Source organism: Sapajus apella, unplaced genomic scaffold (assembly GCF_009761245.1).
Source record: "Sapajus apella isolate SASKATOON/1434 unplaced genomic scaffold, GSC_monkey_1.0 scaffold32, whole genome shotgun sequence".
Classification (NCBI taxonomy): Eukaryota; Metazoa; Chordata; class Mammalia; order Primates; family Cebidae; genus Sapajus; species Sapajus apella.
In genome coordinates, this window is record NW_022436972.1 from 6,767,683 (window position 1) to 6,839,771 (window position 72,089).

Sequence of the window (72,089 nt, forward strand, 5' to 3'; positions counted from 1 at the left end):
AAGCCTTACTGATGTGGTGGTTAGGTGGGGAGTGATAAGGTGTGGGAAATGGGAATCATTCTATAGTCCTATGATTGGCTCTCAGTCTTTTAGTGAGTCTGAATTTGGCATTTCTCTTTCTCCCTATTGGAGGCTGGAGGGAGCTGGACTTGGGTATTTACTTTGCCCAACTCATATTTTTAAGGCCTCCATATCCTCTTTTCTTGTCTTAGTATCTCAGATCTTGATTCTTTCTGGAGGGATGCCAGGTAAATCATCTTGCTTCTCATTCATATCTCCCTCAGCTAACTCACTTACCAGCAACTCATATTCACTTTCTTTCCATATGCTAACCCTTCTCAGTTTCATTAAAAATAGATGTGTCTGTTATTCTCCTCATTGAGTTTGGGGAAATTTTTGAGAGATGAAGGGAATAGAAACAGCTTGACTCCAGCAATTTAATGCTCCATGTCCCTGATGAGCAAATTACCAGCTTCTAGACAGAAGCCTTGTGTCAGGACATAGTTAGTTGACGTACAAATTAGCGTCAGGCTACTGAGGCAGGAGTATTACTTAGGAGGACATGACAGGGGATGGCAGGTGCAGGATCCAAGTCCTTGGCTCCCTGTTCCACTTGGAAGAGATGCAACCACCCAGGAACAGTCAGATTTCCTAGGATGCAGAAGGAACAAGAGTTCAATGTAGTGACTTCACAGTCTGCTTTAGCTCCAGGGAGCTCTGCAGAATTGTATCTTCCTGAGAACCTATTTTCAATTGTCTTAATGTCTTTTTGGACCTCCTTTTTGTTGCCTTTTTACTGGCTTTTTGTCCACCATCCCTGATATACTGGCTTATGTTCCCTTCTGCACCATGACAGCATTCCAGCTGCATCCTCTTGTTTTTCTGGTCTTCTCATTGGTTCCAGGTTTAATATCTTGGGACCCTAAAAGTCTGCAATCAGCTACTTTAGATCACAGCTGGTGCTAGTTAGGTTATTTTGCTTCATCTTTCCCTTGAAACTCCCAATTCTCATTGTCCTTAACCTTGGAATATGTGCAGTGTTCCCCATCTTGAAAAAATTTTCTCTGAACTCTGCTAACCCAAGTGACATTCTTTCTCACGCCTTCCACTGGCAAACTTCTCCGAGAAGTGTATATTTGTGGCCTTTGTTTTCTTGCCATCCACAGACTCTCATTAATGACTTACATTGTAATCTGGCTTTAGTCCCCATTACAATTAAAAATCTGTCTCCAAAGTCATCAAATGAACTAATTTCTAGTTCAGTTGTCTTTTTTCAACAAATTTCATCATCTTCCCTTTTAAAAATTATTATCTCTTAAGTTTGAAAAACACTTTATCCTGGGACTTCTGGAACTCCTCTGTGGGTTCACTTTGTTTGGACTCCTCTACCCCACCCAGCCCACTCAATGGAGACATACGGCAAGGCTCAGCCCTTGGCTTTTAGTTGTTTTCTTTTTTAATACCCTCATGTTATCCACTGGCCTCGTATCAACATTTATGGTCCAAATCTCCAGGCTGTAACTGCCTCCCGTCTTCAGTTCTTTAGTTGCATTATATGGTTAATATCTTCACTTATATCTTTAAGTGACACTTCAAATTCAACTATTTAACATTGAATTTATCTTTTGCTCAAATTAGTTATACTTGTGAATGTACTTAAATATATCTATGGTCTTATTTTTATTTTTGAATAAGCTCAAATCATTAAAATCATCTTTTAGTCTTCCATCTTCTCTTCTCTCTCATGTTCCATTAGCCTTTTTTTGAATTGTTTTATATCTTTCCCTTCCTTTTCTTTACAACTTTCACCATGCTAGGCAAAAGCCTTTCTTAACTCATTATCACTGAGTTATTGTAGGTCATTGTAATGGCTTACAAAGTGGTGTTTCAGGTTCTAGCTTCTTATCTTTTAATTAATCCTGCATGTCACTGCCAAGTGAATAGATTGGTTAATTAATATTTTCTCTGTCTTAAAATAAGTTGAGGCATACTGCAATTTGCCATTATAACTTTACTGCTTAAAAACACTCAGTGGCTCCTGAGTTGAGTTGCGTTCTTACAGGTTTGGACTTCAAATCTTAGAATGTAAATCACTTCCACATTGCGCATAAAAAGAATGAGGATACCAGTGGGTGGACGCGGCTCCCTGATGGCTCCCTATTCCTTCATGAAGGTGTGCCAGTTATTTGGTAGTTCTGGAAACCTCTGTGGAATGAGGAATTTGCCAGATCAAAGAAGTACAGAACTTTAGTGTCATTTCCTTCTTAATTCTTTTGGGCTGTTGTCAGAGGTATACCGGAAGAAGTGGGGAATGTTGGCACGTAAACTGTTCCACAGTAACATAGTTTTGTGTTCGGCTTATTGTCGTATCATCAGTTCCTTCTGAGGTTTTTCAGTAGAGTAGGCTCAGGCCATGGCCTACCATAGTCCCGTGTAGGATGTCAAATACGGTGCTGTTGTGACCACTTTCCCTTTCTGTGCTTAGGGCAGACATTATTAATCAAGCACAGGCAAAGCCAGGTTGTGGCTTTAGAATCCTCTTTACCTAAGCCAGGTTGTGGCTTTAGAATCCTCAACATTTTGTTTTGGCTCTGAGGAAGGGCAATCCAACCCTTACCAATGGGTTCACTCATCCATTCATTCATTCCACAAATATGTATGGAGCATCTACAGTGGATGGGTACTGTCTCCTAGGTACTGGAGATATCTCAAAGAAAAAGTCATATATCCATTGTTATGGAGTTTATATTCTTATGGGGATAAAGGAAATAAGCAAGTACATGAACAAGATTATTTGAGACAGCCATAAGGTCTATTAGAAAACTAAAACAGAGTACTGTAGTTGAGAAGGACTGGGGTAATTACTTTGGACACAGAGATCAGAGAAGGTCAAGGATATATGCTTTTTGTTCTGGGAGCTGACTGAGGAGAGGGAGGTGGTTCCATGAAGAGCATTCCAGAGATGGGGCAGGGAAAATCAAAGCTGCTAAAGCTGGGAGGAAGTTTGGCTTGTTCCAAGGACAACTAGGAGGCCAGTGTGGCTGGAGCAGAGTAATGAGTAGGGAAATGGGTAGAAGAGGAGGAAAAGCACAGCTGAGGAAACAATCTATAGATTGAAGAGACAGCATACAGAATTGCAAACCTACACCTGATACGGGGTTAATGTCTAAAATATATAAGCAACTCAAACAGCTCAAAAGCAAGAAAGGAAGTAACCCAATTAAAGAATGGGCAAAGGATCTGAGTAGACATTTCTCAAAAGGAGACATACAAATGGCCAAATCTATGAAAAAAATGCTCAACAACACTAATCACCAGAGAAATGCATATTAAAACCACAATGAGATATCACTTCATCCTAGTTACAATGGCTATTATAAAAAGATGAAAGATAACGAGTGTTGTCAAGATAGAGAAAAAAGAAAACCCTTGTATGCCATTGGTAGGAATGGAAATTAATACAGCCATTATGAAAAACAATATAGAGGTTCACCCTAAAATATAAAAATAGAACCACCATGGCTGAGCGTGGTGGCTCATGCTTGTAATCCTGGCACTTTGGGAGGTTGAGGCAAACAGATTGCTTGAATCCAGGAGTTTTAGACTAGCCTAGGCAACATGGCAAAACCCTATCTCTACAAAAATTAGAAAAATTAGCCAGGCATGGTGGTACATGCCTGTAGTCCGAGCTATTTGGGAGACTGAGGTGGGAGGATTGCTTGACCCCAGGGACTTGAGGCTGCAGTGAGTCTAGATTTTGCCATTGCATTTCCCCACCTGGAGGACAGAGTAAAACCATGTCTCTAAAATAAAATAAAATAAAAAATCACCATATGACTCAGCATTCCTATTATGGCATATATCCAAAGGAAATGAAATCAGTATGTCGAAGGAATACGTGCACTGCCATGTTTACTGTATTCGCAATAGCCAAGATAATGATTCATTCTGAGTATCCACGAACAAACACGTGGATAAAGAAAATGTGGTATATATCCACCATGGAATACTAGTGAGTCTTACAAAAAAAAAGGAACTTCTGTTATTTGTGATGACATGGATGAACCTGGAGAACATTACATTAAGTGAAATAAGCCAGGTACAGAAAGACAAATACTGCACTATCTCAGTTACGTGTGAAGTCCGAAAACATTGACTCATAGAAGCAGAGAGGAGAATGATGGTTACCGAAAGATGAGATGGGGGTGTGTAGGGGTGGGGAGATACTGCTTGAAGGATGCAAAATTTCAGTCAGATGGAGGAATAAGTCAAGAGATCTATGGTGCCACATGGTGACTGTAGTTAATAACAATATATTGTATTTTTGAAATCGCTAAGAGAGTAGATTTTAAGTATTATTATTATTTTTGAGATGGAGTCTCACTCTGCCACCCAAGCTGGAGTGCAGTGGTGCAATCTTGGCTTACTGCAACCTCCGCCTCCTGGGTTCAAGTGATTCTCCTGCCTCAGCCTCTCTCGAGTAGATGGGATTACAGGTGCCCGCCACCACATTGACTAATTTTTGTATTTTTAGTAGAGATGGGGGTTTTGCCATGTTGGCCTGACTGGTCTCAAAATCCTGACCTAAGGTGATCCACCTGCCTTGGCCTCCTAAAGTGCTGGGATTACAGACATGAGCCACTGTGCTTGGCCAGATTTTAAGTATTCTTACCACAAAAAAGATAAGTATGTGAGGTAATACATATGTTTATTAGCTCAATTTAGCCACACCACAAATCTGTACATACTTTAAAACAACATACCATACATGAAAATATACATAATTTTTTGTCAGTTAAAAATTAATTAATTTAAAAAAGAGGAGGGCAGGGAATACTTGTCTATTTTGTTAACTGGACAAAGGAAACTCTATTTTCATTTACTCATTAAACAAATATTTGTTTTGTGCTCAGCATGATTCTAGGTGCTGGGTCCATTATTTCCTTGCACACAAAAACCCTTTCTTTTCACCACAAATACACTGTGAACATTTTATTTTCTTCAGTGCTTTGTACCTCTTGATTCCTTCCCTCCATGTCTTTGTGCATGTTTTACTCTTTAAACCTCAGATATTGTCATATTTTCTCTGTGAAAGTTTTCCAGCCAACTCAAAGTAGGGTAATTTCTTTTTCCCCTGAATTTCTCTAACAATTATTCTATGAGTCGTTTATTAAAACAACATAAACACCTTATTTATTTTCATCTTTCTTTATCCTTTCTTCAATTCAATGTTGTCTTTGAGGGTAGAGGTTGTCCTCTATGTTTTGAAGTCTCCACGTAGCTCATCGTTGCCTGGTCCATAGTTGTAGCTCAGCGAAATAAAAACCTGCCTGTAGAAGGTGAATGCCCGTGATCGGTGACCTGAGGGCTTGTGAGATTGTTGTTGTGTTCGGGCGCTGGGAATCAGTGCACCTCCTTCTGCTCCATTGATGTTAAAAGGCTCCCATAGTCCTGGGAACAGGATAGGAAGGAGAACAGGTGCAAAGGCACTGGATGAAGAAATGTGGAGAATGGAGGAAAAGATGATCAGATTTTTGACCACTTTTAGTGTTGAAATTGTCACCAAAATCAAAGCCCAGTAAGTAAATTTAAAATGTCTTTTTCTTTGATGTATCAATAACTTCACCTTCATATTCAAAGCACAGCAAATAATTAATCTCTTATTTGCATTTGAAACCCATGTTTCAGATGTTTGAAGGTGGTTGTAAAAAATAAAAACCAAAATAAAGCTAAAATAAATAAGCAGCAGCACTAGGCTGGGCATGGTGGCTCACGCCTGTAATCCCAGCACTTTGGGAGGCTGAGGCAGGTGGATCACCTGAGGTCAGGAGTTCGAAACCAGCCTGGCCAACATGGCAAAACCCCTGTCTCTACTAAAAATACAAAATTAGCAGGGTGTGGTGGCACGCCCCTATAATTCCAGCTACTTGGAGGGGAGACAGGAGAATCCTTGAACCAGGAGGTGGAGTTTACAATGAGCAGAGATCAGGCCACTGCACTCCAGCCTGGGTGACAGAGTGAGACTCCATCTCGAAAAGAAAAATAAAAAAGAAGCAGCACTAGCAGTCACTTGTGGAACCCAGAACTTAATAACCATGAACAAAACAGAAAGTTCTGGAAATAAAGTTTAATCATAATGCAATCTTTATTGTTGGGTTAAATGAGCAATCATCTGGGAACATCTCTGCGAATGCTTAAAGCTTTGAGATGCATGTGGCTATGTGATAGATGAATTTCAACCTGAAGCATTTAGTTAACTTGGTCCTGCTTTTAAATCACTGCTTTAAAGTTAAAAAAAAATGCTGTTGGTCAAATAAAAATAGCAATAGATAAAATCTGCCTTGAGCAAACAGACCATACGTCAATAAATGAATACTTTGCCTAAGCGATTTTCCATGAGACCCATGAAGCATTTCTAATTGAAACTTAACAAGCTACAACCCAAAAAACACTCCAATCTTCGGTTCTAGAATGGCAATGTGACACTCCATGTAGATGTAGCTTTTTAAATTTAGCTGGAAGAGTGTGTGACATGAAGTTGTGTGCTGTAATTTTAAAAAATTGCTACAGTGTCATGGTTTGCTATTTTGTATTTATTGAAAAAATGCAAATGCTACATTTAACAGAATGGTAGTAAGTCTGTTTCAGTCTGAAGACTTAATCTTACTAATCATGATAATATATGCTAGCTGCAGTTGGGAATATTTAATAAAACACTGGAATAATTTTGTGCTTATATTTCAGAGGCATTAATAAAAGTATCTTCATAAGCAACATGTAGAACTTTATTGACTTTAAACTTGTATGAAATAGTGCAAGGAAGACAGATCACTGAGGGAGAATGGATGAACCTCTGTGAGGATCTTAGTCATTCAACACACGTGTAGGGATGAGGAAACTGAGGCACAACTTACTGGATAAGGAGGCAGGAATGTTAGCAAGATCTTTCACTCGTCTGGGTTTTCTATCTTTGAGTAACCTTTGGTCAGTTTTTCATTGGACTTCACAAGCCTCTGAGGCAGCATGGCAGACAGGAAGGACATCCCTGTTTTACAGACTTAGGAAATTTAGGTTTAGAGAAGTTTCCTGTCCCAAATCTCAAAGGTGGAGCCCAGACCTTCTCCGTCTCCACCAACTGTATCTCGGGTATTCACAATCCTATCTACCCACATCCAAATGGACAATGTGGCTCTGCAATTTCTGTCGAAAGGGCTCTTTGGCAACAGGAAAAACGTCATGGCTCTATTGTGTTGTAGAGGATGGGAATTGGTGTTCCGGCGAAATCCCCCCTCCCCTTTCCCTCCACAGCTCAGATGGCAGATGTGGGACCCAGGGACTTCTGGCTCCAGAGCAGGGCTGTTCCTACAACTTTGCACAGATTACCTGCTAAGTCAGAGCGGAAGGCTAAAACAGATGCCAAAGGATAATAAAGGTGAATGAGATTTACTCAAAATTGGAAACCTGGTGTTTTTTTCGGAAGAACAATCAAAACTGTGATTTGAAGTTCACCAGGGAATTCTGAGAGATCTAGTCAAAGACCGAGTGCTAGTTTGAAATGATTAAAAGGTAACAGTAGAAGGGAGAGTAAAGCCTCAGTCCCAACGCAACGCATACATCCACTTTGTCTTCCTCGAAGGACGGGCGCGGGTGGGTGCGTCTCCGGACGAGCATCTCACCTAAGGGGAAATCCCCTTCTCTCAGCACACAGCCAAGTTCCGCCTCGGCTGTACCACCTGGCCGTCCTTCTAGGATTTCGGCCCGTTCCTAATCAGCTCCAGCAATGTCCAGCCGGAGCTTCTCTGGGGCTCTGAGTGGGAAAAAAGTGAGAGCAGGTGCTTCCCCACCTGCGCGCTCCGCCAGGGCCGGGCAGGATTCCTCGCCCAAGTCCCGGAAAGTGGGTCAGCGCCTTTCCTCCCCGAGGAAGCCGCTTCAGGGCTGCTCTTGGAGGGCGCGCTCTGGCAAAGAGAATGAAACTGAGCGTTCCCGAAACGTCCTGCGTCGCTCCTGGGAGCCGGGAGGAACAGGTGCCTTTCCCCGACGTCCGCCAGCGACGCCGGCCGCGCCCCTCCCGGGGACCCCTCGCCCTCTGCCCCCCGCCCCCGTGCCAGGGCGGAGGCAGGCCCAGCTCGCAGGTAATTATTGCCAGCGGAGCCCGCCGGGGAGCGGGGGTGGGCGCGCCGGCGGGGGGCGGGCGGGAGCGGCAGGGCGCTGGCATAAAGGGGCGCGGCGCAGGGCCCAGGCGCCCGGCACCCGCGCAGCATGCCCGCCAGCGCCCCGCCGCGCCGCCCGCGGCCGCCGCCGCCGCCGCTGCTGCTGTCGCTGCTGCTGCTGCTGCTGGTCCTGGGCGCCTGCCGCCTGCGCGCGGAGCCCGGCGACGGCACGCAGACTTGGGTCCGCTTCTCGCGCCCTCCCTCCCCCGAGACCGCGGGCGTCCTCCAGGACACCTTCCCCGACGGCTTTTTCTGGGCGGTGGGCAGCGCCGCCTACCAGACCGAGGGCGGCTGGCGGCAGCACGGCAAGGGTGCGTCCATCTGGGACACGTTCACCCACAACCCCCTGGCGCCCCCGGGAGGACCCCGGGTCGCCAATCTGTCGTCGTCGGGCGCCCCGCCGCCGCTCCCGCCCGCCACTGGGGACGTGGCCAGCGACGGCTACAACAACGTCTTCCGCGACACGGAGGCGCTGCGCGAGCTCGGGGTCACCCACTACCGCTTCTCCATCTCGTGGGCGCGGGTGTTCCCCAATGGCAGCGCGGGCGCCCCCAACCGCGAGGGGCTGCGCTACTACCGGCGCCTGCTGGAGCGGCTGCGGGAACTGGGCGTGCAGCCGGTGGTCACCCTGTACCACTGGGACCTGCCCCAGCACCTGCAGGACGCCTACGGCGGCTGGGCCAACCGTGCCCTCACTGACCACTTCAGGGATTACGCGGAGCTCTGCTTCCGCCACTTCGGCGGCCAGGTCAAGTACTGGATCACCATCGACAACCCCTACGTGGTGGCCTGGCACGGCTACGCCACTGGGCGCCTGGCCCCCGGAATCCGGGGCAGCCCGCGGCTTGGGTACCTGGTGGCGCACAACCTCCTCCTGGTGAGTGCGAGGGCCCAGGCGGAGGGCCACGCAAGGGAGACAGAGGGCCTCTGGAGGGGTCAGAGGGAAGTGGGGGAACTGAGTCTCCCCAAGACCAGGCTTCACTTGGACACGTGTGTGTGGTCACCAGGGAGAAACTGAGCAGCTATGGCTTCCCTTGCAAGGCATGGAATTAGGAAAGAAATCCCTCAGGGGGCACACGAGTGAGTGCCCCTTGGAGTCCATCTGTGGAAAGAAAGTGGGGATCAGTTTCCCCAGTGAGGAAAGGAAACTCATTTCTCTGGGTGTAGAGTAATTCCTAGAGGTGAGGGCAGGGAGGATTTGCTAGTGGTAACTACAGGGAGAGGATAAGCAGTTTTTTCTTAAGCCAGATGGATAGCATTACTCCCTGTGGAGAGTTCAGTGTTAATCCAATAACATCTGTCTTGCTTGTGGTACAGATTCACACTGTTGTGAAAGTGTGGAAACCACAACACCCCTGAGAGTCAGATTGAAACTGTGTTTGGAGGTCCCTTCTGTGGTGGGGTAGGGAACTGCATCCCCCCGATCTTAATCACCAGGGGTGTGAAGACCACTTTATACAGTCTCAAACAAAGCTAGTCACAGAAACACAGAAACGACTGCAGGGTGATAGAAATTGTGTTCTACCACGTCTATATTTCCACAGTGCTCTCTACAGTTGAAAGGGTTCCTCACTTATGACACTTTTAGCCTGATAAAATTAATTGCAACACCCGTGTGCAAAAGATTTTATTAATTTTGACAGCAGGAAATGTTGATATGCCATGATAAAGTTGTCTCAAATGTTTCTTCCTCCTGTTTTCCTCCTTAGTGTTCAAATTTAGGTACCATTGTTTTGGGGATTCATTTATAACCGTGTCAGTCATTAGTACACTTTGTGCAGAGTTTTGTATCACAATAAAATATTTTATGTACATGTATAAACATTTTAATAAAAGTGTTTAAATGTACAACTTTTGGTACCCAATTTTGATGACTTGTGTGCCTACTGGAAGATGTATTTTTAAATTTAAAATTCAGCCACATATTCTGAACAAAGTCAGTATGGAAATCATTTCTAAACATGTTTAATTAAAACCATAGATAATATGGGCAGAGCAGTACTGGGTTATTAAGGTGACTTAGTGCTCTGAGCTGCTGGTACTGTTGTCATATAATGGCTAAATGAGATTTTATAGCAGTTCCACAAAACCTGTTTGCCGATTCTGGTCATAAAAGAAGTTGAATTTGTTTGGAAAACACCTTGTGATTTTTGTGATTTCACACTCAGGTATGTCTTTTCATAAAGGTGCTTTAAAGCAGTGATTCTTACACTTTTTCAATCATTTTAAGGAATTGAAAAATCCTAAAGACCGCCCGTTTATAGTTGGTGATAGAAAAACTATGGGAAGAACTGTCTCACTTTTTGAGGAAAACATAAGCAAGTTATCAGTTCATACTGGAAGCAAATAAGAGATAAATGGATCAGCTGGAGGATCTAATAGATCATGCCCCTAAAATCTTTACTTTAGATTTAAATCCTACAAGTTGTATTTTTAGAGTCCCTAGGATAAACTCATGAAACAAAAGTAGTCAATTGTTATTACAGTGACTTATAGGATCATTTTATTATAAGATAAAGAATTGCATGCTCTCTGGAGCTCTGACATTTTAAATAATCAACATTCTTTAGATCGTTGTGGCCACTCACGGCCCTCTGATTAACTTCTCTGTTATATTTTTCAATGCTTACACTAAAAATTTGCCAAACACTAACTGTCCTTCCTAGAAATGCAGTGGACTTTGTATTTAGAAGAAATTAGTAACAGGTGAATGCTTGATTTTGCTGATGCTGCAAAGAAACAGTTAGTTGGTGTAAAACATTAATTTTGCTTTCAAATTTCTTTGAGTTTGGTGTTTAGTCATTCTTGTATCTTATTTAGAAGTGAGTTTTATCAAAGAAAGTATCTTGAATTAATTTTCCTGTATGAGATACTTTCATTCTGTTTTCAATGACCTTTCTTGGTGTGTGTATGGGGGTGGGGAAAAGCGGGGATAGAAAAGTTTGAGCTTACCTGAAAAAGGTAGAACATATTCTGCAGATTTTGATAACCAGGGCATTGTAGCTGGGGCTTACATATTGCTGCTGCACAGATATAGGGGCTAATTGTGTTCCAGGATCTGATGCTGGTGAAGAATAAAGACTGGCTAGCACCCTTCCCTCATTCCCTCTGTGCTCCCACTAATTTACAAATGGGCTAAGGGGATCCCCTGGGATGATGGGAAGCTTGGGCTCCCTAGAGAGTAAAGAATCATTGATGGCCTGGAGGACAGCAGGCAGAACAAACAAGGAGCAGGACTAATAATGGGGGCCCTGCTCAGAATGGAGGCCTTAGTGTTCTTTGTGCGTTCCTCGTACTGGAGTAAGCCTTGGCAAAAAAGGTGGTGGTGGTGGTGGTGGTGTGTGTGTGTGTGTGTTTGTGTGTGTGAGAGAGACAGGGACAGAGACAGAGAGGGGGAAAGAGAAGAGAGAGAGAAAGAGGAGAGAGAGAAAAAGAGAGAGAGAGAGAGAGAGAGAGAGAGAGAGAGAGAGAGACTCCTACAGAAAGCTTGGAGCTCAGGCTGCTTTGCTCATTTGAGTGTAATCCAGGAGGACACACCTTTTCTCTCTGACTTGAAGACCTACTGCTGAGCCTTCACAGTTCTTGAAAGAAAGTTCTTGATGTCCCCTGAAATTAGCAGTAGGGCCTGTAGTTGGGGAGTTCAGCCCCAGCAATTCCTCTGAGTCTTTGTTCTGTATATGGGTCTAAGAGGATTAGAACCAAGTTGGAAATATACATGTTTCCATTCCCCACCTTCGACTCCCCTTACCGCCTGAGATTCTTGCAAACATTTGTGCAAGGGACCTGTGAAAAGGAAAACTTCTTTCACATAAGGAAGTAGGGCTAGGAGATATTGATCTGGGCGTCGTTGAATATTAGCATTAGTGTGCAGGTCTCAGCTGATCTGTCTGCAGCGTTTGTTGAAGCCATCACTTCTCTCTTGAACCCTTCCTCAACTTGGCTTGTAGGCTCTGGCTCTCCCTTGCCTTTCCTCTCAGTTTCTGGGGATTCCCTGTTAGTCTCCTTTGCTTGTTCCTACTTACTTTGCCTGTAAATAGTGGAGGGCCCAGGGCTCTGTCTAGATTCACTCCAGGCCATCCCTTTGAATACCCCTGCATCTTGATGACTGGAGATTTTGAGTCTCCACCCAGGTTTCGCTGAGCATCAGACTTACATAGACAACTCCCTTCTCCACGTGGTTGCCTAATGGGCATGCCACATTGAACACATCCCAAACCAAACTCCTGCTTCCCCATCTCTATTATAGTGACTTTACTCTTCCAGTCCTTGGACCCCAAATCTTAACGACTCCCCTTTTTCATATCTTGTTTCTAATCTAACAAATCCTACAGCTCTACCTACCTTCAGAATGTGTCAAGAGTCAAACCACTTCTCCCTTTATCTATGGCTACAGCGGAGGTGCTAGTCACCATCCAAGCTTGCCTAGGTAATGGGAAGAGCCTCACAGCTGGGGTGTTTGCTTCTGCCTTGCCCCCTGCAGTGTGCCATGATGGATGCTCTCCAGGGTGACACTACCTGTGAACAAGACAGAGTCCTTGCTTGTTTAAATCCCGCCTGTTCTTCCAGAACCAGCTCACAGGCTCCGTTGGGACCCCAGGTCTGAATGCCATCTTTTCCTTCTATGGCATCCCGCACAGGACTTTGCTTGGCTCAGATTCCTCCTACTACACTCTTCCCTTTATGTAACCATCTGTCTCCTTTTTACCCCTTCACTAGCTGGGCAATTCCTTAAGTGAGGAAACCCTGTTCACTTCATCTGTATCTCTGAAAATGGCATCTTGCCCTCTCTTGGTGCTCAGTAGGTGGCTTCTGGTTTACTGAATAGCCTAATTTCACCTTTATAAACTCATGCTACTAGAATTTTCTCTCCTTGTCAGTCTTTCTAGCCACTTTCCAGTGGAACAGCGAATACCAAATCCTAATCAAACAAAAAAATTAGTAAATATAATGTGGCACACTCTGATATCTGCAGTGAAAATTTAAGGTTAATCATCAAATGTATGATTTCACTGGAAAATGTCCAGTTAAAAACTATCTGTAGTCACCATGCAGCATTATGAAGAAGTTTTCAGAATAACGGCAGGTGGTGTAGTCTCGCAGTTAACTTTAGGAGTATATATTGGAAGGCGCCTTGTTAGCTGGTTGAATTTTTATTCCCCAAATAATTATTTGGAGCAATTTGTCTACTGTATATATGCTAAAATTACATATACTATGCACTTTTGAGAAACACTTTACAAGTTTTCCTTTCATTAAAATGTATTTGGAGCAGGGCACAGTGGCTCACACCTGTAATCCCAGCACTTTGAGAGGCTGAGGCAGGTGGATCACCTGAGGTCAGGAGTTCAAGACCAGCCTGGCCAACATGGTGACACCCCATCTCTACTAAAAATACAAAAAATTAGCCAGGCATGGTGGCGGGCACTGTAATCCTAGCTACTAAGGTGGCTGAGGCAGGAGAATCCCTTGAACCCGGGAGGTGGAGGTTGCAGTGAGCCAAGATCGCGTCACTGCACTCCAGTCTGGGCAATAAGAGTGAAATTCTATCTCAAAAAAAATGTATTTTGTACATAACTAGAATAATCAACTGGATTGAAAGTCAATATAAATTTTAAAATACTATTGAATTCAATTGTGCATTTAGTCAGAAATAGTTAAAATATCTCCCAAACAGCTTGAATCACTCCTTTTTGAATGCATTGGTTTTTGAAGGTTACAGTCAAGTCTAAGAAAACAATTTTAAAATAGGAAAAGAATTAATTAAATAATTTCAAAATCATAGCAATGTTTTAACAATGCCAATTATTTTGAGTTGAAGAAAAGAAGGAAACTGTAAACTACTAAGCATTCAAATAACATCAATGTGCACTTCTTAGGTGCAAAATGAATGAACATTCAATTGTGCCAGCTGAATATGCAGTCGGTTATGTCTTTTGCATGTAGAAGCCTTCTGAATTATCTCATATTCTCAAAAATATCATTGCTCTAAACTGTAATTTTATTATAATTAATTTGTGCAAAAGATGTATTTCTTTCGATGAAAGTTATCTTTTTAAGGCATAAAGGAAATTTTAGGTGTAGGAGGAGAATAGAATACATGCTTATTGGGAGGATGAAAAATAATAGGTGAGTAAAAACACACACCTTATTGAATTGTCCGAGATCCACATTTTCTCCAGAAATGCAAAGTTATACTTGAAATCTATATTTAAACAGATAAGCAGAATGTGCCTTTTATATGCCCTATTTTGATATATTCTGAGTACGGAGATAATCCGAAGGATGTCTTTTTCCCCTCTTTATCTTGGGCTAAACTCTTATTTACCTTTCAGAGACTTGACTCAAATATTTTCATTTTGCAATAACCACAGGTAGAATGGGTCATTTACTCAGTTGTGGCTCTCTAAGAGCACAGCCTACCTATCATATTTGTTTAAAAATTTACAGTGCTTATCTCAGTGCTTGGCACAGAGGAAAGAAATACAATTTTTAATAAAGGCATATGTGGAGAGGTAAAATAAATGTTTCTGGTTTCAACGTGTCTATTTTCTTTCTTGTAAATTGAATATTGCACTTGTAGTCTGCTCTCACACAGTATCTGGGAAGGAGTTTTAAAGAGTGAGGAAGAACAGTGAAGATTTTCTTAGGCAGATATGTATGTGACCCTAGGCAGATATGTATGTGACCTTTGTTGATTTCCAGAGCAAATAATATCCCAATTTCATGCAGTGGACAAGGAAAAAGAGGAAGAGGGAAAAGGTGGCCTCTCAAGTGCCTGACATAGAAGCTGCACCTATTACTGTCCCTTGGGCAAAACTCAGTCACATGGTCAAAAGGAGTCTGCAAATAATTGTCCCCTGAGGAGTTGTGTGCTCAGTGGATGATTCTATTATGTTGAAATCAGAAGGGAACAGATCATTTAGGAAAACCAGCAAGCTCTACCACATTGCCTAACTCCCAGGCATATTGTAAGAATTAAAGGCACCTGATATATGTCAACATGTTTTGAAAAAAATACAAAAAGCTCTAGAAAGGTGAGTTATAAATTTATCATTAATAATAATAATAGTAATAATAGCAAAATACTTGAGAAATGGTCCTCTTGAGCTATTTAGAAGTAATTAAACAAATGCATTAGAAGGAATAAACAAATTGCAGCCTCAGTTAACTTTTAATTTGCATCTTCTTTGAAATTAGTTGAACAGCATTTGACCAAAAACTATCAAGTCATTATTGAAATAACCTATTTTACATAAAACTTATTATTGAGTACCTTTCTGGATCCAGCTTGGTGTTTAAAGGATATATACTAAAGTTTATGACTGATATAACTTGATATATTGACTAAACCAAAGATAAATATTGAGTGAGCTTTTGTGGCCCCAGTTTCAATAGATTTTTTATTATTAACATTTTTTGTTTCAAGTAAAGACATCACATCATCCACGAACTGGTATCATTATATCTTGATAAAATACTCAAACCGAAAGCACTGATGAACATTAATTTTAAATATAATGGTTAAGTTAGTGTTATTTCCACGTCTATAAGTGCACTTTTATTTGATAATTAGAATGTTGGAATCAGAAGGAACTTGGAAAATCCCAGGTTACACTTCTCCCCAGGATGAACCCCTTACAGGGGCTCTCCTGGGGCGAGATAGCTTTTTTGTTGTTGTTTGTTTTTTTGAGACAGAGTCTCAAGTTGTCACCCAGGCTGGAGTACAGTAGCACAATCTCTGCTCACTGCAATCTCTGTCTCCTGGGTTCAAGTGATTCTCCTGCCACAACCTCCTAACAGGCGCCCGCCACCATGCCTGGCTAATTCTTGTATTTTTAGTAGTGATGGGATTTCACTAGGTTGGCCAGGATGGTCTCGAACCCCTGACCTCAGCTGATCCGTCCACCTCGGCCTCCCAAAGTGCTGGGATTACAGGCATAAGCCACCGCGCCCGGCCATCCAGCTTTTGCTTGACCCTTGGAAGCAGGAGGAACTCAGTTCCTCTCAAGATGCCCGTTTGATTTCCTCTTTCATGATGAACCTGCTGCTGCACAGGACTCCTTCCTCACTGTCTCTTTGCCTTCCTAAATTTCAAAGAATAAAACAAGTCACTTTTTGACAAGACATCTTTCACATATTTGGAAACACCAGTATGTTTCGTTCTTCCAAGTATTTTCTCCTTCATGCTAACATCTGCTCCAAGAAGACGTGGAGAATCACCCACTGAGCACACGACTCCTCAGGGGACTAAATGCTCCAAGAAGACATTTAGTCAGGGACATTTCTTTTCTGATCTTTTTTTTTTTTTTTTTGAGACAGAGTCTTACCCTGTCACCCAGGCTGGAGTACAATGGCGTGATCTTGGATCACTGCTACCTCTGCCTCCTGGGTTCAAGCAATTCTCATGCCTCAGCCTCCAGAGTAGCTGGGATTATAGGTTTGTGCCACCATGCCCAGCTAATTTTTTGTATCTTTTGTATAGATGGGGTTTCACCATGTTGGCCAGGCTGGTCTTGAACCCCTGACCTCATGATCCACCCGCCTCAGCCTCCCAAAATGCTGGGATTACAGGCGTGAGCCACTGCGCCTGGTCCTAAAGTCAGGGATATTTCCTGAGAGCGTATCCTGTGGCAGGCAGGTGCGGTGTTGAATTCCAAGAATACGAATGTAACCTTTGAACAGGTGCCTCTGTCTTCTGACGTTTAGGATAAGGTGGAGGAGAGGCGAGGGACTAGTTGACACATCTCCCCAGTGGGGAGAGTTTAGGGTTGCCTGTGGGACTTGCCTCTGTCTCATCATCCATCACCATTGTCTTGCTGATGGGCGTAGAGGACTGAGGACTAGGGGTTGGAGGTCTCCCAGCACTGGACCCTGTCGAGAGTCCAGAGACCTGGCTCCCGAGGGGAGGCATATTTGTAGGGGTCTTTTGGTGAGGGTCCAGAGGATGGCTGCAAAGTCGCTGGGGAGGACGCGGGCATGGGAGGCAAGCCTGTTGCCTCTGAGTCCTTTCAAAGCCTCTTGGGGATGCTGCTCTCCTCCCTGCCTGTCCCCTTTTCTCTTTGGATTTCTCATCACATGGTCCTCTTCAGTTTTTTCCTCTATGCAGTGTCCCAAGTTCTTCCACAGTGACCTGTGTCCCCTTGTTCCCCGTCAGGGCTTTATGCCAGTCCTGCACAGGTGCGGGGACAGTGGTAGTGGCCTCTCACTCCGGGCTAAGCTACTTTCTCCCTGAAACTGTCTGCAGTCAAACACAGCTCATAGCATGGACAACTAGAACACAGTTCTGTGGTTGCAGCATGAATGCAGCCATGGGCAGTGTGTTAATGAATGGGCACAACTGTGTTTCAATAAAACTTTATTTACAAAAATAGGTTGTGGGCCCTGCTGCTGGGCACACAAATTGAGAAGGGCATGGTGCCCTTCTAGGAAACATCCCTTGCAAAGTCAGTGCAGATGAGACAGTATGGCCATTCCCACCAAGCATGAGGTCCTTTGGAATGGCTAAAGTGTTAGGTGAGAAAGGATGAGAAGCTGGAGAAGAAAGCCTGGGAATTTCCAAGGCCTCTCTTTAACATTTGCCATGCAGAACCAGGCAGTGCCCCAGGTGTTCAGAGTAGACATCAGTGATTACATTTCTTGTTAGACACTGAATTGTGTTCATGCCCTCCAAGACTGTGTTAACAATTTTGGCTGTCACCTCACTGCGGACTCAAATTAGTTTGCAGTCAGCTAAAACCTCTCAGGTTTCTCCCCGGCCACCTTGTGAATTGCTGTGAAGCCAGACATCCCTGTCATCTCCTTTTGTAGTTTATTTTTCAACTTTTAATCTCATTAAATTTCATCTTTAATGTGCAAAGATAAGAGGAGGTTTACCGCAGATGGTGGTTTATTCTTTAAAACTGGACATCACCTAAATGTATTAAGGTAATCAGCTAGAGGAATATTGGTACACTTATACCATGGAATACTAACTGGTTATTAAAATGTTGATGGATGATTATTAAAAAGCAGCCATGGTATGTCTTTGCTGTATGAATAAGTGTGTAAAGAATACTGTACACTTCAGGGGCTGGACTGGGCTCTCTCTGGCCTCTGTCCTTCCTTCCCCACAATGCCTTCTCCCTTGCATCATCCCTTCCCCGGCAGGCATACTCAAGACTAGATTTGCCCAGCCAAACCGCACTAACTCACAGCAGCAAGAGGAAAAAATTAAATTCTTATTAGTTCAATTCCCTAAATTGGGGATGGTTCTATTTCACAGCAATAGGTAACTGACATAAAAAGAAAGGAAACAATGAAGTAATTCCAGAAAATTTTCTACAGCAGGAGGACATGCATTTTCATATAGAATGGGAAGAACTGGGGGACTCATACCTGTGTAATATTGCAGGGTCCTGCCTCCTAGAGACCTGGGCACCTCTTCAGTCAATGAGTTATAGCTTGGAAAATTGGCTAAGTCGGGGAACTGTGCAAGGGGTCATCACTTTTTATGTGGCCATGCTCTATGAGCCATCTTTACAACTCCCTGGCTTCTGGCAGTTAAGCACCACTCACTATCTGGCCTCTATAACTTCAAGATCTCTCCATTCCTGTGGGCGGCAACAAGCCCAGCTCTGTGACACCTCTGCTACCAGCAGCCCTGGCCTGAATGTCTCGGTGATATTGGGGCCCCCATGAGCATATTTCTGATGGCGTAGTGAATACTCTGTCTCCCTATTTGCGACTGCTGGGAAACACTGTCCTCTGGTGGGTTGTTTGACCTCACATAATAACTGCTTCTCGCATGCCAGCTTCTCTCTGCTTCTTGATTCTTTTATCAGCTGTCAGGGCAACATTGTCAGGTATTTCCACCTGTTCAGAATTGGCTATCCTTTTTTAAGGGCTTCTCAGAGCCATCTTAGCAGCAACTTTACCGCATTGCCTGGGGTCCTTGCTGGATCATGAAAACACACTTCTAGAGAAAGTGTTTCCTAGTTAATGAATTCTTTCTTGTCCTGTCTTAAATTCCAGCTCCTTGGTCAAGGACCCCAGCGCTACTCCTCAGGCTTTTGCAGTGCATGCTCAATCTTGAAGCGGCGTTAGGATATAAGACCTTTTCTCCTCTATCAGGCCCAGCTGTCTCCAGGTGGGTTATGTTGGGGTTTAACCCTAGTTAGTGCCCTGTCAGCTTTTTAGGGGCGAGGCCTCTTCAGCATAAGGAAGTGTTGTCTCGTATTAGGGAAGAATGGGCCACCTCTGTAAGCTCCAAATATTCCAAGGTTTCTCCAACCAGGGCCTTGACCTTGGCATAGCTGAGTTGCCATGGCTGAGCATTTAAACATCCCTAAGTCTCTGCAACTCTATCAGGTCCTAGGCCTGATGCTAAGTTTCTCTACTCCTTCACTGCAGGAGAGAAGGCCTCTCTGGCTCTTATATTGAGCCTTTAACTGTTATTCACCCTCAGTTTCTCATTATCTCTCTGTGGAGTCTCAGTGCAATACACCAGAAAGCATTCAATTCCTTCTCCTCGTAGGCACTGGAATGCCTAATCACTGCACTTACAATGGCATTCTACACCAGGATATTTCCCCTGGTTACTGCTATTGAAATATTTAGCAATTGGGGTGCCATTTGTGCAAGGGGACTATCTGCCCCTACATAATACTCAGAATGGCATCCTCTTTGCCTTCCAGAAAGTGAATGAGCTGGTTCCCCAACCCCACTGTGTTAGAGTCCTGAAAGAAGTAAATGTCAAGATAGGATTAGATTTATAAGAAATTTATTGGGGAAAGAATTGTGAAGGATAAAGGGGAAGGGGCTAGAGGAGGCAGTGAGCCTTTGGATCATGATGTGTGTCCAACAACTATGAGGGAGAGTGGGCAGGAAGATGGATGGGCTGGGAAGAGTTTCAGTTGGTACTGTGGGTCTCAGAATAACCCAGAGAGGCTGATGGGGACTTCTTGAGCCAACTCTGCCCATTGGAAGAGTCCACATCTTGCTGAAATGGGTCTGCATTAGTTCCCCTGCCATGTTTAGTCATCTGGAAGTAGCCGATGAGAAGCATGACCTCAGGATCAGCTGTAATGGTGGATCCAAAGGAGTAGCAACTGATGCCCTCAGTCAACTGTTCTCCTTACAGCTGGAACACTGAACAGTGCATTTCTTGGACATCACAAAGACTAGTGAGGAGCATCCTTCAGGTGAAGGGAATGAAAATTATTTCCAGCCTGGAATTTGATACTTATCTAAACTATCAATCATTCATGAGAGTCAAAGTCCCAAAAAATAAATCTTCCATAAACCCTTTCTCAGGAAGTTACTGGAGAACAGCTCCCACATAAAATGATGAAGACCAGGAGGAAGATGTGGGATCCATGAAACAGCAGGTCTAACCCACGAAAGTGATGATGAACTGTAGATCTGTGATGTCAGATGTGCAGCAGACTAAGATCAGCCAGCACAGAATGGGGAGATTCCAGAAGTGTGTCCCCCCAAAATATTGGAGGCTGCTGTGACTTCCCTGGGGAAGTTTCTGCAGAGAGGCTATTCGAAATTATGGGAAGAATTAGCCACAATCCCAAAGAAAACAGAGTAAATGAAAAAGCAATGCAATTATAAACTTCAAAGAAAACAAAAATAAGAAAGAAAATATAGTTTTACTTACTATATTGTAATGCCCAGCTGTGAATGATATTCATGTTGGCAGAATAATGTCAATACTGAATGTTGGTTAAACCAAAAACTATTGTATACTAAATTGGCTGTGTAAGAGCTAAACCCTCATCTAGTATAATAGGAAGTCAGTGGATACTTTCTGAAGCGTGGAAGTGTGGGGATGTAAATTCCACATAAAAAGTCATAAGAGTCAAAAGTGGTTGCCTCTAGGGAGAAGAACCGGGGGGATTGTAGGACAATGTAGGAAGGGAACTGTGATTTTTCCTGTAAATTGTTTTGACATTTTAAACTGTGAACATATATTATGTGTATTTTTAATTTACAAGAGACATAAATATTTTTTCCATCACTTTAAATATTAATTTTGCTAGTTATAGCACATATGTATAGCATTCCAATCTGTAGAGCTCTTTTGGATTCAAGTTTTGGAGAATTTCCCAATTTTTAGATTAATGCCTTTGTGAATTTTCATCCCTTTGATGATAACACGTTAAAAGAAAACGGCTTATGAATAAACCTTTTGGGATATTGTTAGTCACCTTCTCTCAAGTGAATCTCTCCTATAAATTAATGTGTCAAACATTCATCAGTATTTGATACTTAAAAGGCAACCAGTAAGTTTTGTTGAACCAATGAATACTCTTAAATTTTTTTCAAGTAGCAACAGTACTATCTTATATGCACTCTACTTTTCTTCTTGACCCTAAGAATGTCACAAAAATGTTTAGCAACTGTCAAAGTTATTACATACGGAGATGACTATTGTGTTCCCAGATATGTCATATGTCTTAGTTCATTTTGTACGCTATAAGAGTAGCTGAGACTAGATAATGTATTTAAAAAACCCAGGAATTTATTTCCTCACAGTTCTGTTGGCTGGGAAGTCCAAGAGCAAGGCTCTGGCATCTGGTGAGGTATTTCTTTGCTGCTTTCTCCTGTGGAAGGTGAGAAGGAAAGAGAGAGACAAAAGGAGGCTGACTCATCCTTTTATAAGTAGCCCATTCCTGAGATAAAGAACTCACTTCTGTGATAACAGCATTAATTCATTGATGAGAGCAGAGACCTCATGGCCTAATCACCTCTTAAAGGTCTCACTTAGTACTATTACAATAGCAATTAAATTTCAACATGAGTTTTGAAGGGGACAAGCATTCAAACCATGGCGCTATAGAATACAATAACAATGACCTGAGACAAGTTTGGCAGACTTGTTCTAGGAACCTATGTTGCCTCCTAGTTATCCTCACTTTCATAGCATTGATGCATTTTTGTTAACCATTACCTAATTTTGCTCATGGGTCTATTATTTCTGAAATTCACATTATCTTCCCCTTTGAAGTTAAGAAAATTTTCATTCTTCAAGCATCTTATTTTCTATAATCTCTCGAAGTAACTGATGGCTGTTCTGTGATTATAAGTGCAAATTCTTTTGCTAGACCACAGTTGGAGATGATGAATTTGGAATGGCACGTAGACTCCCGACATCTGGAGTCTTGTCTCCTGCAATAATCAGGAACCCAGGTTTTAAAAGGAGCAGGTACAACAGAAGGGCAAGGTGTAACAATCAAAACTGCTGGTGAAAGACATTTGAGGAAAGCTATCAACATGAAACAGAATAAAAAAACAGAAAGGCCAACCAGAGAAAATAAATTATGCAGGAAATTAAACACATACACAGACTGAAACAGGAACCATCAGAGCATATAAAAATGCTGGGACATCAATAACACAATTGTTGAAACAAAATATTTAGTAAAATGTTTGAAAAGTAAGGTAAAAGAAATGCTGTAAAAGTAGTACAAGATGATAAAGAAATTGAAAATATTTTTAAAAGGGAAAAGATTTAAAGGGTCTTCATAAAGATCCAACATCAGACTAATAGAGGCTCTAGAAAGAGAATAAGGAAATAGAGGTCAAGAAATTATTAAAGAAATAATGTAATAAAATGCCCCAGAACTGAAGAACATGAGCTTTTAACTTTAAAGAGCCTACTGAGTTCCTGGCTCAATGAATGTACAGATATGTAAGGATATCAGAAAGCTCACCTTCAATGTCGTGTTTCCTAAGAAGCTAATGGAAGATATGCAACAGCAAAATTGTAGTAAATAAATAGGAAGAAATAGGATATAGAAAAAGTATAGTTTCAATCCATAAGAAATAAAGAAAACTCCTAGGATGAGAACAGTTCTTGACAGCATCTAGTCCAGACTAGACTTGGAGGCTGCAAGGTTGTATGTAGCAGGGAAGGAAGTGCTCTGGGTGAAAAAGTAGACTCAACAGAATAGATACTATGGTAGAAAACATGATAATCACCAACTCATTGAAAAAAATCACATATGGAAAATTATGCAAGCTTAATAATGAGGCAATTATTAATTCAAGGGAAAATTAAAAGCTGTCCAGAAAAGGGAAATGTTATAGTGCCCTATTTGGCTCTGAAAGGAACATTTCCATAGGAACCTTCATGTAAATACTAACAACGATTTAAATAAGAACAGACATTTGGGAAAATAAGGGAAGAAAATGCGGCATGTAAAAGAGCTAACTCCTCATTATCCCAATGAATTATTACATTTCACATAGCATAGTATTTAGAAATATGATGGTTATTACAAGAAGAAAGAGCTAAAAGGTTGCCATTGGGGAGCAGGAGTGGGGGTTAGAGATGGGATTGGGGAAGATGCTTACGGTTTTCATGATAAGTGTTTAGTACTATTTGATTTTAAACTATAAATGCATTTATTTAATTTAAGGTAATTTTTAAAAACCCATACTACTGGATAATGCTTGATAATTTCTAGAGTGCTTTTCTTGTATTTGGGGGCAGGTAAATTCATTGAAAGGCCCAGAGAGTTTCGCTGACTTTTCTGTGGCTACCAAGGGTCAGAGCTGGGACCAAAACTCAGGTTTTCTGAACCCCTATTCCCAGTGTACATTCCAGGACTCCAGGCTGCCTCCTGCACTGCACAGGTTTCATCCGGGGTTGTGCTACCAAATGTCTCCACATTGGCATCTGAAATGGAGAAAAATGTTAGTCTGCTAGTGCCGACTTGCCACTAACGTCTTTAACCTTCATTAACATCTGAGAGGGTCATCATTACTAATTAAAAAAAAAAAAAAAAGCACTAACCATTACTGTTTCTGTTCCCATACTATTTCTATGTAATATCCGCAGACTCAGTGGCTTTAAATAACCATTTTATTTTGTTTACAAACTTACAGGTCAGGATTAGGGAAAGGCTCACCCACGCAGTTTTCCTCTGGTCTGCAGCCATCTGAAGTTTGGACGGGGTGGGGCGTGCAAGATGGCTCAAACGTGTGATTGGCAGTTGAGGCTGGCTGTGGACCAGAGCATCTCTGTTGGCCTCACTTACATAGTGGTCTCAGATTAGTAGCCTTTGCACATGGAAGGTAGCTTCCGTCCCGGCATGCATCCAAAGAGAACTAGGAGGAGGAAGTGGTATGGACCTTTTTTCTTCTTTTTTGTACTTATCCTTGATATCATGTAGCTTCATTTCTGCCAGAGCAGTCACATGCTCCCAGATTCAAGGGGGAGGGGCCACAGATCCGCCAATGGGAGGAATCGTCACGTTACATCGTAAAAGATCATGGGGGAGCTATCCAGCTGTTTTCTTTAGAAAATATGTTTTGCCACAGCATCACTGGCTTTCCAGCTCACAATAATCTGCCTGGAATGCCTTTTTCTGTCTCCCCAGGATCCACATCTTTCAGTGTAAGGTTTAGAAACCACCTTCTACGGGAAAACTTCCTTGATTTTCCTCATGAAGAAGGAATCTTTCCTTCCTCTGAATCGCCATTGGGGAAAAAAAAAATCCATCTTCTGGCGTTTTAACTTTCAGACTTATACCGTAATTATTTTGTGTCCCTATGATTTGACCCCACACATGCCCAGCATAATAACTTGCCTATTGAGTAAATACTTGCTTAATAATCATTACATGATAACTCAGATGGCAGTCCTGAAAAAGTGCATTTCACTCCAGATCTCTCTTTTTTCTTCCTTCACAATTCTCATTTCTGAAAAACGAAAGAAACCAGAGGATCTCTTATGAGGAGTTACAGTGTAACCTATGCGTGGCTATTTCCTGTGTTTATTGCTATTCAGTGAGAAACACGGGAGACAGGCGAGTGAAAAACCATGTCATTTACAATTTGATTAAAAAGCTTTTTTTTCTTTTCCTTTCACGTTCAAGCCCTGCAGTTTAAAAAATTTCCCTTTCGTCATAGAGGATCAAGCAGCGGTTACCGCTTCTGTTCCCTATTCTGGAAACACCCTCCCAGGTGTTTATTACATTTCGTCTCAATTCTGACTCCTGCCGCGCTGCCCTGCCCTGCCCCAGCCAGGCACACTGAAGATCTTGCATCTGTGCCTTGGGGCATTATTTTTTCTTACTCTTCCTGCCTGGAAGGTTCTTCCCAACCTGCCCTACCCGCATAGCAACAGAACCAGCTCCCTCACTTATCTTTAAGTCTATGGTCACAAGCTACTTTCTCAACCGAGGCACACCCTAACCACCCCCATTCGGCGACTTCCTGTCTCTTGGAGGCTCCCGGAAGTGGTCTTCTCTACTTCCTGCGACCCACTTCTATAAGCAGCAGAGAAGACTACTCTGGGGCCTCCAGGAGACAGAAAGTCACCAAATTTACAGGTACTGTGGATGAAGCTGTGCGATAATGAATTTATTGGGCTTGGATTTTTAGCTTCTGAATAGAAGAACCAATAAGAGCGTTTTTTGTTTTTTTTTTAAAGGTAAAAGCAAACACAAACCCTCTAGTATAAAAGCAATTTTTAAAAAATAAGATAAACACACACCCTCAGATTGCCTTCTTTTGAAAAGGCAATCTGAGATTCCCTATGAAATCCTCAGACAGAAGCTCTTTCTTTGGATTTAATATGCTCTACCCTGTAGAGCCAAGAGGCTTATACAGTGTTAATTAACACCCCTTGACAAACATTTGTAAATGAATCTGGCCAAAGCTCAAGGAAACCAGGTTTTTCTGTGTGATAAAATGTAATCTTTGGAGATTATTTATGATCACAAAGGGAGACTGTAGCAGAAAATTTTCCTAGACTTGGAAATGAGGCAGGATTATTGGTGTCCATCTGAGCTGAGGCCTCCAGCAGGCCTGCCTCGTTAATCCCATTCTCCGATCCTGATTCTCTGGGGGTGCAGAAGGCAGTGCACCTTTGTTCAATTTGCTGCTTACCATGGATTAGGGCATTTTAAATTCTGTAAGGTTAGTTGTTAACTTGTAGAAAACTGATAGCGATGGGAAGGATTCTTGCCTAATAGGGACACAAATGGATTTTGTCCTGTAGAAATGTAAATGAAAAGAATAAAACCACAACACATTTAATGAAAGGAAAATAAAGACTCTTGTGAGTGCTCCCTAATAAGTAAAATAAAATAAAATGCATATCTTCTCCATGATGCATTTTATCATGATAAGGCTCCCGTACCTCACTCTATTTTTTCCATAGCATTTACTGCCTTAGGACATTCTTTGTAATTTACATTTATTATGTTTGTTGGTGGTGGTTCTCCTCCTGCTAAAATGAAATCTCCGTGAGGGCAGAGGTTTTTGTTTGATTTGTTCCCCGTTATACCCCGAAGTGCTACAATCATGCCAGGCACACAATAGGTGCTCAATAAATACTTCTGGAATGAAAATACCCCTCCACTTAGACCAGTGACTTTCAAACTTTTTTGTCTTTAACCCATAGAAAGGCATTTTACATGTTGTATATACACAATTGAAACAGAATTTCACAGAAAAAACATTATTACATGCAGTGCACTCTGATATTTCCTAATCTCTTCTATTTTGATTTTCAAAATTCCTGAGGCTACTCATAGGTTGATTTCACAAGTGGAATCTGTATTATGGAAAACTTTGACTTAAGACCATGTAGAACCTGCTACCACAAAAAAGCAAATGGAAAAGAAGGGGGAAAGAGCAGGCAGATGATTTTCTGCTATCCACTGCTCCATAAAGCATATTTCATTTTCCTGTAATTGTATCCTGTTCAATGATGTAGAAATCCTCACACACTCACATGACACTTTTTCTTTGGGTGAAAAGTGTTTTCTATCACAAGGCAAATTGAGTTATTTCAAAAGCAAAGAACTATAAATGAGCCTGTTAAAGACTCAAGGAGTGTCTATTGGCATCTGCTGTTGATGATTTTATCAAGAGAATTAGGTAAGGAGGCAGAGGTAGAATGTTTAGAAAGTAAAGGTGACCATTATGGAAGAAAAACACTTGTCTCAGTTTTGTTGATACTGGAGAGTAGCTGTTTCATGAGGGTGTTGTGGAATTACTGGCAATTATACTAATAGATGTTTACTGAAAAGATCCTGTTTGACTGATGAACCATGGGATACTTTTGCTGACCTTGTGGAAAACATCACTTATCTGAGTGCCTTATCTTCTTGTCTCTTTTTCTCATCTAGCCTATGCTCCCCTACCTGGTTCTCATTTTGCTGCTATTAGAAAAACAGAGATACATAATCCAGGAATTGGAACCCCTCTGTGTCTCCAGTAATAATTCTTGTGATTAGTGGGTTAGATGGATTCTGGTCACATGCTGGATATTTTGTTTGTTAACACAAAGCATCAATGACTTGGCGTGATTTTCACAGCAGCATGATTTAGTATTAAATAGAATGATTTAACTGGTGTTAAATTAGTTCTGTACAAATTAATGAAGCAAGAAACTCAATTTCTGATTTATTGATGTATTTACTCAGTGTGAGTTATGAAATCTTTTTTATTTCATTTGAAGGAAGTTTTATTTAAGTACAAATAAATAAGCCCTTTATTGCTACCTATTTTGGAAAAATCTAGAGAAAATAATCGTAAGTAAAAATCTCCAAAATTACAGCATCGTTTTTAAAAGCTACCTTGGCCTTTGAAAAGCCAACAAAGATTTTTGAACCTGTAGATCCGTCCAGAAAGCAACAAATATCTTCACTTTTCCAGACTGATTTTTTAGTCTAGCTGTGTACTATGCATGAACTGTCAGCTTTAACACTTTCTTTTTTAATGCCTAGGTCTAGTCAGTTACAGTGTGATGTAGACTAATTGAATTAAAGCCCTCAATTTTGTCCTCTCTTCATTGTATCCATGCCCTCTGTCATGTAACTTTGCAGTGTTCTCTCCTCTAGGTGTCCATTTAGCCTCTCCCTTGACTCTGTGCTTATCCATGTGATTTGCTTTAGCCAATGATCATAATGCTGGCAGACACTGAAAAAGTGCTTATGAGTTTCTGCTTAGTCTCTTGCTTCTCTGCAATTTCCATGAGAAAATGCCTAAGCTAGTCCACCGGAGAATGAGACACATGGGGCAGAACCAACCTGTCCCATTTGTCCCAGCTAACACCTTCCTAGATCAACCAGATGAGACCAGAGTGGAAGAAATGTTCAGTGGAGCCCAACCCAGCTCACAAATAATACTTGTTCATGAGCATGTGAGCAATATGTAACTAATGCACCAGGCACTTTTTATTCTGCACTTCCAAACATCTCTCAGATTGCCCGGTTGTTTTGCTTTTCAGTAGACACCACCTTTGTCCAGAACCTGGCAGTATCAGGCCAATTTTCCACATCCAGCTGTTTACATTTTAATCCATTCTGCAGTGGATGATTTTGAGCATATGACTCATCATCACTGTCTCAGAAATTTATGCTCATCTATTGTGACCTATTCTGTCAAATCCAAATAATTTTACATTCAAAACTTTTTGTATTCTGGTCCCACACTATTATAATTTCATTTTCTAAAAGCCACGAACTATTAATATTGTAGCCTAATTAGACTGGTATCATCATTTTCACAACACGTTGGGTAAATTCTTATATCTGTGACTTTAATCATAGTTTCTATACTTAGACACTCCATTGCCCTCCCTAAGCCAGATTCCACGATGGGGGCATATTTTAAAGGCTCTTTTTCCATAAGCCATCTGCCCTAGATGTGGCATAGGCTGGAAAAGACAGCTCAATTGTTTGGCTTAATTATTTGTATTTTACAGTTTTTTTTGGGAGTGTTCAGATGATTTGATGAAATGCAATTTGGTCAAAAACATTTTGGTGGAGAATAATTTAATCAACTAGACCATTTGGTGAAATAAATCCCAGTTACTAGACTTCCTAGTATTAATAAGTTTGGTATGTCAGAAATTTTTGAAGCATTTCTAACAAATGTTTTCAGAAATTATATGGTTAAAATCTAAGAAATTGTTCTTCCTTGTTTGTGAGATTTTGGAATGACTGAAAGGTATAGCAATAGGAGATTAGGAAATCAGTAAGTAATCACTGAACAGTGACTGAATGAACTAGTTAGAACAATCTATGCCATCCATTCTGTGGGGAGGGGAAAGGAAGACATAGCTAAACAAGCAGAGCAGACATCATCAACGTAGAAAAACAGTATAGTAAACAATTTGAACTAGAAAATTCTTCAAACTTGAAAATTCCAGTTTAAAAAATTTATGTTTTCTTATTCAAAAAGCAGTACACATTTTGTTACACAAAAGTCCAAAAATCAGAGAAGCAGAAGAACGTAATAAATGCCCATAGTCCCACTCAGTAGAGTATAACTGCTATCTCTGTACAAATCCTTTAAAATCATGTCTTACGTATATTTATTTTACATCTATACATATGATTCTAACATTAGATAATACTGCACATGATCTATCTGTAGCTAACTATAATTAATCCATAATTTAATAAGCTATATTTCTCAGTAGTGATAATTTATTGCCCATAAAATTAACAATCTGTAATTTATCAACACTGATCATTTGTTGCTAATAATTCATTTAATTTAATGTCTTATTTTTGAGTTATTTTAACTGATCCCTATTTTTAGCCACTTAGGGTGTTTCAACTAATTTAAGATTTATAACTGGCTCATAGTAGTTACTAAATGAATATTTGACTGAAAGGATAGATGAATGAATAATTCCACATTATTGGATGTTCAGATTGTTTCCATTCAACTTTATTGTTATTGGAGAGTATAATACGATCTTGGGGAAGAGCCACCAATTTAGGAAGAACTATGAAGAAGCACGGGATTTACTCCCACATGTGGATTGGATGCTTGGGAAAGGAATGCCTAAATGTGTCTGGGGAGCCAAACAAGACTTCACAGGGGAGATGGGAATTGAGCCAAATTTGGAAGAAATGGAAATTTTTCAGTTAATAACTGGGGAAGATAGTACTAAGAGAAAGTGGGGTTCATTGGGAACTGCTTCTTTAAAGAGGCAAGTCCAAAACAGAAGGCAGAAGGGATATGGATAGTAAGGAAAAGTAGAATGCAATTTCAGGGTTGGTGGGTTGTCATCCAGTGTAGGTGCAGCCTGGGGTGAGGAGTAACCAGAAATTGACCTGGCTGTAGCAAAACAGCTGGGCTGGGAAGTGATGCTGTTACATTTATACGAGACTCTGCTGCTCTTCCTATTGCTTTGTAGAAGGCTGTAAGACTTGGTGCTCAGAACTAGAAATGCAACTTATTTGATTTGCTAAGAAGCCCAAAGCAGTTAGGTGTGCCCAGCTGCTGCCTATTCACATATATTCATCTAACTGGGTGTCAGCGGAGGCAGATGTGAGTCCCCGTGCATCGGTTAAATGCTGAGCAACTTTTAAGGAACTGCACACAGAGACTACTGGCTATTTTTGTGGATAAAGTTGTGGATAGTTATTTTGGGGGAGATTATTTATGTGTTCTGTTAGGTGGTGGTTTTGTGAGAGGCTGTTTGAAATTCTGTCTGAAGGAACTGGAGCTTATAAACCATGGATCTGTGCTGATAGAAATAAGAGGAATCATTTGGTCTACAAACACAAACATCAGGCTGGTTGGCATGCTTGTGTAAACACCACACAGTAGCAGTGACTTCTAAGGTAGTCCTCAGACAGGTAAATCCCAATACTCTTCTTGAAGTAGAGGTAATAGGCTGCCAGAAAGAAAGAAAAAAAAAATCTCTAGTGCTTTCTAAAATTTTTTCTTTCCTTTGACCTTTTTGAAAGCATGTACCTTTAATTCAGAACTAAAGTAACATCTGGAGGGCCCTTTTCTTGGGTGAGGAGAAGACACAAATGAGCTATTTGAATTATTTTCTACTTATGGGCTGTATTTCATTTCTTCCACCATTGGTCTCAGCTCTTTTAATTAAAATTATTTGTAGGATTAAATTAATCCTTTAAGAATTATTCCATTTCAATTTTCAAAAAAATCTAAGGAATGACAGATATCAAAAAGTGGCCCAATCAGTATTACCCCTGAAGCATATTTGGGTGATTGGTGGTGACTTCCATGTCTTCTCCAACTTCAGCCTCATATACTCAGCTGCCTACCAGGTATCTTCATTGAAAGCCAGACCCATGGCCTAAACAGAACTTCCTTTCCCTTCACTTCCCTAACTCCTTATTTGTTGTTTTCTTTGAGTTCCTTAATTCCCCTTACCTCCGTCACACGCCACATGTTATATCCAATTCATCAGCAAGTTCTACTGATTCTGCCTTCAATGATAGCCTCAATCTAGCCACTTGTTACTCAGTCTTTTGGTCCAAACCACCATTATCTTTTGTCTGGACCATTGTAGTAGCTGTCTAGCTGGTCTCCTGGCTGCCCCTTTGCCCTCCTAGATCCTATTCTCCACATAGTAGCCATTGATTTTTAGAAATTTACCAATCATTACCCAGACACAAAGAGTACATTTACATAGTTGTTTAGTTGTTTGATTCCATCTACATAAAGTCCCAAAATCAGTCTATGGTGATGGGAATCACAACAGTGGTCTCCTGTGGAGGTTGAGAATTGATTAGGAGTCACAAGGAAACAAGGAGTAATGTTCCATTGTATAAACAGACCACACTGTTCATACATTCTCCTGTAAATGGACATTTATGCTGTTTTTGTTTTTTGCTATTGTGATTAAAGCTATTAGGTTGGTGCCAAAGTAATTGCTGTGTTTTTGCCATTGTTTTTTAAATGGCAAAAACACAGCAATTACTTTGGTACCAACCTGATACTGTAAGAATCTTTGAACTTACCAATCAAACATTGCTACATCACTTGAATAACAAACACTTAACATAGCATTTACAATTCTAAGCGCTTTCCACATATTGACTTAGTTAATACTCACAAGGATGTAATCATAAGGTGCTATTATTATCCCTACTTTACAGATGAGGAAATAGAGGCCCAGACTTTAGATAATGTGCCAAAGGTCCCACAGCTAATAAGGAGCAGAATTAGAAAAGCCTGGTGCATTCTATGCTCTCAACCACTTGCTCAACTCTGCCTGGAATGCCCTTCCTGTATCCTCTAACGCCCCCACCCCACCCTCCCGGTTCCCTGCGTCTTCTACACACCCCCAGCTCAGGTCCCGGTCTTTTTTAGCATTCTTCACTTTTTCTGTTACAGATCTCCAGATGATGCTTCCTTGCAGCAGACTTTCCTGTTGAAACTGCCTTCCCATCCCCGTCCCTGTTACCTTCTCTGCTTTTCTGCTTTATTTTCATTTGTTACCTCTCTTCCTCCCGAGAATGTAAGCTTCATGAGAACAGAATCATATTTTGAATCCCTTAGAAAAGTGCCTAGTGTAATATTTGTTGAATTAATATGATTCCTAAATAATTGTGATTTTTAAAAAGTAACAGGTTACTATAGTAGTTTCAAAGATGAATTTATGTTTCAGAGAAAATCAGTGTTCTCTCAGCACATAAATTATAGGTAATTATATTTCTATACCTGAATAGCTTCTCCAATGACTAAGATATTCATCTACTATATATTTATTAATCTATAGATCTTTAAAGCTGATGCACATATTTTATAAGCCATTTGATGAATTTTGATGACTACATATATCTGTATGTGTGTGGATATCTGTAACAAATTTTCAAGTAAAGATATAGAATATTCCCATCACCCCAGAAAGTTTCCTTGTGACTTCTAATCAATTCTTAATCTCCACAGGAGACCACTGCTGTGATTCCCATCACCGTAGACTGATTTTGGGACTTTATATAAATGGAATCAAACATCTCTGTGAATGTACTCTGTGTCTGGGTTCTTTCACTGTAAACAATCTTTTTGAGATTAATTCATATTACTGCATATAACAGTAGTTCACTGTTTGCATTAATGAGTAGTATTCCATTGTATAAACAGGCCACTCTGTTAATACATTCTCCTATAAGTGGACATTTGTGTTGTTTTCAGTTTTCTGCTATTGTGATTTAAGCTACTATTTAAGTTTTGCTCTTGTCACTCAGGCTGGAGTGCAGTGGCAGTGATTTCAGCTCACTGCAGCTTCTGCCACCTGGATTCAAGTGATTCTCCTGCCTCAGCCTCCTGAATAGCTAGGATTATAGGCATGTGCCACCACACCTGGCTAAGTTTTGCATTTTTAGTAGAGATGGGGTTTCACCATGTTGGTCAGGTTGGTCTTGAGCTCCTGACCTCAGGTGATCCACCTGCCTCAGGCTCCCAAAGTGCTGGGATTACAGGCATGAGCCACCAATGCCCAGCCAGCACCTTTGACCACATCTTTTTTGTAAGTTTTATCTTGATATTGTACAAGTCTTTTGGGAGGCTTAATGTTGTCATTTCTCTTGGCAAATACCTAGGTATGAACTTGCTACAATATGGAGAAAACCTATGTATAATTTTATAAGAAACTGTCAAGTAGTTTTCCAAAGTGGTGGTGTTATTTATATTCCCATCTTGCAAGAATGTATTGGTAGAATTTTTTTTTTCTTTCTTTCTTTTTTCTTTTTCTTTTTTGAGGCAATGTCTCACTCTATTACCCAGCATGGAGTACAATGGTGTGATCTTGGCTCACTGCAACCTCCTCCTTTCAGGTTCAAGCAATTTTCATGCTTCAGCCTCATGAACAGCTGGGTCTACAGAGGTATGACACCACACCCAGCTCATTTTTGTATTTTTAGGATTTCACCATGTTACCCAGGCTGGTCTTGAACTCCTGGCTTCAAGTGATCCGCCCCCCTCCACCTCCCAAAGTGCTGGGATTACAGGCATGAGCCACTGCACACTGCCTGTTGTTAGTGTTTTTAACTGCAGGCATCTTAGTGGGTGTGATTGGTCATTGGGGTTTTAATTTGTATTTTCCTGATAATGTTGATGTTGAGGACATTTCTATGTGTTTATTGAACATTGGTGAAGATTTGTGAAATATCTGTTCAAATGGTAGGAAGGGGAGTGATTTCTCTTTTACTATTGATAGGTAAGTAGGCTTATATATTTACTTTGGATATAATTATTTTGTCATCTATATACTAATCATAAACAAAAAATTGATAAATTGGACTACATCAAAATTAAAACCTGCTCATCAAATGTTAACAAAATGTAAAGGCAAATCACATACTGAGGAGAGATGTTTTATACATATGTATATTTATATAGTGCTTTCTGTGTTTTAAGAAATATTTTCCTGCTCCAAGATCAAGAGACTAATATCTTACATTTTGCTCTATACATATTATAGTTTTAGCTTTAGATCTATGATCTGTCTCAAATTTTTATGCAAGATTGGGGTCTAATTTTTTTCATAAACGTTTCCGGTTGTCAAGGACCATTTGTTGAAACGTCTTTCCTTTTGTCACATCATTGCTTTGATGTATTCATTAAAAATCAATTGGCCATGGGTTTATTTTGGAATTTTCTGTTCTGCTCCTTTGATTTATTTGTCTATACTTATGCCAATATCACACTATATTAAATAATTATAACTTTATAACAAGTCTTGAAATCAGGTAGTGTGAATGATTCAACTGTGTATTTCCTTTTTCCAGTTATTTTAACTGTTCTGTATTCTTGTTTATTACATATATTTTAAAATCAACTTACCCATTTCTACAGAATGTTTGTTGGGATTCTGGATGAGATGATGTTGATTCAATAGGTCAATTATGGGAAATCTGATAACAATATTAGATTGTTGTTGGAAGAATATGGAGTCTTCCAATCCATAAAAATGGTATATCATTCTTTATTTAGATCTTCTTTAATTTCTGTTAGCAATGTGTTATAATTGTGGCAATTTGCCCATGTTTTGTTAAATTATTTCTAAGTATTTTGTGGTTTTGGTACCACTGTAAGTGGCATTGTATTTAAAATTTATTTTCCATTTATTTTCTGTTCATAGATAAATGCAATTGATTTTTTTTTTTTTTTTTTTTTTTTGGAGATAGGGGCTCACTTTGTCACCCAGGCCGGAAAGCAGTGGCATGGTCAGAGGTCACTGCAGCCTTGAACTACCAGGCTTAAGAGATCCTCTCGCCTCAGCCTCCCAAGTAGCTGGAACTACAGGTGTGAGCCACTGCTCCTGGACAAATGCAACTGATTTTTCTACTAACATTGTATTCTGCCAACTTGCTAAATTTACTTGCTAGTTTTAATAGTTTTTCTGGTTTTTTGTTTTGTTTTTAAATCCCCTAGGATTTCAACACAGGCAATCATGTTTTAAATGAACAACAAAGTTATTATTATTATTATTTTTTTCCTTTTCAATCAACATGCCTTTTATTTTTTTATTTACCTTGCTGCACTGGCTAGGACCTCTAGTACAATGCAAGTAGAAATGGTGAGAGTGGTTAAATGTACTCCTATGTATATTTTATTCTTTTTAAATCTATTATAAATGGAATTGTTTTCTTAATTTGCTTTTTAGACTGTTCGTTGCTATTGTACAGAAATACAACTGAGTTTTGTGTGCTGTTCTTGTACTTTGTAATTTTGTTGAAATTGTTTATTTTCTGCAATAGATTTTTGTGGGTTCTTTGGATTTTCCATATGTAGAATTGTGTTATCTGTGAATAGGGATAGCTTTACTTCTGTTCTAACTTGGATGGTTTTTTTCTTCCTAATTGCTCTGGCAAGAACTTGCAGTACAGTGTTACAGAAAGACAATGAAAGTAGCATCTTCCTTTTGATCTTGATCTTAGGGGGAAAGCTCTCAGCCTTTCACTGTAATGTTGGCTGTGGGTTTTTCATAAATATTTTTTAAAATCATGTTAAGGAAGTTCCTTTCTAGTCCTAGTTTCCGAGTATTTTTATTATGAAAGACTTTCATGTTTTTGTCAAATGCTTTTTCTGCATTGATTGAGATGATCATATGGGTTTTCTCCCCCCTTACTCTATTGATGTGATGCATTACACCAATTGATTTTTATATTTTGACTCATCCTTACATCCTGGAATAAATACTACTTGACTGTGCTGTATAATTCTTAGAATATGCTACCAGGTTTGTTTTGTTAGTATTTTTTTTGTGTTCTTTTGCATCTATATTCATAAAGGATATTGGTCTATAGCTGTTATTTACTTGTGATGGCTTTATCTGGCTTTGGTATCAAGATAATGCTAGCCACACAGACTACGTTAGAGTGTTCTTTCCCCTCCGATTTTTTGAAGAGCTTGAAAAGAGTCAGTGTTAATTCTTTAAATGTTTGGCACAATTCACTATTCAACCCACTTGTCCTGGGCTTTTCTCAGTTTGAAAGTTTTTGATTACTGATTCAATCTCTTTTACACCTAGATTAGATTTTACATTGTTTCCTTAGCCACTTTTGGTAACATGTGTGCTTCCAGGAATTTTTCCAGTTCATCTCTGTTATCTAATTTGTTGGCATCCAAATGTTCATAATGTTCTCTTGTAACTCTTTTTTATTACAGAAATAGATATATAGAAAAGGTCAGTAGAAATGTTCCCATTTTCTTTTATGATTGTATTCATTTGTTTCTTTTCTCTTTTTTTTCCTTAGTCAGTCTTGCTAAAGGTTAGTCAGTTTTGTTGATTTTTTTCAAAGAACCAATTTTGGACTTTGTTGATTCTACAGTTTTCTACTTTGTATTTTGTTTGTATCCATTCTAATTTTTATTAGTTATTTATTCTGTTAGCTGTGAGTTTAGTTGGCTCTTCTTTTTTATTTTTTTAAGGTGGCTAAGTTATTGCAATACATCTTGTTTTTTTGATGTGGGCATTTACAGCTATAGAATTTCCTCTGAGCATTGCTTTTGCTGCAATTTATAAGTATTGGTATGTTGTATATTCAGCTAGTTTTTTAAATATACATCTCTAAGTTTTCACTTATCTACCTTGTGATTTCTTCTTTGACCATTGCTTGTTTGAGTGTGTTGTTTAATTTCCACATATTTGTGAATTTTCTAGCTTTCCTTTTGTTATTGATTGCTAGTTTCATTTCATTGTGGTAAGAAAAAATACTTTTTATGATCTCAGTAGTTTAAAATTTATTAAGACATTTTCTGGCCTAACATATGATCTATCCAGGAACATGTACTATGTGCACTCGAGAAAATGTATATTCTGCTTTTGTTAGATGGGTAGCGTGTTCTATTAGTATATATGTCTGTTAGCTCTAATTAGATTATGGTGATGTTCAAAGCCTCCATTTTGTTATTAATATAGCCATGCCTGCTTTTTAATGCTTGCCATTTGCATGATATGTCTCTTTCGATTCTCTTTCTTTTACACCATCACTTTACATATATAGTACGTTTCTTGCATGCAGAATGTAATTGAAACTTACTTTTCCAAAATCTACTTTCATAGCATCTGTCTTATACATGGAGCATTTAATCCATGTTTATTTGAATATTTATTGCTATGATTGGTTTATGTTTACAGTCCTGCTATTTGTTTTCTTTTCATCCCATTTGTTTTTTATTCTTTATTTCTGCATGTTTAGTAATTCATTTTTCTTAATTTATTGGCTTTTTAGAGAAACCCTTTAATATTTTCTGTGAGTTTTAGGGATTACATTTTTTATTCTTATTGTATGGTCTATTTAGAATGAATATCGTTAATCCCATTCAGAAATTTGTTTGTTTCACTTTTCGGTTCTAGAAGGTTCATGTTTTCTTCAGTTGTTGTTTCTCTGCTGTTATTCTCCATTTATTTATTATATCTATCTTTTCTTTGAAATCCTTGAATATATTTATAATAGCTATATTAAAGTCCTCTGCTAATCCCAGTATTTGGGATATCTTGGCTTCTGTTGATTTTGAATACTTTTTTTTTTTCTTAATTAAGGGTTTCATTTTCCTGCTTTTTCACACATCTGGTAGATTTTTATTATGCTCTGTATGCTATGAATGAAACATTATAGGAAGCCTGGTCAATATTGTCTCCCTTTAAAGGGTGTTGTATTTAGTTCTGCTAAGAAGTTAAATTATCAGATTTACTTGATGTGGATTTAGTCTTTGTTAGAGCTGGTTTATTCCAGCTTTATTTTTACTTCTCAGGTAATGACCTTCCTGAGGTTCAGGTGAATACCTGAAGTTCTCAGCTGTATTTTTCTACTCTGGCTATTTTGAAATGCAGTATTTTCCAGCCCTACCCAACCTTTGGTATTCATCTCCCAGACCTGTGGCTGCTTCTCTTTGCTGAGCCTCACAAAATCTTGTCCTGTGCTTGGACAGCCAAGGATCCTTGGGAAATCTCATTCAGACTTCGGGGCCCTTCTTTTGTGTAGATTTCTTCTCTCCAGTATGTTGACCTGTTTCAGGGTCCTCATCTTTGGTTTCTGCCTTTTCAGTTCAGTGATCTTGCTGTGTATTAGGTGGGCTTCATTTTCCTCAACCATACCTAGAACATGACCCAAGGTGGAAAGCTGGAGTGGACCTGAGGTTCACTACCTGTTTCCTTCCACCCACCATTTTAAAGCAGCTTACATGTGTGAAACTTTATGTTGGGTTCTGCGAGGGATCCAGATAGGCAAATGACAGCAAGCTTACAATTTAGCCAAAGAGAAAATGTCTATATGTTTTGCGGAATTCAGAGTATTTTCCTTGACTTCCAAAATTTGGGGCCACTAGCTAATTTGTAGGAAGGATTTCCAGATCCATTTTTCTTCTAGATTTTTTTCAGACCCATATTTCAAAATCTAAATGAAAAGTAGGAAGGAAGCAAGGAGGGCATCACATACCAGAAAGACTTATACCCCAAAGTGCATGATTAGCACATTATGAAATAATAACAGTATTATTCTCAGAGGCCTGCCATATGAAATTTCTTCTCATTTATTTTTTTAATGGTATGTGCCTGAAATTTCTCTTTCATGATCTTGGAAGCAAAATAAGAACCAGAGTAGCTAATGAGAGAGTTTTCCTTCTTCAGCCCAGAAAAATGTTGCTTCTCTCCTAGACCCTTTGATCTGGTTCTTACTGCCAACCTTCATTCCTCCAGATCTGTTTATTGAACACTGGGTCTGTTGAAGAGACTTTGCTGGAATATGAGGATAGAGAGATAAAAGACTCAACCAATGCCTTCAAAACACCTACAATCCAGACACTTAAATAAATGCAATAAAGTATGGTTAAGGTCTTAGATAGAGGACAGTCATGGAAACACATACAATAGATGTTTAATCAATGCTGGGGAGAGGGAAGATGCCAAGGTAGGCTTCCTAGAGGTGGTGACATCTAAGTTGAGCTTCAAAGTGGGGGCGAGGGTGAAGGAACTGGGAACAGGTAAAACATACCTTGGAGAGCTGCACCTACAAAAACGTGGGAGTCTAGAGAGTCTTAGAACTTCAAGTGGGGTTCAATGTGCCTGGGACTTGGATTTCAGGTAGAGACCATAGGGCAGATTAGAGAACAGGTACCCAGGGTTAGATGAAGCAGAGACTTTTGATAACCATCAAGCAGGCCTGCCATCCCACTGCTATGAACCATTTCCTTTTTTGAATTTTATTTTATTTTTTAGCTCTAGAGCAATACACGTTTATGGTAGGAAATGAAAAAATATATAGATGGGTAAAATGAAGCAAATTATATGACCCACAATCCTGCCATAAAACTTATTTTAACAAGTTATAAATCCCTCCAGATCAAAATGCTGCCAAACCCTACTAGCTGTTTTATAACCCTTTTTTATTCAGTTAGTATTTTAGGAACGTTTTTACATGTTGATAGATATTCTTTTCAATTATTTATAATGCCTGAATAATGGGATTTCTTTAGTTATACTATCATGTATTAAAACAGTCATACATTATAAATATATTTGAATATTATTCATTTCAATTATTTTCAATGTTTGACTATTAAAAATTGTATTTAGATAAATGTTCTTGGCCATACAGTTAATGACTTCACTGAGTACTTGTCAATAACTTAATTAAATCCCAGTCTAAAGACAACAAGCCTGTAAGATTAACATACCTGGAATAATTAGAAAGCATTGCAAGACCGTATGTAATCGTCTCCCTATTAATCATCCTTAGTTGTTGCAACATCCTCAGTAGTGACTTTCCCACACTCTGACTCATAATATTTAATCTGTCAAATCTACCATCTGCAAAGGGAGTGAACTGTCTCATGAAGGGGCGGAGCAGCTGGTTCAATTCAGTTTAACAGACAATGGCGGCCTCCGTGTGCCAGGGAGGGAGGGAGGGAACTCCACAGGGAGCTCAGTTTAGGGAGGGATGCGCCTTATTATCTGCAGTAAATGATGTGAGAGAAGTATGTGTGAGACTCTTGTGCCCAGAGGAGGGACGCAGCATAGTGTGGGGGGCCATGGGGTTGCAGCGATTTCTTAGAGAACGTGCCATGCCTGGGCTGACCACCAAGTTGGCATGCTGTAAAAAGCAATCCAATAAGATTCAACAGGATTTTGGCATGAGGCAAGTAGTTAATCCAAATGATATCTAAAATGCTTTCTAATACTGCAAATTTATCCCTCTGTAAAATAATCAACCACCTAAAAGACATTCTCACTTGCACTATGTCATTTAATCCTCACAGTGTTCCTATGGGACAATAGATGTAATTCCCACTTGTACAGTGCAGTAAGTGAGGCTCACACTGGTCATAGTTAGAGGAGTAGGGAATCTAAGCCTAAGTCTCTTCTACTCCACACCCCAAGTTTTGTCAGGAAGAATTTGTAGGTAGAGGAAACAACCCCTGCTAAGGAGTTCAGCGTCTACCTACAAATTCTTCCTTTTGGTTTGCTCATCCTTTAGAGAGAAGGGATAAGAAGGGATAAGCATTCACGGAGACCCTACTGGTGCAACTCTGAATTAGAAGTTTTACATAAATTATCTCATTCAATCCTCACAACAGTCCTGTGAGGCACAGGAAAGTTGAGTTTACCTGCCCAGATTAAGAAATGTGGCCTCAAGAATGATGAAGGCCAGGTGCAGTGGCTCATGCCTGTAATCTCAGCGCTTTGGGAGGCTGAGGTGGAAAGCTGAGGATCGCTTGAGCCCAGCAGTCTAAGACCAGCCAGGGCAACACAGCAAGATTTTGTCTCTACTGAAAAATTAAAAAATTAACCAGATGTGGTGGCATGCACCTGTAGTCCCAGTTACCCGGGAGGTTGAAGTGGGAGGATTGCTTGAGCCTGGGAGGTAGAAGCTACAGTGAGCTGTGATCACACCACTGCACTCCAGCCAGGGTAACAGAGTGAGACCCTGTCTTAAAACAAACAAACAAAAAAGAGTGAGGGAGCAGGAACTTTATCTGCCATCAGAGACCATATGTGTCTTTCCTTATGGCCCAGGTCATTTATCATGTTCTTGCTAAGCCTCTTCCTCTGAGCCTTGCTAAAGTCTTCAAGGTTAGAAGAGTAGTCTGTAATTATAAAAAAATTCCATTGTGTGACTTCAGCTACCTGCAAACCTGACTGAGATTAATAAATTCTTCATTTGCTTTCACTCTTGCACTCCCTGTTCAGCGCTTATTCTACAGAAAGTGCCTGGTAGATTTAGGATGTGACTGTTCATAGGCCTCAAATGGGGTCAAATTAGGAAAGTCCCCTGGTTTTGGGTCTCAAGAGGTTATCTGCTGCGTGCTAGCCTGGACTGCTCGATAGATTTTATGTTTAACTGTTGTGTTTATTTGTTTTTTTCTGAGACAGTATCTTTCTCTGTCACCTGGGCTGGAGTTCAGTGGCGCGAGCATGGCTCACTGCAGCCTCGATCTCCTGGGCTCAAGTGATCCACCTGCCTTAGCCTCCCTTGTAGCCAGGACTACAGGCACACACCACCATGCCTGGTTAAGTTTTTGATTTTTTGGTAGACATGGGGGATCTCACTATGTTGTGCAGGCTAGTTGTGAACTCCTGGTCTCAAGGGATCCTCCCAGTGTGCTGGGATTTCAGCCTCCCAAAGTGCTGGGATTGCAGGCATGAGCCATCGTGCCCAGACTCTGTTTAACTGTTAACATCTTGAGGTTTCCTTTCAATAAAGAAGAAAGGGCTGGGGAGGTACGATGAGGAAGATGGAGAAGGGTGGGAGACATCACAAAACTAGCAGAAGTGTGGCATGATTAAGTCTCTGGTTTCTTAGATCACATAAGCAAGTGCCGCTATTCTTTGGATCAATATTTGATTCCCCGTTTCCTTCTTGGAATATAGATAGCTGCTTCAGGTCGTAAAAAAGTACATTCAGTGAAATGAAACAGTAGATGTTCACTAAAAAACTAAAAAGAAAAGTTAGCCATAAGATATCTTATTCCATTGAAATGTTTGGCTGAACCCATAAGAATGTTGATGAGGCATTCTTGGATGCCTGTGCTGAAATGAACCACGAGAGGAATATTTAGAATATGTTGAAAAGGCTATTTGGCTTAACGAACAAAGGAGTTTCTGCAGGACCAGGGAGTGGAATGAAAATTGGCATGATCATTTTGGAGAATATATGGAGTCAAACAGATAATCAGAATGGAGTTTTCAAAGAGGATATGTTAGAGAATAAAGGCTGATAAATAACACTTGTATTTGTAGGAAAATAGGGAGAGTAAATCAAGGAATTCAAAGGGAAAAAGAAACTCACTTCAAGTAGGGGAGAAAAGAACCCTATAATTTTCACTCTTCTTTGTAAGTAAAAAGAAAACAAATGAAAATAAGATATCAGACGTTAGTAGGAATTACGGGAGTATAAAGATGGTTTTATGGACGCAAAGCCCTTTTCATTGCTGTGCGAAACTCCTGGCTGCATGCTAACTATGGACATCTGATCTCTCCACAGCTGTATTCTGCTGTTTTTTGCTCTTGGCTTGTACCTTGCACCCTGGGTCTGTGGGAAACCAGCACTGTCCCAGAGTTCTGGAGGGTAGGCCAAGGTTAGATACTGGAGCGGGTTATTTAATTTGTTGTGCTGATTCTTCTTAGGGAAGAATGAAGATTGCTTGTTAGAATTGTAGCTCTGAGAGATGACTATGAAATATTAAATTGACTCCAACAGCCTGAGTCATTTTGAAAACTCCCAAGCTCAGGATAAAATATATAATCCTATTTAGAAATTCCTGATGTGATCACTGATGTGGCATTGGCTCTTTTCACAAAACCTGTAAATTAAAAAATACATAATCCAAAGTCAATTAAATAGTAAGATATTATAACAAATTCTTTTATTTCATTAGCTTTTCAAACCGTGGATAACTACACCCTCAACCCAAGGATTTTACGTTTTTTCCACTGACTGCTAAAAACCAATGGAAGTAACTCTAGTCCTGGTAGCAGCTTACTGTGGGGTGACCTACCTTTGAAATAATTTACTGGTTCTAGCTGATTTTTACATTGTTAGTCATTAAGTTAGGCTTGATGAGAAACATATGTAAATTGAGTTGGGGATTCAAATATTATATTGCATTTCTCCTCACAACTAGAGATAAATTTGCCATCTTTTTTCTCTTCATAGGCTCATGCCAAAATCTGGCATCTCTACAATACTTCTTTCCGTCCCACTCAGGGAGGCCAGGTGTCCATTGCCCTAAGCTCTCACTGGATCATTCCTCAAAGAATGACTGACCATAATATCAAAGAATGTCAAAAATCTCTGGACTTTGTACTAGGCTGGTTTGCCAAACCCATATTTATTGATGGTGACTATCCCGAGAGCATGAAGAATAACCTTTCGTCTCTTCTGCCTAATTTTACTGAATCTGAGAAAAAATTCATCAATGGAACTGCTGACTTTTTTGCTCTTTCCTTTGGACCGACCTTGAGTTATCAACTTTTGGATCCTCACATGAAGTTCCGCCAATTGGAATCTCCCAGTCTGAGGGAACTGCTTTCCTGGATTGATCTTGAATATAATCATCCTCAAATATTTATTGTGGAAAATGGCTGGTTTGTCTCAGGGACCACCAAGAGAGATGATGCCAAATATATGTATTACCTCAAAAAGTTCATCATGGAAACCTTGAAAGGTATGATTGTGGGTAACTCATTTCCTGCCAAAATCTTCTGGAAAAAAATCTCTAAGATTATCTAACAGAAACGATGTGAATTTATATTTTTAAATCCTAATGAAGACATGCATTTTGGCAATAGTAGGAATGCATTCATGTAACACCTGTCTCATTTGGAATCTTGAGGAACTTGAATTAATTTTTAAACACCCACTTATAAATGAGAAACTGGGCTATAATATTTGTAATTACTTAACTTTCAGACTTACTAATCTAGATTTTTAGATTAAATCGAACATAAAATAAATCCCAGGATATGTAGCTCTCTGCGCATATTTTCCAGTTCTTGTTATTTTGGTTGAATAAAACACTCTTTAAAGAAAAAGGAATGTCCATGTCTCCTAAAGAAAATAGCATAAATAGATCATGCATTTAAAGCCTTTGTTTATTTATGGCATCAGGCACAATGCTGGGTGTCTAGGATAGAAAGTGGTACAAGACATCTTTCCAGGGTTGTAGAACATCTATTCTATATAAGGAACTGTTCTGTCAAGAGGCTCAGGAATCCAAAAAACATATTGGAGATAAACCTATTTTGAGGGCATTTATTTGTAGAGTTATATGGGTTTGATTAGAGTCTTTTGTTAAGAAGAAAAATCATTGAGTTACCAAACAAGAAGCCTTACCTTTTATTTATTTAAGGAGAATGCTCAGATGCTCTTGAATCATGATGCAAGTGCCCAGCAAAGGGTCATGTTGCTCTTGTCCCCTCTTCCCTTTGCAGCCATCAAGCTGGATGGGGTGGATGTCTTCGGGTACACTGCATGGTCACTCATGGATGGTTTTGAGTGGCACAGAGGTTACAGCATCAGGCGTGGACTCTTCTATGTCGATTTTCTAAGCCACAACAAGACGTTGTTGCCAAAGTCTTCAGCCTTGTTCTACCAAAAGCTGATAGAGAAAAATGGCTTTCCTCCTTTACCTGAGGATCAGCCCCTAGAAGGGACATTTCCCTGTGACTTTGCTTGGGGAATTGTTGACAACTACATTCAAGTAAGTCAGCTGACAAAACCAATCAGCAGTCTCACCAAGCTCTATCTCTAGTAAGTAGTGCTTCCTTCCTAGGCTGATTGTCATGGCACATTGTCCACTTTTTGAGCCAAAAGCGATTCCTTATGAGCACACTAGGGGCACAGTTTGGAATGCTGCACCCTTCTCTCCAAAAGTCTTCCAGTCTTCACCTTGTTTAAGTTAGATCCAAAGGGAAATCAATTTAAAACGTATGAATGTTTAAGATCCGATTAAGACAGTAAAAAGATAAAACACTGTTTTTTTATACTGTGGTTTTTGATCCTTTTTAAAGTAGTTGAATTTTTTCATGAACAGAATCTAACACAGAACTCCAAAGCCTCCGAATTTCAGTGGTGCTGCTGAAACTGAGGCAGGAACATTAGGGAGAGTCCTCCAGAGGCACAACTGTAGACCCCACACATGTGCAGAAATACCCCCCAAAACGAAACCCTGGATCCAATGATTCACTGGTCAGAATGTCTTTTTTAGCAAAAGTCATTGAAATGGTATGAAATTTCTTCAAAATGATCCACCAATATGTATCGAGCATCTACTCCTGTCGTAAGCCCTTAATATTCTTTTAAATGTCCCAAATTTTGAAGGGACATGTTTTCCAGCATTTGATTGGATATGCTAGTAAGCACTTATTGGATGTCTAGTGTGTCCAAAGCCTTGTGTTAGTTGCTGGGGTCTCTTGGTTAAGGGGGGTGCAGTAGAGGGTACACTGAGAAGTGTAAGGGCAACCTTTGCTTTCAAAGGAGCAAAGGAGTCCAATGAGAGAAAACGATGCATGCACAAATGGTGCGATGGAGTGAACGGGGCATGGTGGTAAGTAACCGGGGCAGGGCTGGGGGATTGCTGCTGATAGAGTCCCAAGTGTGAAAATGGCCCTCAAGACAGAGACAGAGTTCAGTGTCCATAGGCAAGCAGTTGGCTTTGGCATGTTGGGTTATGGTAGCCAGTTCATTGGTTCTGCAAATCACAGCTTGAAAGGAAGCACTTGGAAGAATGTGAAATGGGTTGCTGTTTTCTTGTAAATGTCAAATTGAAATCTTTTGTTTATAAGGAAATAAATTAACATTATCCTTAATACATTTTTTGCTGGCTGGGATTCTTCTTCTTTTTTAGACCATCCAGTTCATTTTACAGACAGTCTCCGACCTAAACCCTCACCTTCCATTTAAAAGATGACTGGATATGTCGTCTTTTATGCTAGGATATGTGAGCCCAGGAGAAAGGCTTCTGAGCTCCCTCCTGCTCAGTTATGATTTTCCGCCCTGCTCCATCTCTCTCCTCCCCCAGCCTCCTGCTATTTGGAATCTTCTTCTCCTAATTTCCTTCCTCAGAGTGGATTCCACTGTGGGGTTCAGAGAGGGATCTGAGCTGGGAGAAGTGAGGCTTGTGAGGAAGAAGGGGAGAAGGAGAAAGGGAAGAAGGCCTCTGCAGCCCTCCTTCCTCCTCCTCTTTACTGGGGTTGGGGATAGGTTGATGGTCCCTGGTCCTTGTTGTATCTCTTGACCTTCTGCCTGCTCCCTGCTGAGCACTGTGCCCTGTCGTTGAAGGGCTGATGCTCCACACAGATCTCTGATAGCAGCCTGAGCCTGCAGGTTCAGTCCTTTGTATGTGGCGCAATCTCCCAACCAGCATTGCTGTGCAGACCGTGGGAACCAATGCAGAACAAGAGTGGGGGTCTCGGCGGGAGCCCTGCTTCTGCTCTGTTCCTCATCCAGGGGCTGTGTGCTGGCTTTGGGAATTGGTAAGTAGTGAGAAAGTCTTAAGGGCACATCCTACTTCCTTGAAGGAGAAGAGAAACTGCTGGTCAGAGCAATAAACATAGCAGTGGAGATGGGAGAGAATTCCTTTTTCTACAACACTCTCTAGAAGCTATTGTTTTAGATTCTGACCACTAATTGGCCCCAGAGGTCTCTCTCTGTCAGGGCGTACTGTCCTTTTTCCTCATCAGCTTGGGGACCACACCCCTCCTCCTGGCAGGGTCCCCTCCTGTGCGGAACCCAACAAACACAGAATTAAGTCACTCTCAAATCCACAGCAGATGGGAACTTCTCTGGAAGCTCTCTGGCGGGGAAAGGCTGCAACTGCTATTTTCTTCTGGTTTTCATCTCAGACTGTATTATATTGACAGTGCCCTTCTCAAGCTTACTTCCTAACTGACACAGTCAAAGTAAGTCCTTTGTATGTTGGTTCTGAGGTGTGTGTGTTTTCACCTACAAGCAGTACTCTACAGCTTTAAGACATTAAAGTCCTGAGAAGTGATTTTTAAACCACTGAACTTCATCTTTTCCCTCCTGGCTAGTATTTCAAACTCTTAGTGTTTGAGGCATGCATTTCACCTGAACAACTTGAAAAATAATATCCTAAGAAGCACACAAACTGTCTGAAGCCTGACCTGAGGCTCATTCACATAGATTTTCACTTTACTTGGACCCATTTTCTAAGCCGAGAGGTTTGTTTTCCCATAACCACAGATGCTCATAGTTAACATAAATATAGAACTCACTATGGAGGACATAGAGTCTCTTTAACATGGCCACTGTTAGGAGAAAGTTTCTCCCATAACATTCTAAATACATGCTTTAATATCTGTTCCTTCTGAAAGGTCCAACTCCACTACTTTGTTTTTTAGTAAAATCTAAGTTAACAAATTAATGGAGATAATGGTAGAATTTTGCCTCAAATGTCCTATATTTTCAAAAGATATTTTTTCCCCAGAAAGGATACCCTAGTCTTTCATTTTTGTTCTCAGATGGACTGAATAAAAGCTGTTATTTTGGAACAATCATGGTAGAAAAGTTAATGAACATAGTCAACTCAGAGCGCTATAAAAATAATCAAAAAAATTCCTTCAAACTCTGAACACTTCAAAAAAGCATGCAAATAGTCTCTCCTTGGAAGCTGAGGAAACATGATTTGTGGGGTGCATCACAGTGGAAAAATACTTCTGACAGTATTCCCACAGCATTAGGGGAAGTGCATGCGTGGGTGTTCTGCAAGGGACAGCTCTCCAGAAAAGGCGATTTCCCTTTGACATGCTGTTTTTAATGACTTTTCTTTGTAAACACACTTACTTCTCCAGAGAAACAGCTGTGCATTTGCAACAGGCCTGTAAAATGCAGCAAAATCTCTGCTACAGTGTCTGACCTCTGCTTTTATACAGAGCATGAGACCAAGGAACCTGTTCTAACGGGATTATTTCAGAGGGAAACACGGGCTTAGGGTGCAGATCTTCCATCTGGATTTTTCAGTTTGCCTTCCTTCCACAGCTGACATGCGAAGGAATGATTTTGTGATTTTCATTTTATAATTTGTCCACTTTTCCTAAATACGTATTTTTATTTGGCAGGCTTTTTATAGCATATGATTGAGAACTATAGTTGTCATCATTGTTACAGAAGAATCATTTAGAAAAATTTTTAAACTATGTTAAAAAATTTCACTAGGGGTAGAAGACAATATTGTTCTTTGCTTCCAAAAGTAACTTCCTTTTTTTTTTTTTTTTAGACAAACTCTTGCTCTTGTTGCCCAGGCTGGAGTGCAGTGGCGCGATCTTGGCTCATGGCAACCTCCACCTCCCGGGTTCAAGTGATTCTCCTGCCTCAGCCTCCTGAGTAGCTGGGATTATAGGTGTGCGCCACCATGCCCAGCTAATTTTTATATTTTTAGTAGAGACAGAGTTTCACCATATTGGTCAGGCTGGTCTCAAACTCCTGACCTTGTGATCTGCCCTCCTCAGCCTCCCAAAGTGCTGGGATTACAGGCGTGAGCAACTGTGCCCAGCTTCTCTCTTGTATTACGACCGTCAATCAGATTGAATTTGTTAAATTCTGTCACTGACCTCAAAGCCAACAAAAAGCAAGAGTTATGTCTATTTAGCATCATCTCCTCTGCCTTTGGCAAACCTCAATTTAGGGTGTAATTTTAAGCACAATTTAATTATAAATATCTTTTCATATTTTTAGTTAACTTACTCAGTTTTAAAAATTTATTTATTTATTTTTGAGACAAGGTCTTGCTCCATCACTGAGGCTGATGTCGTTTGTGATTATGACTCACTGCAGCCTTGACCTCCCAGGCTTAGGTGCTCCTCCCACCTCAACCTCCTGGGCAACTGGGACTACAGGCCCATGCCACCACGTGTGGCTAAGATGGGGTTTTGACATGTTGCCCTATCTGGCCTCAAACTCCTATCTTCAAATGATCCTCCTGCCTGGGCCTCCCAAAGTGCTGGGATTATAGGCATGAGCCACCACACCTGGCCAACTCACTCACATTTTAAGGTTTTTCTTTTTTTTTTTTAAATTTGAAAGTCTCATACCATTAGTGACTTCTTACATTAAAAGAAAAACACCCAAATATACTCTGCTTGCATAATACTGACCAGCAGTATGCAAGACTCATTAGCATTTATCATCTGAAGTGACCCAATCCAGACTTTTGGGGGTAACATCAAAGAAACAGTTCAAGATTTGTAACTACGGGTAAAGTGAGTGTCATATCAGAAAGTGGGATACTGTCTTTCCCAGGAGCTGACAATTTATGAAAAATAGTTTACATTCTCAGCTAGAAAGGCTTCTGTTTTTGCTCATATTCCTGGCTAGTTTTGCTGAAATAATTGCATTGAATTACTTCCTCAGGATCGTCCAGGTGATGCTAACATTTACTCTGCCCTTCACAGGTAGATACCACTCTGTCTCAGTTTACCGACCTGAATGTGTACCTGTGGGATGTCCACCACAGCAAAAGGCTTATTAAAGTGGACGGGGCTGTGACCAAGAAGAGGAAATCGTATTGTGTTGACTTTGCTGCCATCCGGCCCCAGATCGCTTTACTGCAGGAAATGCACGTTACCCATTTTCGCTTCTCCTTGGACTGGGCCCTGATCCTGCCTCTGGGTAACCAGTCGCAGGTGAACCACACCATCCTGCACTACTATCGCTGCATGGTCAGCGAGCTAGTCCGTGCCAACATCACCCCGGTGGTGGCCCTGTGGCAGCCTGCGGTCCCAAACCAAGGACTTCCGCGCCCCCTGGCCAAGCAGGGTGCCTGGGAGAACCCCTACACTGCCCTGGCCTTTGCGGAATATGCCCGACTGTGCTTTCAAGAGCTTGGCCGGCACGTCAAGCTTTGGATAACGATGAATGAGCCACAGACAAGAGACATGACGTTCAGTGCCGGCCACAACCTTCTGAAGGCCCATGCCCTGGCTTGGCATATGTACGATGAAAAGTTTAGGCACGCTCAGAATGGGAAAATATCCATAGCCTTGCAGGCTGATTGGCTAGAACCTGCCTGCCCTTTCTCCCAAAAGGACAAAGAAGCGACCGAGAGAGTTTTGGAATTTGACATTGGCTGGCTGGCTGAGCCCATTTTCGGCTCTGGAGACTATCCCTGGGTGATGAGGGACTGGCTGAACCAAAGAAACAATTTTCATCTTCCATATTTCACTGAAGACGAAAAAAAGCTAATCCAGGGTACCTTTGACTTTTTGGCTTTAAGCCATTATACCACCATCCTTGTAGACTCGGGAAAGGAAGATCCAACAAAATATAGCAGTTACCTAGAAGTGCAAGAAATGACCGACACCACGTGGCTCAACTCCCCCAGTCAGGTGGCGGTAGTGCCCTGGGGGTTGCGCAGAGTGCTGAACTGGCTGAAGCTGAAGTACGGAGACATCCCCATGTACATAATATCCAACGGCATCGACGACGGGCTGTACGCTGAGCACGACCAGCTGAGGGTGTATTACATGCAGAATTACATAAACGAAGCTCTCAAAGGTAAGGAGCTCCAGCCGCGGCAATCTCTTGAAGGTTGTGTCAACAGAGGGCATGACACTTGATTAAATCTCCAACATCAACACACACTGTCACCATCGTTGGAATGGAGGGTGCCTTACTGAAACAGTCCAAGAGATATCTAGCATTTTCCCAAGGATAAAGGAGTGTAGCTAAAAGTGGAAGACCAGAAATCCTTATCTCCTACTCTGGATCTATGCAAGCATAGATTCTCTTGTCTTCTGTCTCAGCTGGCCCCACAGTAGCCTTAACTGGTTCATGTACATAAAGCAGTATGTAAGATTTAACCCCACCAGGCACTGTGGTCACACCTGAAATCCCAGCATTTTGGGAGGCCAAGGTGGGAGGATTGCTTGAGCCTAGGAGTTTGAGAACAGCCTGGGTAACACAGTGAGACTTTGGCTCTATTAAACATCACAAAAATTATTTGAGTATGGTGACAGTGCCTGCAATTCCAGCTGCTGGAAAGGCTGAGGCAGGAGGATTGCTTGAGCTTGGGAGGTCCAGCTGCAGCGAGCCATGATCACCTCACTGCACTCCTGACTGGGTGACAGAGCAAGACCCTATTTCCAAAAAAAAAATTCCGAGCATAGTGGCTGATGCTTGTAATTCCAGCACTTTGGGAGGCTGAGGCAGGCGGATCAGTTGAGGTCAGGAGTTCGAGACCAGCCTGGCCAACATGGTGAAACCCCATCTCTACTAAAAAGACAAAAATTAGCCAGGTGTAGTGGCGCACACCTGTAATCCCAGCTACTCATGAGGCTGAGGCAGTAGAATCCCTTGAACTCAGGAGGTGGAGGTTGCAGTGAGCCAAGATTGTGCCATTGCACTCTAGCCTGGGTGACAGAGCAAGACTCCATCTCAAAAAAAATAAATAAAATAAAAGATTTAACCCAAGTACATCATAGTGGGTTGAAATATGTAAAACACCCAGTTAGCAGCCAGGTCCAGTTTTATTCTCTCTATGCAGTAGAGTAATTACTGTGACACAGGTTTTGCAAAAGAGAAAAGATTTATTTGCAAGGGCACCAAGCGAGGGGGTGGGAGAATAACTTCCAAGCCCGTCTTTCTGAAGACAAGGCTTAGGAATATATATGGTTCAGGCAATGGGTGTCTAAGGCGTGGTGGAGAGTGATTGGCAGGTGGGAAAAATGAAGTAAGAAGTTGGACAGGTACAGAAAATGCTGGCGTTAGCATGATCAGAGGATAGAGTTCTGGGCCCCTGATGTCGAAAGACCACCTCTCAGGCACTTGTGCAGGCCCACTGGAAGGGTCAGTGGTCTTAACTAGTCTGAACTGGACAAGAGCTGCCCCAAGTTCCTGGAAAACAACTGAAGTGACCATTGCCATGGTGACCTATGAATGTCATTTATGAAGTAGCCAGTGAAAGTTAAGTTTCAGCACACAGTGGGGCAACCGTCAGCTTCATGGAAAAAGGAAAAAAAAAAAAAAAAAAGCACAAAAAGCAAGTGACCAGAAGCACCCAGGACAGGCAGACCTGATCCAGTTAATCTCTGGGTTTCAATCCTGCCAAATGCAGCTCAGTATTTGTCTTGATAATTTGCCTATTTGGCTTTATGTAAAAGAAGGCTTTTCTGATGAAAAGAATTGAGTCTGAAGTTGTAGTAAATGGTATCGGAAACATCCAGCAGGAAGGCTGCGTAAAAATGATGTGTCGTGTGCAAATATGTAGTAACTACACTTCCTGTCCTTTGGTTTTTCCAGCCTACGTACTGGATGGTATCAATCTTTGCGGATATTTTGCTTACTCGTTTAATGATCGCACAGCTCCGAAGTTTGGCCTCTATCGTTATGCTGCAGATCAGTTTGAGCCCAAACCCTCCATGAAACATTACCGGAAAATTATCGATAGCAATGGTTTCCCGGGCCTAGAAGCTCTGGAAAAATTTTGTCCGGAAGAATTCACCGTGTGTACTGAGTGCAGTTTTTTTCACACCCGCAAGTCTTTACTGGGTTTCATAGCTTTCCTGTTTTTTGCTTTTATCATTTCTCTCTCCCTTATATTTTACTACTCGAAGAAAGGCAGAAGAAGTTACAAATAGTTCTGAGCATTTTCCTGTTCATTCATTTTGAGATAATTATGCAGACACATCAGCTGTTAACCATTTGCACCTCTAAGTGTTGTGAAACTGTAAATTTCATACATCTGACTTCTAGAAAACGTTTTTATGGCTTATGACAGAGATTTTGAACTGGGCATAGGTGATTGTAAAATATTGAATAATGTGAATAGTGCCTGAACTTGTTCTTTTTTTGGGCGAATAAAAAACTGACAGGCACTATAATTTCTGTATCACATTCACAAAAGCATAACAAATAGGAACCACACTAATGTAACATTTGTACAGAAATTTGAATGACAGGATTAGGAATGTTTTCATCGGCACCCACTTCTAAATGTAATGTGTTTCTGGAAGTAAATTGCAAGAGTTCAAATAGAAAGTTATGTTCCAAGTAACAATTTCTCAACTGCTGTAATAATGCCTAGTGGCTTCCCCTTTGTCAAATCAAGTTTCCTTTGAAAAAGCAGATACAGGAGGGATGACAGTGGGCCCTAGCCTGGAATGTTCCTTTCAAAAGCAGTGCTTCTATCAAATACTAGTATTAATTTATGGATCTGGTTAATTACATAGAGAGCAAATTATGGAAATGTATATTTTATGTGATTTTTGAGGCCCTCTCTAAACCCTGGGCCCCTGACAGATTTGTCTCACTGGCACCTTGTTGAGGGCCTTGCCCACAGGCCACTTTTGATAAATGTCTGCAGAAAAATACACATAAAATCCTGAGATATTGGGCTCTTCAGGAGGCATAAAGCAATTGTGAAATGCAGCATACTGCAGTGGCTCCAGGTGGAGGAAAGGAGGAAAAAGCGCTTATTATGTGCAGCATTATGATTAATTTGATTATATACCATTTTTTAGTAGACCTTGGAATGAATGACATGATCTTTCCCTAGAGAATAAGGATGAAATAATCACTCATTCTATGAAGAGCGATGCTACTTTCTATTCTTTAGATGTCCTATAACTTCTTTGAATTGATAGTTTTACAAATTCTTAATAGATTCAAAGCAATCTGGTCTGAATAACACTGGATTTGTTTTTGTGATCTCTGAGGTCCATTTTATGTTTTTGCCGCTACTTCTGTGGAAGTAGCTTTGAACTAGTTTTACTTTGAACTTTTACACTGAAACATGCTAGTGATTTCTAGAAAGGGCTAATTAGGTCTCATCCTTTAATGCCCCTTAAGTAAGTCTTGCTGATTTTCAGACAGGGAGTCTTTCTATTACACTGGAGTTGTTTTATAGATAAGTCAATATTGCATCTGGCAAGATAAACCAATGTCATAACAGGCATTACTAACCTCACTGACACAGGGTCATAGTGTATAATAATATACTGTACTGTATAATATATCATCTTTAGAGGTGGTATGAATTTTTTCATGAAAGATAAGCTTTTGGTGACATTCCTTTTAAACTAGACTTACTAAAATTGGATGCTAGAGAATCAAGTTTATTATATGTATATATTTTTCTGATTATAAGAGTAATATATGTTCATTGTAAAAACTTTTAAAACAGAAACTATATGCAAAGAAAAAATAAAAATTATCTATAATCTCAGAACCCAGAAATAATAGCCACTATTAACATTTCCTATGTATTTTATTTTACATAGATCATATTGTATAGTTAGTATCTTTATTAATTTTTATTATGAAACTTTCCTTTGTCATTATTAGTCATCAAAAGCATGATTTTTAATAGTTGTTGAGTATTCCACAATAAGAATGCATCACAACTAATTTAGCCATTCCTGTTTGTTAGCTTCTTACTAATTACTGTTGATGAATATTGTTTAAAAATAATTTTGTTGCTACAACATTTAATTTCCTTGAATGTAAAGACAAGTAATTTTGCTCTTTGATAAAGCATCATATTAATAATAAATCTGCCTGCAACTTCTTGCCTTCTTTCATAATCATATGAGTGGTTGCTAGCTAATTATCTTTTTAATTAAAAAAAACTTGAGTTGACTAAACCACATAAGATGTGATGGGGGCAGTGGAGAAATGGGTGTGGCTGGAAGGTGGTAGGGGCGGGAGGGCCTATGCTAGGCCACGCATGGAGCGGAGAGGATTTCAGAGGTGAGACAGCGAAATGCACAAGAGCTGAAAAGAACAAAACAAGTGGAAGCAGCGAAGAGAAGCGACCTCTGAGAACCATCCAGCTACCTTCTAATGCGCACCTCGTGCTGACTCTGAGTCGGGTACAGCCTCGCAGGTGGCTGGGGTGAACGAGAGGGGGGAGGGCGCCTCTAGGATCAGCCCCGGGACCGCAAGGCGAGGCGGCGGCGCTGGAGGCGCGGACTTCCTGGCCCCGTGGGGCGAAGCCACCCATCCCTCCTCCGCGTCTCGGAGAACCGCGCTCTTTCCACTCCAGCCTTCTCTGATGCTTTCTTCTCGTGAATTCTGGTGTACAGATAATATAGAGACCATTCTCCAGAATGCCGACATCTCTTCTTCCATCATGGGCCAATTCTGCAGGGGCGCTTAAGTGGCCGACTTGTGGTTCCCCGAGGTCTCTGGGTTGTTTGCTATACATTGCATTGCCGGCGCAGTCCTTTAATCTCAGGTGGACCTTTGTCCCCTGTTCATTTTGGCCTGGTTTGGAAGGACTGTTTTCCAGTTTCATTAGGGACACATCATTTTATCTTTGACTTCCACAGTCAATAATTAGAACCTAGCTGGGTCCTGTGGCTCATGCCTGTAATCCCCACACTTTGGGAGGCCAAGACGGGAGGATCACTTGAGGCCAGGAATTTGAGACCAGCTTGGGCAAAATAGTGAGACTCATCTCAAAAAAAAAATTTTTTTAATTAGCTGTGCCTCGTGTTGTGCACCTGTAATCCCAGCTACTCGGCGTGGGTGAGGGTTGGGGGCTGGGGTGGGAGGATCACTTGAACCTAGGAGGTCGAGGCTGCAGTGAGGTATGCTCATGACATTGCACTCCAACCTGGGCAACAAGCAATGAGTCCTGTCTCTAGAATAACAACAAGAAGAATCTATTAGAGCCTTGGAAACTTACCTTTACATTATTTATAACTGCTGTTCAACAGAGCTACAATACAAGCAAGTCATGTATTTCATTTTAAATTTTCTAGTAGACATAAAAAATAAAAAGGCAGAGAAGAGATAAATTTTAATAATATATTTTCTTCTTTACAGTATATCCAAAATATAATTTCAACATGTAACTGGTAAAAACATTATTGAGATATTTTACATACTTTATTGGTACTAAGTAATTTTGGTACTGAGTAATTAGAATGTTCTGTAGCATCTCCATTTAATATTTAATATTGAGTAATCCTGCTGGAAATTTGCACCAGGAAGGGAACATGTTAATTTGGAGGATGCTGGCCATCCTCGACTGGAGGACCTCAGTTCTAGAGGGGAAGGCAGAGGCCATGTCCTGTATATTATTTTCAGTGTTTAGCACAGTATCTTATACATAATATTGTTCAACAAATGTTGATTAATTGAATACATGTAGGAATAAATGATAAGCAGAATTAGCTCCCTGCCATCACCTGGGCCCAGAGACTGGTTTAACTGTCAGCCAGAAATGGAGATATGTTAGATGCCACACAGCTCCATCCTATATATTCAGAGGAAGGAATGATAACCTGTCTTACTAGGTAGTGAGGTAGTAAAACTTACTGCTGTCCTAAGTTACTGCCTCCAGACAAATCACTAAGTGAAAGGCTGTAACTTTTTGTGTTCGTTATCCACATCTCTCAACTAGTCAGTAATCTTTCTGTCTGAGGCTGAGTTCTTTATCTGTAAACAAAAACAGTATTTTAGAGGAATCCTTTATGCCATCTCCAAATACTTAGTTTCCTAGAATGTGTAGCCTTTCCCCTCAGACCCACTGCATTTTTCCGTTTTTATAACCACTAACTATTGTTGGAGTTTTGTTGGTTGCAGGGCATTTCCTGGAATGTTTTTGTTTCATATCTTTGTGGTAAACACCCATTGTCTGACATCAAGGAGAAAGAGGTCAAGAAAACCCACGGGGAACCTTGAGCAAAGGGCGGAAATGCCACCTCTAATGACAGGGGCCGGGCACAGTGGCTCATGCCTGTAATCCCAGCACTTTGGGAGGCTGAGGCAGGTAGATCATGAGGTCAAGAGATGGAGACCATCCCGGCCAACGTGGTGAGGCACCATCTCTACTAAAAATACAAAAATTAACTGGGCGTGGTGGCGCATGCCTGTAATCCCAGTTACTTGGGAGGCTAAGGCAGGAGAATCACTTGAACCAGAGAGTCGGAGGTTGCGGTGAGCCAAGATCACACCACTACACTCCAGCCCGGTGACAGAGCAAGATTTCATCTTTAAAAAAGTGGTGACAGGACACCTGCAATATGGCGAAGTCTTGTTTTAGGACACCTACAATATGGCGAAGTCTTGTTTTACATGATTTCTGCACACCAGAAAAGATTTGGTCACTACCACTCAAGCCCCCTCAACCCTTGCTTTTTTTTTTTTCTTTTTACCCACAGGGTTAGAGAGGAAAACAATGTCAATCTACATATTAATTGGGATAAAAAGGCAGAGAAAAAAGAGCAAAACCAGGCTCAAAATGACCTGAAAGTTGGTTCGTTTTGGGTAATCAATCCTTGGTGAGCCTCAGTTTCCTCATCTTTGGAATGGGAGTGTCTATCTTAGCACAGCGCTGAACATAGGAAATAATACCCTGGGTGTATCTCCCTCAGACATTATTTTTTCCCTAGACTCATACAACTTACTCTTAATGTGCATGTGACTTCTTGTTAATCAGATATTTAGAGCTCAATACTGTAAAACCAGGGACTAGTACAGTCAAAATGATTGATCCTGAAGCCTTCTAGTTATTTTATTTGTGACTTCGAATATACATTTTCATAGAATGCCCTTGGTAAAACTAAATTTAGAAAAATGAAGTCCCACATTTACTCAATAATTCCAAATTATCTTCTTGGATTCAAATTGTACAAATGTTGGATTGATAGAATTCTGAAGATAATTTGGCAGAAGATATTTCTGTATCAGTATGTTGTACCATCTGCTCTCTTGAAACAATCTAATGACACAGACAAAACATCAAAATGCATCTATTTGTTATTTAGTTGGTAAATAATTGAAGGCTCATTAATTAATTTTTATGGGATTCAAAAATCTTCGGTAGACTTTCTGATTTTATTATAATTTTTCAATATGTTTATTTTATGGTAAAATGAATTAATGTTAAGTGACCTAATTTATTTTGTATACATTATCTTCAATGGAAACATTACCCCTTAATAAACTGCTGGAATAGACTGACCCTTTTTCTGTTTAAAATCTCAATTGATCAGTTTGTAAAATCCAATTTCCTTTCACTATTACAGCAATTGTTGTCTGATTATGGTTGTGACCATACATTTTGCCTAAGGCATTTCCATTGTTTTTGCACGTGAATCAAAGCTTTGGCTAATTTATATCCAAGTGGTTAGATGGCAAATTCTACAGTGTTTCAAGGTCACGGTATTGTATTTAAAACATAAAGGTTTTATAACCATATTTTTCCTTTTTAAATTATGAGTACCGTGAGTCTCTGGTAAGTAGCCCCAGGGCTTCGAAATACAGCATTTCAATCAACAGGGGGCAGTAGTGGTAAGCTGGAGAGGACACAGCAGAGATCTAATTAGAGGGAGATGGAGTGGTCAGGGGGAGATATTCTATTAGTAAAAGACAGGATGAGATTGAACCAGCGTTTATTCCAAATTGGTACCATTTTAAATGTCCTTATTTTAACTGTGCCTGTTATGGGCCTGACAGCCCACCAAAACAAACACAGAGTGGGGTTACTCCGACCATCAGGTTGACAAGATGAGCTGCAAGATTACAGCAGTGTTGGCAGCACTGCGGCATTGGTTCCCTCAGAGAGGAAGGAGATGAGGGAGACCAGAAATTGGGTGACGGGCTTGCAGCCTTGGGGAGAGCCTCAGAGTAGAGCAGGACCTCTGAATCTGGGTGCTCTGGGGTGTGCTGTCCAAATGCAGATGACCAGGCCTTTTCCCCTCACAGCCCACACTTTTGAAAGTGCCTTTGGGGGAAGATGGTGGCAGCACCCATGGCTTGGCAAGGGATCAGTCCCAAGGGATTCTGAATACCCAGTTCATGGAGAACCACAGGGCTGTGTGGAAGGGCACAGTCAAGGGCAGATCCAGTGAGTTTAAGAAGGCAAGAAAGATCCGTGCCCAGGCAATTGATCTAGAAACAGGAATGTCAGGATTCAAGAGCTTAGAAGTGAAGCATTTCCAGTTTGCATCAGGAGGATTGTGTTGAAGGAGAAGCCACCGTTGGAGGGGAAGCTGAGGGAGTGTTCCTCTAGGATAGGACGAAGGTCATGTGCAAACAGGCTGAGAAGGCTGGGATGGTTTCAGGGCTCATGGGAGTGAGCCCAGGGAAGTGGGGAAGGAAAGCAAAGGACAGAGGAGAACTGTTGGCAAGGAATTCACGTGTGTACAGAAGGTCAGAACATGCCTAGGATGAGGAAGTGGAGAAGAGCAAGGCAGGGATATGACAGCTTCCAAGCACAGGAACAGAGGCCCCGGTCCAGGTTTTGGGAGGGGCAGGCTCTTACATTGTGGAGGTAGCCCCAAACCAGATAGGGATCTTCCATTTTCTAGTTCTACCTGCAAATTTGCTTTATAACCCGGAGCAAGTTATAACCTAACCCAGTGGGCCTCATGATTTTCTTGTCTATAAAAAGAGGGAGTTAATCAGGACCAGTGGTTTTCTATTTTGGATACACATCAGAATCACCTGGGATTTAAAAATTCCTCAGACTAATTACATCAGTTTCTCTGGGGGGCAATGGCTCTAGCGCCCAGGTGATTGCAATGGGAAGCTGAAATTGAGAACTAGTGGTCTAATCAGTGTGTCTCCAACTTTAACTTACATATGAGTCACCTGGGGATCTTAATCAAATGCCAATTCTGGTTCTGTAGGTCTAGAATGGGCCCAAGGGTTTGCATTTCTAACGACCCCCCAAGAGTGCCCATGATGCTGCTGTTCTGTGGACCACAGTTTGAGTAGGAAGGAGCCAAGGGCCCTCAGTGGTTGATTGGGGGATATAATTTATTCTAATATGGATAACAAGAGACAGAGAGAAAAGAACTGTCAGTGTGTTTTACTGAAATGTTATCACAGAAAGCATCAGAATGTAGCAAGTGCCATGGACGGCAAACGGGTACCGATTGAAGGCTGTCACAATTAAAACCTCAAGTCACAATGTCTCAACGAACAAATTCTCGCTTTAAGTGCATAATCATTGTTTGAAACAGACCTTTTTCTTTCTTCAACTTCTATTTAATATTTTAAGTTCTGAGGTACGCATGCAGGATGTGCAGGTTTGTTACCTACGTAAACGTGTGTCATGGTGGTTTGCTGCACAGATCAACCCATCACTTAGGTATGAAGCCCAGCCTCCATTAGCTCTTCTTCCTGATGCTCCCCTCCCCCTTCCCCGCCCCCACCCCACCCAGTGTGTGTTGCTTCCCCCATTCACGTGTCTATATCATTCATCTCCCACTTATAAGTGAGAACATGAGGTGTTCAGTTTTCCGTAAAACAGACCTTTTGGGTGCAGATGACTTCAATTTAAAATTTTTAAAACAGACTTCAAAGTCTAAATGACTATACTTTTTAAAATGGGAAATTAATGTAAAAACTCATGAAAAAAAGACAAAATGATCTGCTTTTTAAAAATTATTTTTAACATGTGAGAAGAGTAACTAAATTAAGACCCTCGTGCTGAAAACATCCTCTATGCTCAAACATCTTCTGGTGATGTATATTCAATAAGAGATAACAAAAATGAAAAATAGCAGATTTGTATCATAACTACATGATATTATGTGCATGTTTACTGATAACATAGACAAGGTGTGAATTAGGAGACAAATGTTTTCGATTTATTGGAACTTTTTATCATTAAAAATGTATTTTAAAATATATGTCGAGTGAAGACAAAACAAAGCTAGTCTTGAAGGGAGATTGCTGTGTTGTGCAGGTTGAAGTGTGAAAAAATTAAGAGTTCTGGAACAGACTCTTCTGAGGCTGTCACGGGCCTGCTCCTTCTCACCTGGAAGCGTCGTGAGACCTGGGTTTCATTGCCATTTCTTTTCTGTGTTTGGCGCATCATTTGTAATGCACCCACCTTCCAGGGCTATTTGAAAGCTCCAGGGTGTTAATGTCATATGAGAAAGTAGTTTGTCAATGTAAAAGCATTGTCTAGATGTAAATTATTAACTGGCTCTCTCACACTGAATCCACTTCTGTGACCTTTAAAGAGATAGAGAAAGAAGAAGAATCAATGAAATGCTCTCACACTTAGGAAGCAAACTGGGGCTGTTACCAACCCAATTGCAACAGAATTGCAGAATAGAATGTCTATTGTCTGTTGGCTCTCCAGCCCTTGACAGTGAAGCACAAATCTACACTGTCAAGCCAGGTTCATCACTCACATCACATGATGGCCACTGGATCTAGTTTTCTTCAACATAAACCTAGAAGCCTGGATGACATCATTGTCAACGTTGTGATTTTTTGGAAGTGAAGTGGAAATTGTACATGTTTGATGCACATACAGATGACTTGTGCTGTTATTTTTGAAGGCCTTTAAGAATATTGTGTTAACCAAGAAATTCAAACTTCTATTCAAAATATTTTGAAATATGAGTGATGCAAGTGTTTTATTTCTAGATACATGTTCCATGATGTCATGGTAAAACTACTTTGTAAGCTGTGAGTTGTTCAGTGTATTCATGGTGGATGTCTCTTGTTGGATGTCTATCCAGCCTTCAACCAGATAGATCTGAAAGGCAATATTCATTATCTTTCCCTTCCTTTCTGTTTCCCTGATTTACCTCAATCGATCCTTGGAGACATTCAGGCATGAAATTCTGTGGATTCTTTCCTGTGGTATTTGCGGCATCCACCCTTCATCTGGGTACTTGCTGCAGTTGTCCTCTTTGCACCCTTTGCATAGACTTTTCCAGTAATCCCTAACTGGTTTGAAAAAAAAATGACAAAATTATCTGCTTTTTTCTTATTATTTTTAACAAGTTAGAAGAGTAATCGAATCGAGAGCCTTATGGTAAGTGTCATTTTGATTAGGTCACTTTCCTCTTCCATGGCTTTCACGAGCGTCTTTGCATCCTACTCTCTGCAGGTGTTTGTTCCCAGTCACCTCCTCTCATGTCCCCTGGCCTGGTCATCCTCAAACTTCACTAAACATTAGAATTAGCACCCACCACCTCCGATGGGACTTACGCGATTGTTTAATCCCTTCCATTCCATTATAAAGTGCTCTCAGGCAGGATCTTATTTGCCTCGTTACTCCCCAGGACACATATTAACTGCCTAATAAACATTTCTTGTATGAATAAATGCCCAGTGAAAAGGGCATAGAAACTTACTACAGGTGGTTCTTTAAAAGGAGTTAACTGTTTTTCCAGTTACCTAGGGCACAACTGAACTCTTATCTGGCGTTTTGCCAAGCACACTTCTCTTTAACAACATTCATGATGATAATTGGTGTTCATGGTGATTACCCTAGGGCTATACAAAACCGTAAAATGCCTTCTCATTTTTAAAAAAAGAAACTATGAAGATGTTTGTTTCTTGTTGAAAGATTCATTATATGTATTATCACAAATTATCAATTTTCAAGAAATTAAAATACAATAAAAATCACAGTAATATCACACTGTACATTAATCTTCCTTTGATGATTAGTTCATTCAACAAATAATTAGCACACACTCAATATGTGCAAATTAATAAGTTATTAAGCAGGATATCCTACTCCAGTCAATTTATGTATATTCAAAATGACTTTTTCATTGATTGTGCTAGATAATATTGGTTTACTGTAATTGGCATACAGTGTTATATTTAATCGCTTTTTTCAATATCTATTAAGCAAAAATATGGCTCTTTAAAATAGTTTTTTTTTTTAATAGAGCAATTACTAAGAAGTCACTTATGAAGAAAAGTTCTATAAATCAAATCTGGTTCTTCGTTATTTCTTCAAAGATACCTGAGAACTGGTTGGCTGCCTGATCTCTTGGAACAATTGTTCCCTCCTTCTGGACCCTGAGTGATGGGATGGCCACTGCTCTTCTCCCCACGTCTGCTCAGTCTGGGGCGGAGTCAATCTAGCAATGCAGATTCTGTCTAGGCACTTGAAGCAGTGGCTGTCAATCTTGGCTGCGCTTTGGAACCTCTTGGGGAGTTTTAAAAAACACTGATGGAAGGGATTCCAATTTAATTGGTCTGATATGTGGCCCTGCATCTCTTTCACGGCTCCAGTCTCACTGGATGAGACTCCAGCCTCTCCCAGGTGACCCTGACTCCTGGGAGCCCAGTGACACATTCTCTGTCTTCTGCATTCCTGTAGCCTGGAAGAAGTAGAAGCTTCCTGCTGTCGCTATTCTTAGAATTTCCTTACCATCCCTGGTTGACTTCTCAGCAAATCCATCACCCACCCATAACCAATTCTGTGTAGAACATTCCTTCTGTGGTTTGAATCTCAACGTGGTTTCTCTTTTCTTTCTTCAGTTTTTCATCGGATCTTAATATGGCTAGTGGAGAAGACAACAGAAAGCGGGATAAGCATTCTATGGGACAACCTTGGACAGCCAGGCCTTGTCCTGGGTGGGGGACAGAACTGGCTCCGGCCTGTGGAGACAGGGGAATGGGTGGGACACAAGCTTCATGACCATTTCTAGAGGCCACTCCTTTAGAGGCAGAGACACCTGCAGATAATCTGTAACACAAATCTCATGGGAGAATTTAACAACATGTTACAACTTCATCATTTTTGATGATTTGAATTCCTAGTAATAGGTCACATGTATATTTTATAAAGTCTGTCAAGGAAGAAATTCATTTTTAACATGCCTGTTTATTGGCATATAGGGTTGATGAATTAACCTTTTAGTCCATGTTAGCAAAGCTGATGAAACTTCAATGTGAATTTCTTTTTAAATTCTGAATTCCTTTTTATACAACCCTCCTGTTGGCTTATACTTCAAATCCATGACCAAACATTACATAAGGTAGGTTTGAAAAGGCTCATCTTACTTAAAACAAAACACTCCAAAAATGTCTGTTCTTTGTCTTGTATGGGTAAGAGGAGGTGCTCTGTTCTGTATTACTTATCTGTGTTGTTTCACTAGAGCTCTGCTGACAGCTGACAGGTATACAAGAGGAAGCAATTCCAGTAATCAAATGAAAACTGCACATATTTGTTGGTGATATATACATGGACACCCAGGGCCTTCTTTCACGTAAGCACAGGGTAGATCACACGCAGACCCCGAGTCTTTTCACACGCATACCTACCTACTTACACACACGCATGTGCGTGCACACACACACACACACACACACACACACTCACACACCCTCCCTCAGCTGATCTTGCAGCAGCCTTCACCAAGCTGTGCTTTTTTAGTGGTCTTGCTGAATTGGGTTCCCATTTCTGCTGTTTTGCAGACCCCTTCGGAAAGCAGTAGTAAACATCCTTTACATCTAATAGAAAAGAATTCCGCAAGTCAAAGCTAGAATTTTTGTCTTCTTAGGAAGACCACTTACATCACCACCGTAAGCTAAGAGACTGAACCACATTTATTTAGAAGCGGAGTGTAATAAACACTTATCAAGCCCTATCTTTAAAGATATTCTATTATCTTCATTTTGAAGACAAGAAAACAGGCATACAGAGGTGAATAACACGCTGTTTTAGTCTGTGCTGCTATAACAGAAGACCACAGACTGAGCAACTTAAGAACAGAAATTTATTTCTCACAGTACTGGAAGCTGGAAGTCTAAGATCAAGGTGGCGGCATCTGACGAGGGCTGTACATGGTACATTCACATGGTAGAAGGTAGAGGGTAAAGGGAGTGAACCAGCAGAATGCTGTCAGCTTCTTTTATAAAGGCCTTAATCCCATTAATGAGGGAGAAGCGCTCATGGCCTAATCATCTATTCAAGGCCCCACCTCTTAATCCTATCACATTGGCAACACCTGAATTTTGGAAGCGATCCATTCAAACCAATGCCAAAGGCTTACAGCAGGAAAGGTGAAGTAGAAATAGGATTTGCATAGGCAGGATCGATCCAGAACTTGCACTCTGAATTATGCTATGAACTGCATTTACGGCCATGATGATTTCAATGGCTAGAGAAGTCTGGCGTTTCTCTATGCCTGAGCTAATAACTCCTGGAGAAAATTAAGCACTCAGAAAGACCCAGAGACTAATTTAAGTCATCAGTGACTATTCAAAGCTATGTTCACACTGGTTTCCTAGGAAAGACAGCCAACTGATTTACAAAGAGAAGAGAGACAATTGCTGGCTTAGAAATCTGTACAAAGCCTTTACTATTTCTAGGAGAAGATACTGTAACTGAAGATTTATAAGGCAAATTACTTATGAGCTTGGCATTAAACATTAAACACTTCAATTCAATCCACTAGTGGCTAGTGGCTGGGAAAGTATAAATTACCATTGTTCTATGCCCAGGCTCCCAGGCAGGGCTGGCTTCATGGCTGTGTCACCTGTGCAATTGCATGGCTTAATGTTCTTTTGTGACTGTCTTGAAATTCTTAACATGATTTTGTTTTTGAACTTGTGTTTTGTGATGATGTCTGTGGTCCAGTGTAACGTGTGCATAGGCAGAGGGGATAGGCCAGGCAGCAGTGCACACATGGATGGGTGTGGTGAGCCGCCGCATCCCAGGGCGGGCGGGCAGTGTGCATATGTGGCGGTTGGCCGGGTCTCATTTGCATGCCTCAGGGAAGTCCAATATATGGTGTGTGTCTGAGGGGGTGGCCAGCCCGACATCTGTAACAGTACCAACAGCAGAGGTGGCAATGGCAGCTCCACAAGTTATAGGAAAATTATAGGAAATTTCAATATTAAAATAACATCGTATAACATTGTATTGGCCAGGCACAGTGGCTCATGCCTGTAATCCCAGCACTTCGGGAGCTGAGGCAGGCAGATCACTTGAGGCCAGGTGTTCAAGACCAGCCTGGCCAACTTGGTGAAACTTCCTCTCTGCTAAAAATACAAAGATTAACCAGGAATGGTGGCACATGCCTGTAATCCCAGCTACTTGGGAGGCTGAGGGAGGAGAATCGTTTGAACCCGGGAGGCAGAGGTTGCAGTGAGCCAAGATCACACCACTGCACTCCAGCCTGGGCGACAGAGTGAGACCCAGGTTCAAAAAAACAAAACAGAAAACAACAACAACACAAAATGATCATTATATAACATAGTATAAATTCACATTTAAATAAAGTTAACTTCAGACTTACATAAAACTGAATTTGTACAGAGATAAGCCTTTTCGAAAAATTGTTCTGTAATAATCTAAATGTAAAAATCTAAAAAAAATTTATATTTTGATATAATTTATCAGAAATTTATCTCAACATAATATCTTGAAATAATTCCAATAATGTTTTCACAACCAATAATATACTGTTAATAGCTCCAGTAACAGTTATATACCTAGAAAGATGCTGGGCGCGGTGGCTCAAGCCTGTAATCCCAGCACTTTGGGAGGCCGAGGCGGGTGGATCACGAGGTCAAGAGATCGAGACCATCCTGGCCAACATGGTGAAACCCCGTCTCTCCTAAAAAATACAAAAATTAGCTGGGTATGGTGGTGTGCGTCTGCAGTCCCAGCTACGCAGGAGGCTGAGGAGAATTGCCTGAACCGGGGAGGCAGAGGTTGCAGTGAGCCGAGATTGTGCCACTGCACTCCAGCCTGGCGCCTGGCGCCTGGTGACAGAGTGAGACTGTGTCTCAAAAAAAAAAAAAAAAAAAAGAAAGAGCCTTCTCAAAATTAAAAATTATCCAAAAACTGTTTGTAATCTTGCATTTGCAAAACTGACTGATACTGCTTTTAATTATACATATCTATTAAAAATAAAGTTGCTAAATGTATAGATGTTGACAATCTAATACGTTTCTAGACAAGTAAGCTAGAAAAAACTCATAATCAAGATACCACTTTAATAGAATACTTTAATAGAATCACTTATTACATTGCATAACATTGTAACACCAAAATATTATTTTGCAAATCTGTATGTTTATGTTGCTATTCATGTATCACTATTACTCCTATTACTTTTTTGGAAACAAGATTTTTTCTTCTTTTTTTTTTTTTTTTGACAGATTTTCACTCTGTAGCCCAGGCTGGAGTGCAATGGCACAATCTTGGCTCACTGCAACCTCTTCCTCCCAGGTTCAAGTGATTCTCCTGCCTCAGCTTCTCAAATAGCTAGGATTACAGGCATGCGCCACCACACATGGCTAATTTTTGTATTTTTAGAAGAGACAGGGTTTCACCATGTTGGCCAGCTGGTCTTGAGCCCCTGACCTCAGGTGATCCACCCGCCTCAGCCTCCTAAAGTGCTAGGATTACAGGTGTGAGCCACTGTGCCCAGCCTGGAACAAGATATTTTTAAAGGAAAAATGCTTATATTTTATTACATTTTATAGCACTTTTTTCCTGCTTTTTTTTTTTTTTTTTTTGGAGAGGTCATCATTTTCTTTTTGCATTGGTTCCTGCAAATTATTTATCCAGCCCTGCTCCCAGAAGGAAATTATATTACTAGAAGAAAGGAGACCATGGTTCTCTAGCAAGAGTTCATGGCTTCCTTTTCACCCTGATGAAGAATACAGACACACAGCAGAGGAACAGTCAGCTCAGGGTCGGGTTGGGCATGTGTCCTGAATCGAGGGATCAGGTGCTGCCTCCTGGCGTCTGGCCAGTCTGCGCCTTGGTTTAGAAACAATCTGAGCTCGTTTTTTGGTTGCCAAAGCAGCACATGAGCTGTTGGATGGCATTAAAGATGAAGGAAAGCTGAGGAGCATTTTTTTTTTCTTTTTCTCAGTCCTTACTCTTGTAGAAAGTGCTGGTATGTTTTATGAGTGTTTTTATTTTCATCCTCTTGTCTTTCTCCAGAATTGGAGCTGGTCTAGTAGGAAGAGGGGATGAGAGACAGCCTGGTGTCCGCCATGCTGGAGGTGATCCCAGAGTCGCCTTTTGTTACAATGACCTTTACAAATGACTCAAGCCTTTCATCCTTCACGTTCTCCAGATGTGGTTGTGAAGTGTACAATGACAGCTGATGCGTTTTGGTGACACTGCCTTGACTCATGCTAAGGAACCAGCAGTTTTATCTACCATGGCTTTTGTGTCACTAGGGCAAATGTGAGCCCTGTGAAAAAGGCAAATAACATGCTAGTATTATGAAAGTAGTTTTGATCTTGTAGACCCCCTGCAAGAGTCCCAGGGGCCTCCAGGGCTCTGTGAACACATTTGAGAAGCAACATTCCATAGCATCATCTGAGGGATTTCTACAGCAAGACCTGGGCCCCAGGGTTCAGAGGGGAAAAACATGTAGAACACACCGAGCAAAGCTTTAAATGAGTGGATTAAAACTTAAACACATAAGGGTGCCAGTTATATTTTTAAAAGACTTTCTTCTGTACCAGTTTTGAGCTAAAAATGCTAGTAAATGAATTGAAGGAGAGTAGCAGTCACTGTCGAGACTTGCAATTATGAGTCTAGAAGTTGAATCGGAGCTAATATTTAAACACGCAGAGCAAGAGTACAAGCAGAAGACATCCTGTGGGAAAATAATAGCGTTTTGGACAATACATCTTGGACAAACTAACATGTGAGTAAAAGAAGATCCAGAGAGAGCACCTACATTTGGAGAAGACGCAATTGTCAAACTCATAAAAGAAGAAACTGGCTGGGCGCGGTGGCTCACGCCTATAATCCTAGCACTTTGGGAGGCCAAGGTGGATGGATCACCTGAGGTCAGGAGTTCAAGACCAGCCAGGACATCATGGTGAAATCCCATCTTTAAAAAAAAAAAAAAAAGAAGAAGAAGAAACTGTCTGACATTAAGCACAACCCGAAGAGGGCACACTGAAACTATTCACCAAGTTCCAAGCAGAAGGGATGAAAAAAACCAAAAACATCACTGAAGGTAGTCTAGCAAATTCTTAAATTTCAAGATTAAAGAGAAAATATGATGAACTCCTAGACAGAAATCACCAGTGACTTAGAGAATCAAACTGTCATTCAGTGTTTCTTGTGGAACACCTTACATGAAATGGGGGAGTGGCACCTGACTATTGAGAGAAAACGGCTGCAACCTGAAATCCTTAGACCCACTCAGGATGCCGTTGGCCTTTTGGAGGGGAGGAAGGCAGGTGTGTGCTGAGGTTCAGCGCTGGTTGCTCATGCAGCTGGGATAGAGGAAACTGCTAGAGGAAGACTGTAATGGAACAGTACCATAACCACACCCCGCTCCCGGTACCACCAGCCCTACGAGCAAAGACAGGAGCGCATGAGGTGGAAAAGAAACAGTTGTCAGCAGTGCACATATAATTAAATCCAATGACAGTAATAGACTCAAAATGAGAATTCTGAAACTAGAAAAGGCAATTCTCTTTTTTTTTCTTTTTCTTTTTTTTTGAGACAGGGTCTCACTCTGTCACCCAGGCGGGAGTGCAGTGGTACAATCTAACCTCATTGCAGCCTCGACCTGCTGGGCTCAAACTAACCTCCTGCCTCATTTTTTGATTTTTTTTTTTTTTTTTTTTAGAGATAGGGTCTTGCTATGTTTTCTCAATTCCTGGACTCAAGCAATACTGCTGCTTCGACCTCCCAAATTGCTGGGGTTACAGGAATGAGTCACTATGCCTCGCCAGGCAATTCTAGTAATCTGGAATGAAAAGTACTAAGCTACTTTAGAAAAACCTAGAAGTTAGGGGTGAAGGAAGAATAAAGTGAGATGAAGCAAAGCACTTACTAGATTTTATTCTGATCTGGGTAAAGGTAGAGTAGAGAAGAATAGAAAAGTGAAAATATTCTAAAAGACTCATCTTACTGGGATAGATGACTTTGGTGAAGGAAATAAGTTACATCTTGTTTAGTTAAATTAGAAAACAGGAATATGTGCTTTCTTATGAGTTTCTAGAGAGAGGAGACATTCATAGAATAGGAAATTATAGTTGAATAACAATATTACCAAAAGGAAGATGATAATACAAAGAAACTTCTGAAAACTAGTTAAAAAAACAAAAGGAAGAAGAGACAACAAAGTAAACCAAAGTGAACACAAAGTCAACATAAAATTAGACAGAATAAAATAAAGTATACAAATATGATGAGGTCATCAAAACCAAGGAGAGTCTGAGAAACTGTCGGAGCCAAGAAAAGCCCAAGGGACATGACATCTGAATGTTATGTGGTGTCCCAGAGGGGATCCTGAAACAGAAAAGAAGCATTAGACAAAAACTAAAGAAACCTGCCGTTGTTTTTAGCTTTAACAAAAAGTGGAGCTATAAGGCTACTGCAGGTCTCACAAAACCGTGGAATGGGATGCAACTGGACTTCTGATTCCAGCTTGCAGTGAACATTGATATACTTTTGTGAACCAGGAAATTTTGTTTTCTTCCATGTCTCAACTCAGCGTTTTCTTGCATGCCTGTTTCAGCAGTCTCTGATATGGTAGGCTGGCTTTCCAACCACGTGGTGAAAAATTGCCAGTGACAGTTTCCAAAGTTATATTTCCTCTGATTAACAGACATGTGTTCATTCATTCATGGAAGAAACATTTTTGCTTGTCTACTGTATGCCAAGTACACTGCCATGTTCTACGATGTTTCCAGGCTAAGATAAACCTGACGTTATTTCATTCATGGAGTTTACTAGGTAATAGGCAAGAAAGACATTACTCTATTACTTAGACAAATAACGGTATCATTACTAATGAGACAAGTGCCATGAAGGAAATCTGTGCATGATGACACTGTTCCCCAACCTAGTCCAGGGTATTAAGGAGGATTTTCTGAAGGAAGTGGCATGAAACTGAGACCTAAGCATAAATAGGAGTTACCTAGCCAATAGGGACAGGAGTTACTCAGTCAATGGAGACATCATTTACAAGAGTTTGGTGATGAGCCAAGGGAGGCAGGGAGAAAGTTGACCTATTTATCCTGAGCCTATCCTGAATATCTAGTACAAAGTGGATTGAATATATTTACATGTATTTAATACAATTTATTCATTTACTGACTACTAAAGAACATGCAGCTTTTAAATGTCCATGTAGTATTTACAAAAATAGTTGATCATGTACTTGAACACATGCGAAAACTTTAATCTCAAAAAGATAACTTGGAAACGTAGAAAACATTGATATTTCGTAGGAAAATACAAATTATTAAAATTGAATAAAGCAGTAGAAAACTTGAATAGACTGAATACTCAAGAAGAGATTAGAAAAGTGAGTGAAATGTGTCAGTGAAAAAGTTAACAGGATTGGATAATTTCATAGCTGAACACTGTTTAACCTTAAAGAATGGGCAATTCCGATGTGATTTAAACTATTTAAGACTATATATTGAAGAAGCTAGACAAGTTCTCATTGTATTTATAAAGCCAGTTTTTTCACTAAAACCCTATGAGGATACTGTAAAAAGATCAATGCCATTTATTAGATGCAAAAAAGCTCTAAATGTGATTTTAGCTTGAGCAATCTCAAAATGTATTAACATACCAATACGCTATGGCCAAGTAGGGCTTATTGCAAAAATGCAAGGCTATATGGTTGTCAGCAATGTAATTCATTAAATCAACATATTAAAGCAGAAAAATAAACATCAATGGATGCTGAAAAGCCATTTTGATAAAAATCCAGCAGCTATTCTTAACTTTATGAAAAGATGTACATGAGGAGCCTTTTTAACTGTGAGCCAGGCATGGTGGCTCACGCTTGTAATCCCAGCACTTTGGGAGGCCAGAGCAGGCAGGTCACTTGAGGTCAGGAGCTTGAGACCAGCCTGGCCAACATGGTGAAACCCCATCTCTACTAAAAATACAAACGTTAGTCAGGCTACTCAGGAGGTCGAGGTGGGAGGATCACTTGTACCCAGGAGCTGAGATTGAGCCATTGCA

At 40.7% G+C, this 72,089-nt stretch overlaps 1 protein-coding gene across 1 annotated transcript; it reads left to right on the plus strand.

Moving 5' to 3' along the window:
* The first annotated feature begins 8,247 nt into the window (after positions 1-8,247).
* On the plus strand, positions 8,248-54,978 carry KL (klotho). Its single transcript, XM_032294449.1, has 5 exons — positions 8,248-9,087; positions 43,592-44,102; positions 44,869-45,137; positions 49,849-50,950; positions 52,694-54,978. The coding sequence occupies exons 1-5, from the start codon at positions 8,260-8,262 to the stop codon at positions 53,029-53,031; spliced, it is 3,048 nt and encodes a 1,015-aa protein (XP_032150340.1). The 5' UTR covers positions 8,248-8,259; the 3' UTR covers positions 53,032-54,978.
* The last annotated feature ends 17,111 nt before the right edge of the window (positions 54,979-72,089 follow it).

Bases quoted from the DNA above. Each gene is read 5' to 3' on its own strand.
- KL (XM_032294449.1), top strand. From the start codon at position 8,260: ATGCCCGCCAGCGCCCCGCCGCGCCGCCCGCGGCCGCCGCCGCCGCCG. The intron at 9,088-43,591 runs GTGAGTGCGAGG...TTCTCTTCATAG, and splicing joins TGGCGCACAACCTCCTCCTG to GCTCATGCCAAAATCTGGCA. The intron at 44,103-44,868 runs GTATGATTGTGG...TTCCCTTTGCAG, and splicing joins CATCATGGAAACCTTGAAAG to CCATCAAGCTGGATGGGGTG.